The sequence below is a fragment of the Ruditapes philippinarum genome, unplaced genomic scaffold (genome assembly GCF_026571515.1).
Source record: "Ruditapes philippinarum isolate M1 unplaced genomic scaffold, ASM2657151v2 ctg1475_1_1_1_1, whole genome shotgun sequence".
Taxonomy (NCBI): domain Eukaryota; kingdom Metazoa; phylum Mollusca; class Bivalvia; order Venerida; family Veneridae; genus Ruditapes; species Ruditapes philippinarum.
The window spans coordinates 33,975-106,063 of record NW_026853495.1 but is presented as its reverse complement, the minus strand read 5'-3'; the positions used below and the strand labels follow the sequence as shown (position 1 = coordinate 106,063).

General features: G+C 32.2%; 2 protein-coding genes and 1 long non-coding RNA gene across 3 annotated transcripts; all 3 read left to right on the top strand.

Annotated features, from left to right (window-relative positions):
- The first annotated feature begins 6,942 nt into the window (after nt 1–6,942).
- Nucleotides 6,943–16,883, top strand: LOC132737054 (hemicentin-1-like). The gene is made up of 14 exons (XM_060724286.1): nt 6,943–7,236; nt 7,931–8,173; nt 8,713–8,982; nt 10,229–10,366; nt 11,220–11,387; nt 11,652–11,921; nt 12,296–12,433; nt 12,855–13,019; nt 13,445–13,714; nt 14,128–14,265; nt 14,754–14,918; nt 15,666–15,935; nt 16,167–16,307; nt 16,699–16,883. The coding sequence occupies exons 1-14, from the start codon at nt 7,152–7,154 to the stop codon at nt 16,881–16,883; spliced, it is 2,646 nt and encodes an 881-aa protein (XP_060580269.1). The 5' UTR covers nt 6,943–7,151.
- Nucleotides 16,884–17,890: 1,007 nt separating this feature from the next.
- Nucleotides 17,891–19,196, top strand: LOC132737048 (uncharacterized). The gene is made up of 2 exons (XR_009626673.1): nt 17,891–17,964; nt 18,547–19,196. It is a non-coding gene; the product is annotated as an uncharacterized LOC132737048 (long non-coding RNA).
- Nucleotides 19,197–26,058: 6,862 nt separating this feature from the next.
- Nucleotides 26,059–63,292, top strand: LOC132737053 (uncharacterized). Its single transcript, XM_060724285.1, has 22 exons — nt 26,059–26,274; nt 26,462–26,556; nt 27,167–27,316; nt 27,674–27,850; nt 28,380–28,460; nt 28,867–29,037; nt 30,395–30,664; nt 32,809–32,928; nt 33,746–33,841; nt 41,483–41,603; nt 54,347–54,655; nt 54,938–55,032; nt 56,079–56,228; nt 56,575–56,751; nt 57,303–57,383; nt 57,760–57,930; nt 59,004–59,273; nt 59,633–59,824; nt 60,367–60,426; nt 61,149–61,268; nt 62,095–62,202; nt 63,054–63,292. Exons 1-22 carry the CDS (start codon nt 26,088–26,090, stop codon nt 63,129–63,131), a joined length of 3,279 nt encoding a protein of 1,092 aa, XP_060580268.1. The 5' UTR covers nt 26,059–26,087; the 3' UTR covers nt 63,132–63,292.
- The last annotated feature ends 8,797 nt before the right edge of the window (nt 63,293–72,089 follow it).

The window sequence follows — 72,089 nt, the reverse complement described above, 5'->3', positions numbered from 1 at the left end:
CAATGGAATACGAAAATATCTTGAATTCATAGGCAAACTTTAACATATGGGTGCATGATCGGGGAAAAGTGTACAAAGTTCCAATACCATATGTCAAAGGACTTTGAATATATTTGAGGTGGTGCACGCCGACGCTCAGGTGACTAGGATAATTCTTCTTATTCTTATCGAATAGTCGAGTAAAATTGTGACTTCTAAAATCAAGAACTGTATGATACATTATGCGCCACCAGCAGTGCTTTCAGCGCTTTGATTCTTATCTGGAACGGAAAGAAAATGCATGTTACAGACATTTACATCAACTTATATCAACTTATATCATTTACATCAACTTATATCAACTTGTGTTATGGACATTTAAAGGCTGGCGGCACGAATTGGCAATTCTATATGAGAATGGGTCAGATACCGGATAGAGTGCTACCACAATGTTATCAGATGACTAAACTCATTATGACATGACTCGCTTTTTATTCCCTTTAAAGGTATCATTATCGGATAATGATCTGTGATGTTGGCGGTATGCTTTACTATTCTATTTTATCTTGATTGTAAAGCAATAATTGTACCAAAACACAATTTAATTTATATTAAATATATATCTTTGAATTTAAAGACAGCAGTAAAAAAACCCAGAAAATGTATGCAAAATACATTTTTATTCAATGATGTAATTTAACATCCAAGAATTAAGTAATTAAAACAATCATTTAAAATCGTTTTCTGTCATATCTTTGAATTGCAACTTAAGATAGCCAAACTAGCAACACTAACAAATAATAGCGAACTCTTACACAAAATGCATAGGTCATTGCACAAACCAAGATGTGCATTACGTATGTTTAATTACCGGTGTCATTTAAACACGCATGATTCATATATGATCGTAAGCATATAATGAATATATCAACAAACACAAAAAATAGGTAATTGTACAAATGTGCCATAAGGCATTTTCAATCAATGTTATAATTTAAACACGCATCCAGGAGAGCATCGGTGGACATTTGTGAACATTGGATACCGGGCCTATCGATACCGGGATTTCTGAAAAGAGTAAATCCCGGTATCGTCATAATCCGGTACCATAAACAGTGATAGTGGATCTTCCCAATGTCGATACCGGGTAACATAAAGAATCTATTTTGGCATACATTTTCTATGATAAAAGTGATCGAGCAAAGTATGGATATCATCCTGATCTATGCCCCTGCTCCATGAAGATGATGATTTAATTTGTTTTGATTTGTCATTTCTCAATGTGTGTAATAAAGTTTGACGTTTGTGCAGTAAACTCGACTGCAATATCAGAAATACCTAAATTAAAGGTGTTATGAAGCCCCTTTATGACACGTTTCGCATGTGTTGCCAATTCATGGATGTACAAGTGTCAGTAAGAATGTTCTATGTAAAAAAGTATTATGCTTCACCGAGATGTGTTTAGCAATATAGCAGTTACCTAATATTACGAAGAATTTTAAGTGATTAAAGTGTCTTTTTTATCATTGACAAAATTATATGTTGTGTTTTTCTTAGTTCTATGTTTTTGGACATACTATAAGAGAAAGATATTCTGTTACAAACAAATATAACATTGCATGATTTACACCATTATTCATTTCTTAATGTATTTGTATATCTTCCTGTTAAGGTAATGATTTGTGTATCGATAAGGACATGGAATGTTGTAAAGTAAATTTCAAAACTTTCCATATCTTAATGGATAGGTGCCAAAGGGTTGGTGTTTGTAATAAGATACATCAATAAACCTTTGATTAGTTTATATTTTATAACATGCTTTTTCATGGGTCAGTACAATTGATGACTTTAAGGCCCGATTACGTTTCATTTAGGTATGTACGTATATTGTTTATATAAGAATTGGATATGTATTAGTCAGACAATGAAATTGTCACAACTGAAAGTCTTAACTTTCAAAGGCACTGGACAAATAAACAGATACACAGGAAATTAACACGATGCTGTGAGACAAGTGCAATAAACAAGGGAATATCTTGCCGCTCATGCCTGAAGTTAGCATATAAGAAATATATAATAGAAAACATGTTTTAAAGACTTGACAGACAACAAAATTGGATTTTTCCTTTCCTTTTTTACAAACATATAAGATCTATATAATACTTTAACTTACCGAGAAAAAACGAATAAGCACGTCGGCGTTTTGAAGATCAACACGGGTGTTAATTCAAATAAATTATTTCTATTCAAATATCACATTAAAAACCAAAAGTCAGTTATTATCAAATAATAATGTACTGTTTTCAAGATTTTCAATTTGTTAAAATTGTGAATATTAAGGGGACTGTCAACATATTAATTCATGTTAAACATACTATTCTTCGTTCAATCAAACTGTTGTATTTGTGTAACATAGTCAAAGATTCAAGATTCAAACATATTTATGAAGAAACGTAAACATAACGTTTCTTTTTACATGATAAGTTTAATTTAGCTTATATATCATGTGACATAGTAATAATTATTTCTAAGCATGATTAATTGCATATAAAGCATATAAGTGAAAGAGAAAATTACCTTATTTTAGCCAAAACACTACCTCAAAACTCATATTTTCAGATTTGTATCAAAATTTTATTTTCATCATAAATAACCTGGCTTTCCGTATTTAGTCAAAATGGTATTTTCGCGAACATAACCCTATTTTCGTATTTTAATCATACCCCGCGCATATGCGGAAGAAGGATTATGGTACAGTACGGGTATTCCAAATATTATGCAATATCTATTTATAGATAATTGATAACGGGTTAACTAGTTACGTAACTAGTTAACCTCTTAATTAACTAGTTAGTTAAGAGGTTAACTAGTTACGTAAATACGTTAACTAGTTTAACTAGTTAAGTAAATACCTAACTAGTAAACCTCTTAACTAACTAGATAATTAAGAGGTTAACTAGTTAGGTATTTACGTAACTAGTTAACCTATTAATTAACTAGTTAATTAAGAGGATAACTGGTTAAGTTAGTTAACCTCTTAATTTTAAGCTGATAATATAATAAAAGGATGGCAGTTGCGGGCACTAACAGGCATTTATTTCCCGTTATGATCTTTTATTTATTGAAAAAATTAACTAGTTACGTAACTAGTTAACCTGATAACTAACTAGTTAATTAAGAGGTTAACTAGTTACGTAACTAGTTAACCTCTTAATTAACTAGTTAGTTATCAGGTTATCTGGTGGCAGAAATATGCCACCATAGTATTTAGATAAATCCAAAGGATGTTACTTCATCATAATTTAGGTCAGCTGATACAAAAGTACAATTTTACATTTAAAACTGTGCACAGGGCCAAATTTCATGGCGGTTCATCAAATCACAAGACAATCAGTCTTTTTTTTCAAAATCAAGGTCATGTGATATCAAAGTTCAGTTTACATATAAATCTGTGCACATTGTCCAAATGTCAAAGCTGTACATCAAAGGACACGAAAGTAGGTCATATCATCAAAATCTAGGCCAGCTGACATAAAAGTCAATTTTACATCTCAAACTGTGCACATGGTCCAAACTTCATAGTTGTATATCAAAGGACAAGAAAGAAGGTGATTTGTCAAAATCTAGGTCACCTGATATCAAAATTAAATTTTACATCTCAAACTGTGCACATGGTCTCAATTTCATGGCTGTACATCAGAGGCAAGAATATAGGTCACTGTCTCCTTTGGCAAAGTTTTGACCCAAGGGTTAAATTCAAACAATCTTGACATGTCAAATATCTAAGCTCTACTTTCTCCTATTCAGGAAAAAGTTATATAGTTTTTGTCTACTATGTGTACATAATAAAAATCAATGACCCCCAGTGCGGGGCCAATTTTGTCCAAAGGGCTAATTTGAGCAATCTTGGTAGGGGTCCACTACGCAATGAGATATATATCATATACCTATATATCAGAGGTCTTAGCTTTGTTCCTTCAGACAATAAGTGTTTACTATATTTACATAGTGAAAATCAATGACCCCTTAGGTGAGGCTTATTTTGATCCCAGGACTACAATTTGACCAATCTTGGTAGAGGTCTACTAGACATTACCTTATACAAAATATCTATGCTCTAGGACTAGGACTAGTGGGTCTTTACAAGAAGATATTTTTAATTTATTCTTATAATTTAGTTTAAACAATATTTTATTTATAATTCACACATTTACATAATAAAGTACATAAAATAAAATTTACGGATTGAGTAGGAAGCTTGTAGAGCTTTTTTGAAAACTCTCTCCGTGAATAATATATAATATATTTAATTCATTTTGGTTGCCATGGTAACCAGATTTCTGCATATATTCAAATTCTTTGAACAACTTTGGAAGCCCTATACCCACGGAACAATCATGCCAAGTTTGGTTGAAATTGGACCAGTTGATGGTTCACAGGTCACTATATAATCTATATAACAGGCACACGCGCGCGCACACCCGCACACAAATGCTGCATTGGCATTAAAAACTGAAATAGGCTCTGGACTTAGTTGCTCTCTATTCAGGCACATATCTTGAGTATTAGTGATTTGTGTTATTATAGTACGGTATGGAGTTCAGATGCACATTTATTAATTTAATATAAATTAGAAACATCCAAACGGCAAACCGTGCTATATGTATAACACTGAGCAGTCAAAAGCAAGATCTATTTCCATTCTAACACGTCAAGAAAAATATCATTGGACTATATTTTTGGTGGTTTAATTTGCTTTCGCCTCAGAGTTTCTACAAGCAACGTTCCTATAAGAATTTACCAGTCGGTTTAAAAATAAACTGCCCTTAAATATATCGTTTGCACAAACTTTGTCATAACACATTTGAAAACGTTGATAAAGTATTCTGTGCTTTTTTTTTATTGAATGATAAAATACTGTTGGGAAAAGGCGTAAAATGAAACAAACAAACAAACAAACGAATGTTAAAACCAGTTGTTTAATTTTCTGACTTACGAAGTCCTCGGTTAAGGTCTTTTACATCTAAAATATGGAAGTAAATTCGCAGGTACAAAATATTGTTCAGTCACTTGTATATCTTTGTTATCTTATTGTTAAAATTGCCATTCTTTTAAACTCATTCATACAAAAAACTTAGTATCAAGATGGATCGCATTGAGTAGAAGTTCAGTGCACAAGGACAGTAACGCTGCCTTGTTTAATTGTGGAGAAATTGCTTTTTTATATTTGTATTTTAAACTTTGTCCGGGAAATAACGCTGACAACACACAACAGGTAGCAACAGGAAACTTGGATAGATAGATCTCATTTAGTAGAAAGATATGCAGTGTTACAGAAACGTAACTTTGCCTTGCCCAATTTTGGAGTTTATGCCCTGTGACCCTTTTCAGGGACATAAACACTTTATGGACAAACTACTTCTCTCTTTCCAAAACCTATTCGGGGAGCATCACCGGTTCGACCGGTGTTTGTTTACTTATGCTATATTTTCTGATATGTCAACTTCACATCAACTTTCAACTTTTAAAAGTATAATTTATTGCAAGTGACCTGTACTTTGAAAGAATGCAGCTGGACACAGAAATAATCTATTAGAAAGGCGAATGCAAAACTTGTGAAATAATGGAAATAAACCGATCTATGAAAATGCCTTGCATTCAGGGCACATTTGCAAAAAGGGTTTATTGTATATTTTTTCGTAAGTTAACTTTAAAAGTTAAAACCTTCGAAAAAATATTCGTTACTTTGAACAAACAGTTGCACTCTGTATAATGAATTAGACGATAAAAGACATAACATGTTTTAAAAAATTCAAACATTCCTTATTGGCCTTTGTAAAAGAGGCATCAAATTCAAACTTTATGTAATAGCTCGATTGCATTAAAAAAGAATAAATACTAATTAAAAATTAAAACTGTTAAGTTTGGATTCAGATAATTATTTCAGCAAAATGTCTCCATTATAGTTAAGATCACATGTATACAATTTATTTGCAAAACGAATCTAACAAGGTGTTTCCTAACATTATTGTTCAAAATTCATAATAATTCCAGTTTGTAAAGAAATCTGGATATTTCATTTTATACAAAAAGCGGCCAGTTTCGTTGCGATCACAGACAATTATTTGACACAATTACAGCCCAACTATTCAACACATACAAGTTTAACTTGCTTTTTCATAGCAAGATTGTCCTACAATAAATGTCAATCATTCTTATGTCAATCCTACGACAGTCAATTGGGGATATTTAAACTTAATCCAATTTAAGAACTCGCGATAACGACTTAATTAGTTAAGGATCTTAATATCACACTCACACTTTCCCAATTTCAATTTCATATATCCACGAATTCCGAATTTTCACAATTCGTTCGTGCCTGAAATAGATGATGAAGGGGCACTTGAGGTCTTCCAACACCAGTAAAGCTGGTTGCAACCCCATATGAAGATCAACAAAAAAACAATACAAACAACAAATCACAACAAAATCAACTGTTACTTTGCAAAATTAAGAAATTGTAAATTGAAATCGACAATCAATTAATAAAAAATGTGGAGCCATGAATTGCTGGAGTTGAAATCGTGGATGAAATCATAAGTGAATGACCCTACCAATCTAAAGTACACTCCCATCTTCCTATTTGATAATAGTTTACTAACTTTTGATTTGGTGAATCATATTATAAGTAAGTTTTCCTATATATATATATATATATGGTAAACACGAGCAATGCTCTCAAAAGTGACTCGTAAGACATCCTAATTTTGAAAGTCTACAAATATTTTTATCCATGATTTATAATGTTACATCAGATATGATTTGCTGAACTGAGCTTCAGATGTAATTTTTGTGTTTGTTTCATTTTAATGTTATATCACTCTATTTGTAATTATCGCAAATTTATCACAAGGCAGGTTTACTCGAGGTGGTCTGGCTGTTATAAACTCGTTATCGGCTATCGGTAGATAGTTGCTGTTATCACCTTATGATAATGAACTTTGTTTTATTCGCATGTACTGAAATTTCAGTGTTGAACTTCCGTTTCAGTATCATAATAAATAAATGTGAACCGGAATAAAAAGAAATCAGCGAGATCCCCCTGTTAAAAATTGTTTTAAGTGTTTGTAAGGGGATTTAAAGACGCAACCTAGTTTTCTTGTCGCCAAATTATGGGGCGTTTATTTTCGTTTTTGTCATTTGTGATTGCAGCTTCATGTTTATCATCAATTATTTACGGATTACAAGAATCTTCAGGTAATACTACGTGTTAAGCAAAATTGTCATGTCTCCTGTTTCAGACTCGAATCCCATTGAAGATTTTTAAATACATTTACGCTCATTTGTAATGAAACGCTACCCTATTATTCATTTTAAATGATTTATTTAGTTCATTAAGCAATTTGTTGAAAGCTAAAACTGTGTTGAAAAAGTGGTTATACATCTATTTTCACATTTTGAATTTTTTTTGCTTTTTTATCTATAATTATGGGTGCACTTTATACAGTAAAAAAGCCTAAAATTGCACGTTCTTATGTCTTGAAACAATTATGTTATATCTAGTTGTGAAACACTCCTTTATTTGAGATTTTATCTATATACACAAGTAGTTTTTGTGTGTTCATATCTAAATATTACATGTTTCTAGCATAAGTATCTTATTAAATGAGATGTTAATCTCAAAATTTGTAAAAGTAAACAGTGAAACTCGCATTGAGACTAGATTATATGATTAAATTTTGAATAATTCTTCTACACCATAATACACAATTTTATATGATTATTATTTTAATCTTAAAAATAATATTTTAATCTTAGAAATCACTTGAATGAAGAATAACAAAAAAGATAAAAGAATAACGAATTAGAACAAATCACTATTTTCACTGATCAGCTACTTTCACGAACGTAACGGTTTACCATTTACTTTTAAATTTCAATTCTCATGAAGAAACCATCACTGTCAATGAAGGTGATAACCTGTATGTGGCATGTAATTTAACTGGTCCACAGATAACATGGACGACACCAAACGGTGAATTATTGGGTAGACAGTTAAATTTAACAAACGTCACAAGGGAGTTCCTAGGGTTATACTTTTGCTTTAATTTGAACACTAACAAAACTGAACCTGAAGAAGACAATGACGAACTAAGCTCTGTGATAACAAACTTTTTTTACCTTGATGTTTTATGTAAGTACATTGTGTTTGCTGTTTTGAAACATTTACTTTTAATTCTAGACACTTTCATATATATATTTTTTAAAAGAACTTTTTTTTTATTTTTAAAATATACTTAAGAGCAAGCTTAACATAAATTGCTTGGTTCAGCCTTCGGTTGGTTAACCGCTAAAATCAAAACGAAAACTAAAAATTCGAGTGGCGGCATGGCAGAGTGGTTCACGCCTCGGACTGGTAATTTAATGATCGTTAGCCTTATGGGTTCAAACCCCGTCAGGGGCAAGTCGTTGTTCCCTTGAGCAAGAAACTTAACACTCATTGCTCAGTACTGGTTGGTTCCAGGAACGGATTCGAAACTATGCTCCTTCAGCTTATAGTTTCCTACACAACCGAACTAAAATAGATTTTGTATAAACCAAAACTAAGAATTACAAATAAAAATGTAAATAAAAGGGAACAAAGTGTTGCCATGCAGTTATGCTTTTATTGTGTTTCTAACTATAATGAAAAAAATAAATACACAGGGGTATAAATGTTTATTTCTCCTTTAGATCCAGCAAAGATAACATTTGTAGACGTCGTTCAAACAACAGTTCAGCCAAACGGTACTTACAAGATGCATGTTGGAATTGAGGGCAATCCTGCTCCTCTTACTACATTTACGTCGTTATCTGATAGTAAAGTATGGTTCAATCAAACGGAGGAGGGAAACTTCACAATCAATATTGCAAAAATGAACTGCACTAACGCTGGACGCTATATTCTTACATGTGAAAATAGTATTGGGGAGGATTCCAGAACGGAGGACATTTATGTAGCATGTGAGAAACAATTTTATTTCACAATAAGATATATTCATTGTACCACGGATTAATTAATAATCAAGCACCTTCATACCGATCGGAATAATCGGCTTTTATTATGACGGACTAAAAGGCTCGAGAAGTTGCTGTCGCCCTTTCACAAAATCTGATTTCATTCCATAAAGGGGCGCCGCGCTTCGGCGCGGACGCCAAAAAGACGAAATTGTTTGACGTTAGCACAATATGAAATAATGTAAAATGTAACTGATTAGCACAATGGTACGTGCATGAGAGTCTAAAACCCATATGCATCTTATCAAACCACCTGTGAAAAATAAGTTGGTCTTATTTTTATATTACATTTGCAAGGTTATGGGATTTAGGATAGAAAAAGTTTGATTAATTGTTTTTCTTAGTGTCTTATTTTCTAGGCTACTTAATATGGATTGATACTTTTATCCAATTGTACATTATTTAAATTAATGTTATACTTTTGGGCCAATGATCAGTTACATATTTGATTAATCGTCCGTCTGTTTTACCAGATATTCATTTTTAAATGTTGTAAAAAATATGATCTCTCCGATTTTGAAAGGGTTCCAATCAACATGTATGAGATACTCCTGTTCCATAATAAGGTATAACAAAAATTCTGGCAAACTCGGATTTCACGATGCAAATGTTCTTTACGATTTATTTATTTATTGAAGGTTTGCACATATATCTTTTGGCTCTATATATTATCCTTGTCCAAGACCGAGGGATATAGATTTGACATTGTTCGTCTGAATGTACATCCGTTCATTATTGCATTTACAGATACTTAAATAGCTTTGCGAAGTTTCAGTCAAATGACTTATGTCATTCGACAGGGGATATGAATTCAACGTGGCTGCTTGTTTAATGCAATTTAAAACTTTATTTGTCAGCATAATGCATTATGTCATTTGTAAAAAGCTGATGGGAAATCAATCTCAATGTCGCAGTACGACATACATGTTATTTTTTACGGGCGACCGAATATTTTGATAACCCAAAACAAATTGTAATAATTTGATAAATAAATAAACAAATACATAAATAAACAAATAAATAAATAAATAAATAAATCGTTGCTTTAATAGTCAGGTATTATGCTATCTATTGTTTTCCAAATAAGAAACGGATATGGATTTCACTCTCAGACCGCATTCCTTTCTGCATTCACATTTGAATATTCCTGATGTCTTTTCAGTGTCTATGAACATTTCGTTTATATTTTCAGGTGTACCAGATCCTGTGACTAAAATACAAGCAAATGGTATCACTACTAGCGAGGCAAGAATAGATTTTACCACTGGCAATGCTTTCAATACTGAGCAATTCTTCTACATTATGAGAATAATGGACGGTCAGTTACAAGGTATTGTAAAAACATAACGCTAATGTTAAATAAAAATAACACAATTGAATATACAGTTCTGTCATGATATTTTTATACATGTACCGATATAACAACGTGAACATTTCAAATATTTCTTATCATAAAATAATTATGGTCCAAGCGGGATCCTGGGAGAGGAATAGAAAAAACTCAGGGAAATATAAATATGTCCACGCCACTTTAACAACACTAAATTAAAGCATGGGTTCCACACAGCATCTATAGCTTAATAGTTTTCGAAACAGCTATTACTTAAATGTATGATAGTTTTGGGACCTTTCTGTTGAAAATGTGTCGAGTTAAATCGTTTACATATACACGCACAGTACATTAACATGATTGCAGGTATTAGTTACCCGCACTCCAGAGCATGTCCATTAATTGGCTTATTTTGTCTGGGTTTTCTTATTGTGACGACAGAGAAAGGGAAAGCAAAAGAAATATCATATTCAGATGCTCGTTCATTGGTTACTTTTTTCTTGGGTTTCATATTGTGACAACAGGGAACGTGTTTTTATGTTTGGCTATGATACAAAAGAGAAAGAACATCAATCACTCGCAATCTGATTAATACTCGGGGGCTATGCCCCCTCGTACAAGTCAGATAGCCTCGTGTTTCGATGCTTTTTCTATAACTTAACCTTATTCATAAGGTTTTACAATATTGTTTCTTTTTCATCCTAACAGCAAATTCATTCTTCCCCTCATAAGCAGTGAGATTTTTTTTTTCACAATATATCACTTTGGCAACACATACAAGCCAATCATGATCGATTTTTAGTAATTCAACTTGTTGAAGAATACCATCACAGAATGTGCCTTTGCACTTTAGATTTGCACGTGAATGTAACGGACATACGAGATGACAGTGGTGGGAAGCCATTCTTTGTGACGATTAAGAATCTCAATCAGTCAACATTGTACAATATAACTATTATATCGGGAAATAGATGGGGAAATTCAACAGCGCCATCAAGCTTTGTCAATTTCGAAACATATGGTACGAAAATGTCATTAAAACTACTAATGAAATAGAAATACTTAAAGCACGTCAACATAAGGTAGAAATTTATATATATCTATATTTGGTTTGTTAAAACATGCGTTAAGCGGTTAAAGGTTGGAGTTTCGTTAAACACTTAAAACATTTTGCATGCAATAGCATTAAATATTTTACTAATTATGACTTATACTTAAGTAGTTTCAATGTTTCTTTAACATTTGAAGAATCATCGGATGAAGGGGAGTTATCATTGTCTTACAGGAAAACCAGAACCGGACCCAAACTTTGTTGTAAACAAAACCTTTAAACCACGACTCGGCGAGTCTGTGTCCCTAATTATTCATTCTCGGGGCAAACCACCACCTTCTTACACGTGGTTACATAACGGAAAATTGATAAACAGCACTGATGACAACGATACCAGCATAGTTGACCTTGAGGCAATCGTTGTTGACAACTTTGGGATATACAATCTCACTATGAACAATATCTATGGAACGTACACTGTAGATTATGAAGTACTGGCAGACGGTAATTGTTTGATTACAATGTTTGCTATAAAATCTATAGTTTAAAAATGTTTACATGATTGCAATGTACACTTATAAAATGATGGAGATATACGCGTTTGAATGTTCAATACACAATAAAATAAAGATGAGTAGATATTTGCAATAATTGTCGATACTTAAATTTACAAAATAATATTTCATTTGTTTTACATTCATTTTCGTTGGGGATAGTGAAAATTTATCTGTTCTAGTCAGTGTATTAAGGTTTTTAAGCATTTGAGTCTACCTAGCTATAAGTATCACTTTTTCCAATTCTCAATGACAATTCTTTATTATATATATGGTTAACTTTATGCTTTTATTGTCCTTATTTATCTTAATTTCCATTTCCAGGACCCCCAGAACCGGTTTCTGATGTATTTGTTTCAGATATAAACTTAACCTGTGCTCATGTTCATTTTACAACTGGATATAATTACAACAGTACTCAAACTTTTATTATAAATGAGTATATTGATGGACATTTCAAACGTAAGAAATCATTTATAATTATCTAAATCTCGTTTTATTTCATTTATAGAATTGTTGTTATATTCTTTTGTAAAATTCTAATTTAACAACAAATATTAAATACATGTAAAATGTATAGGCCCCATGTTATATTTATAGTAAAATATTAAAGTATTAAAAGTGTGACAAAGATAAACATTAGCTCTGACAGCAGGGATCCTTTTTTTACCACGGAATTATTTTTGAAAAAATACTTTGCTTACAAATGATTCTATATATTCTTTTGTGAAGGTCTTGACGGTCCTCTGATTATCGAAATTTCATACAAAAGTGCTCAAAGAATAATTAATGATATTTCCTGAATTGAATTCGTGACATTAATATTCAATGTATAATAAAATGTCCCTATAATTTTATATAAATTGTATCATGCTATTTTTAGAACTGAAGATGTGCAAGGACATGACAGCAGGAAATGGAGGCGATCCTTTTACATGCGAGCTGTGTGATCTGTTTGAAGATACACTGTATAACATAACTGTTGTAGCAAACAACAGTCGTGGTGAATCTGAACACAATCCGAAATCTGTCAAATTTTCAACATACGGTAAACATGAATTACATCATCATTTTAACATTGGTTCATAGACATATCTAAAAGGAAAATAAAAATAAAATGAACATTCAGTTAAATCTAAACAGGTATGTTGTATGAAACATATATACGTGTACCCCGGCCATGTTGTTTAGAATTTAGTGTGCGACTTTTGTTTTGACTGTTGACTATATTGACTTTACGTTTATCCACAAACACTATATAACTCAAATATATCAATGTGGAGAGTTTGACGCCTGATTTTTGAACATATGCTACATTTACTGCAATGCAAGAAATGTTACGATTACTGAACGCAATTCCGTTACTGAAGTGTCATAATTAAGCTGCACATGGATCGACTTATTGCTACATAACTAAAGGAAGTCTAACACAAATGTTTAAAATACTATATTAAGATTTTTATTTTCATTTAGGAAAACCTAAACCAGACCCGGACCATCCAAGTAATACAACGTTTAAACCACGCTTAGGAAACACTGTAACATTAAGCATTCATGTCATTAGTTATCCTCCTCCAAGCTTTGCCTGGGTTCATAACAACAAACATATCAACAGTATTGACACAAACCGAAGTAGTGCCGTAGAGTTGAAGAATTTTGAAGTAAAAGATTTTGGAGAATATTTACTTAATGTTTCAAACGAAGTAGGATCATTTCTCAGAATGTTCGAGATATTGGCGGATGGTAAGAAATACTTCTGACATTACAAGATTTCATTATTTTCAAAGTCTTAGTAATAAATGTGTAAGGTATTAAATGTTTTAAACTGACGATATTACGAAGGTTTTCAAAACGTCGGAGAAGTATTAAGACCTTTTCAAAGAATGGTTTAAGGTCGTTTTAAAATAACACGAGCGTATGTTATTAAAATATTCAAATGAATATTTTGTTGTCATATATTTCAATAAATGTAATTAAAAATAGTAGCTGAAGAAATCACATATGAAACACAAAACAATAATATATTGTACTATGAAAAGTAAGTATCTCTTTATATAGGAAATGTATCAAAGTTCTTAAATTATTTGGCACTTTTTAAGATCCAATTGTGTTTTTAAATAGGCGTGTATTTGTATATGTTTCTTTATTTGTATAAGGTCCACCTGATCCTGTTGCCAATCTCAGCATATCAACGGTGACCGTTTCATCTGCCATCTTAAGTTTCGTTACTGGATATGATTACAATAAGACGCAAACCTTTGTTGTGATGCGATATCTTAAAGGAAAAACTACAGGTAAAAATAAATACATTGTCATTAATATGAAAATGGTTTGAATAAGCTTAGACAGCCGCTACTTTTACCGTCATATTAAGTTTTTAATACACAACTGATATTGAGACAAAGGGTTTGTTTATGAAATTTTTGAATTCTAAGTGCACAAAAAAATAATAGCAAACGTAGAAATTACATATTGATAAAATAAGTTACTCAAATTAGAAAGGTTTCACAATATCAGAAAAGCTTTATTTTTCAAAAGACCTTTTATAATAAAATGTTTACTAATTGCTTATAATCTCTGTTTACTACAAGTCATTATTTGTTAGAAAATAGAAAACTTTATGTCTGTTTTGACAATGCCAATATACCTGAATCGTTGAAAATGGTTTGTTCTGTTGAAACTTCAACAATTTAAAGGTTGAAATTAATATAAACTTAATATAGGAATCACCTTTGAATGCTGGTCAATATATCGGAATTATAACTTTAACATATTTTTATAGAACTTGTCAGTGTAAACGACACTCAAGGCGATCCTGGACAAAAGAAATTCAGTATTGCTCTGCACAATTTGACAATGAACACAGAATACAATTTAACAATTGTAGCAAAGAACCGTAATGGCAGCTCTCGACCGTCTGAAAATTGTGCATCATTTATGACAGAAGGTAACTGTTATTGTAAAACTTTTAAGTGTATTACTGATTTATCCGTGAAAATTATATTTGATAATTTCACAGTGAAAATTATCAAAATATAATTTCATACTTTTCAATAAAGAGACTACTTTTCAAAGATTTATCCCTGGTGGTTACATGTTGTTTTTTTTTGCTTAGAAAATCAAGGCAGTTTAGAGATAAGCAAACTAAACCTGAACTTGATAAATAACTTTTCAAATAAATTTCAAAAGTAATAAAGAAGATAAAACTTACCTCAATTCATTAAAATTACCAGTCACCAAATATCGTCTCTATTTTTTTTCATTTTAACAGTCTAGAAAATACACATCCTTCCACATGCACATGCTACGCCACTTTTGTGAATACTGCTTTTAAAGCTTACTCGATGAAATAAAATTTCATCTTACACCAAAAAATTCTTTCATATGATATGGTTCTTTTTAAGTTTTAAATCAATCGTCAAAAACAGGAGATCAGAGTAAACGATAATTTGAAATTATTTATAACTAATGAATTGCAATCTCGAAACTTCAAACATAGTTATTGTATTAATTTTTTTCTTTGCACATGCATAAGAACAGTAATTTATCTTAATGATGTAAAAGTGTATATTGTCTAGTCCTACACATCATGAAGCTCTTCCATGTATCCCTCAAGTGTCTTCATTGAATAGGCATTTCTCTCCAGATGCTTCTCATAGATTAACGTTCATATATCTCAAAAATTTATTTTAAGGTGTCCCTGAGCCTGACCCAAATGTTCCAGTTAATAACACGAACGCTCCACGTCTTGGCCAGAACACATTATTTAAAGTATATGCTATTGGAAACCCTCTACCGAAGTTTGCATGGTGGCACAACAATTCACCTGTCAAACATACAGATCACGATAATTTTACAGAATTAGAAATAAAAAATGTCACTGAAGACGACTATGGAAACTACATTTTAAATATGCAGAACACGATTGGGAGTAAAAATTATACATTCACGATCAAAGCAGACGGTAAGTACTGTAACTATTGTTGAAATATAAAAACAAAAGATTGTAACGTTACTTTAAAAAATGATGAATGTCCATAACGATTTCGTAAATTGTCATCAGTCTTGAGTTAAAGATTTTACACAAATTATTTGTTTTAACCTAGTTTTTATTTTTCATTGTTAGTATCGACAGAAATTTTGTAAATGTTGAATGGATTGCATGTCTTAGAATTTTGTTTGGATAATTACAAAGGTCCTCCAGACAGCGTTACTCAACTGTCGTGTACAGATGTTGTTGCTGACTCTGTGGAACTACACTGGGAAGCTGGTTTTGACTATGGAAGTTCGCAAACCTTTCAAGTACAGGGGTCTGTTAATAATAAAGCTTTACAGAGTAAGTGATGATATTTGATTATAAGATTTATTTGCAATAATCATATGCTTATATCATGTGTAGTTTTTTGAAAAAAAAAATATTTGACTAACGTTAGGTGTTGCCGTAGCTTTTCATAAGATTGTGAAGTCTTAAGTAAAATATTTGTAATTTCTTTATGACTACTAGTACTATTTTTATTTTAAATGTAAAGGACCTAGCTAGAACTATTTGATTCTATCTGATAGTATAGATGATGCATGCATCTATGTTGAAAAGAAATATTTATTACGCTCGTTTTAAATCAAGATAAAGATATATTTTGTTATTATTTTGCATGTTGACTTTACTTTGAATCAAAGATAACTTTAAGAATATCATTTAATGAAACTTCATTGAATTCCTCATTCAGATGTAAAGGAAATAAAAGACTCTACAGATGGTAAAGGGGGTAGTTCTCATTTTAAGTTAGAAAATTTAGAGAGTTCATCTCAGTACGTAATCACTTTAACTGCAAAAAATGCAAGAGGTGAAGCGAAAAAATCTAATGAGGTATCATTCACTACACAAGGTGAGTTTTATCTAATTTATTTGTAATATCAGAATAAACGATTCATGTATTTTTATGTGTATCATGTAATTCATGCATGTGTGTTTTCAATAATCTAAGTGTAATTAAACTTTCATAACCTTGTTTTTGATATGGAATCATTATTTTCTAAAAAAAGCATTATATTTTTCCTATTGTTGGAGTACAATACATTATATAAAATAAAGTTATAACAAAAATTTAGGCCATTTTTCAACACTTTCATATAATGTAATCTTCATTATTGTTTCTTGTGCTTGAAACATGTAATATATCTGAGCGTCAATATTTCGTGTCAACATGTTTATTCTTACATAAAAATTGCATTGGTGGAGGAGAAAAGGCATAAACGTATACGTATACTTAAACGCGAACACGCGCCGAATTGTTTTTATATAACTGTAAAATTGCATCGTGCAAGCAAGTTAAATACTTGATGGAACCGGTCTCATAATCAGAAAAAAAGATACCTATTAAATCAATAATAAATCCCTCGCTCTGCGTTTTTGTTTATAAACATCTGCAAAAGCCTTCGGACAAATAAAAGCTCTCGCCCTGTGCTTTTTCGGTTTAAAAAAAAGCCTCCATTCGCATATTATGTAAATGGGAACAAAATGTATTTAAACATCATTTTTAAATGTAGTATTTTTATTTGTACAAAAATAACTACATTTTAATATTGCTATTTTGAAATTCATCAAAAAAGGTTAAATTAAAAGTCTTTTGAGGAGTTTGCCTTTTGCGTGACTTTCCTAAATTTGTATTTTTCAATGATTCAAAAAAGGGGATTTGTTTCCTCATGAATTTCCCCTGTTTTTAGATTTCAAAAATGGAAAGTAATTTTACAACAATAGTTTGAAAATAAATCATTCTTTCCGATGAAATAGATTTAAGGAATTGTAAATACATAGTATGTCCAAAATCGTGTTAAAAAAATTTGGCTTTTGAATTGTTTAAATTTTTTGGGTTTTGCTGCAAAAAAGGGGTTTTACAAAACAGGTATTTTTTAGCCCGGGGGGGGGGTTGTGTTTATTATTGCCCTCATCTTTGTGGTCAGGCGATTTTGCAAGCAGAACCCTGAAGCTCCGTGTAAGTTTAAACAGTACATACTCGATGTTCAATATATTCCTTGGTTATCCGTAAAAGACAATAAACTATAATGAATTAAGGCATCGATATGTTGCCAGATAAATCAGGCTATAACCAATACATACCAGTAGCGGCAAATGGTGTGCTTGTCTACTAATGCTCATCTGTTAATTTGTTGAAGGGGTTGAATCATTATTTGAAATTTGCTTTTACTGTCTATACAATAGAAAAAGCAACCACACGTTGATGATACCGTGTTTATGTCTTTAAAGCACTATTTGTTTATGATTTAAAATTGTTTTACTTTTGTCATTTTAATTGTGAATGTATGTATAGAAGATAAAGAAATTCCAAATATATGATTAAAAAGTTTAAAAAGAATGATTTTTAAATATGTATGAATAGGTATAACTTGTTGACAAAGGAAAATACAGGGAAAACACTAAATTCGTTTAATAGTTATATGGTTTAAGTTTAAACTTTTGTTAAAAGCAGACACATGTGAAAGATGTTACCTAGCAATGCGTTGTAAATGTGTATTTGATTAAGAATGTGTTCTTAATGTAGCCCTTACGTTTGCAGACAGGGCGCTGAATGATGAAGAAGAAATTACACCACAGCCACATTCATACAGATATGATGATGCTGCAAATCCAAATAACTAATAGAATATTTCTTCTGCTATTTTAATAACATTCACAATAGATATATATTATGCTGCAATATGAAAATAATCAAAAAGATATGTTCCTTATGCGAAGTTTGTGAGAGACTTTGGTTTAGCCTTCTGTTTTAATTAGCATGTATGAACGAGTTATATAATGTGATATAATATGCAACAGCACATACATGTATCAGAGCTTTTGTTGTATAAAGATAGGATGATGAACACTTAAATGTTTCTACTATTTTTATGAATTATATATTTGTCTGAATTTTTTTCTATTTTTTACATTGACAATGTGTGATTCTGAAAAAAGCTTATAAACATATTATATTACGTAAAAATTAATGCGGTGGTTTAGTGATTAATTTATCACCGTGTAATTCTTTATTATATTAATGTTGCATTCTTTGTACATTGTATTTGTACTCTTTAAACGCATTCCAACAAATTGTAAATACTCAAACTTTTAGCTTGTTATTTTTACATATTTGCTAATGAAAATTATAACTCTCCCTTCCCATTATTTCTATACAAAATGATAAGTAATTAAAAGCTACTTATACGACTTCATTTGTGCATTATATTTTTCGTATAATTTATTTATTCTAATGATGCATTCTTCCACAAAAATCCCCCCCAATAAAACATATATTCTTTTTTTTTGCATAGAAGACAGGATTATCTACTGTTTACACCGGTGCTAGAAAACCCTTTCTTACACTCCCATGTAAGACAAGTCATGTGTTTTATATTACGTCATTTCCACGCGCCTTTTATGAATTAATTGCGTTCTAAGGATGACGTCATTGTGTCGGTATGAATGAAGTTGTAAATTTATACGCTACTAAAAGAAAAAAATGCTAACTGAAAATATTAGTTTCGTAATTTCTTATCGTAAATATCATTAATTTGTAATATGCAAGAAAAAGAATCAAACACCGGCTGTCGTCACAGACAGTAATATCTAGCTCTCGGCGCAGAGCCTCGTTACCGCCGTAAACAGTTACATTCGAGCTAGATATTCCGGTCTATACCGGTGTAAGATATCCCGAAAATACAACACCATTAATAACCAGCAGTACAATTTTATGCCAAATTTCTTTTTGCTTTATTTATTATTCATTTTATGTTAGTATGTTTGATAAACTGACAGTATCATATTGTTCATTTGTGATTATATCCGCATAATAAGATTTTATCCTGTTTTGTTAACAAATTGCATTGTAGTCATTTCATGTTAGTAATTGTAATAATTGATTCAAAAGTATGTTGATAAATGACCGGTACATCAAATGCAGTTTGTGTTTGTATCGGTTTTGTATAAATTGATACTATGAAAATAATAATACATTAAACTGATAACCTAATAATCGTTGGATAATTCATTTTAGTTGTATTTATTCAATAGAATTTATCTTTTACATGTATCTTTAGCTTTTATTTGTTTTACATGATAAAGATATCACAGAAACTGTTAACTTTTAACAAATATTTGACAAATAATTATAAAGGGCGGTAACTCCGATCGGTAGCCTTAAACTAAGAAAACGCATTATTCTCCGTTGAATTAAAAAAGTCGAATTTCAAAATGTTTTTTCACAGGCTTTCTTATTATGAAATAAAATCCTGGTCGATTCGTTGGTCAAAAGGATGCAATTTATTCGTGAGAACTTCAATACATGCGTATTGTATTTTTTATTCATTTAATAATATTAATATGAAACACACAAATACCCGGACAAAGTACTGGTAACTTGTATATTCGTTTGAAAAATAAATGACAACAATGATATTGATACTAGGGCATAAAAGCATAAATCTAGTATTTATTATTTAAACATAATAAAGGAAGAATATTTAAACTTTAATAAGGAATAACTACACTTTCAAACGTACGGTAACGGATCCATTTTAACAGCTTAAATACCCGTCTTATTGCTAGTCCTTAATTGTGTAACCGTCAACAACAAATTGTTATTGTTGCGCCAATTCTGAAATATTAAAAGTGAATCAAAAACTGAATATATTATAAAGTTTGTTTTAATCAGAACCATTAGGCTTAAAAGCCCACGAGGCATACATATACAAAACTTTATGACGAACAGTTCATACATTTAACAATAATTTCATTATAATAATATATCATGCAAACATAATTTACTTTGGAGAAGGTTTTTTTCAACCTTATTCACCCTTACCAATTGTGACATATTTCGAACTAAATTTCAGGTTAACTCTTTCCAGTGTTAAAGTCAACCTTTTAACGAAACGAAACATAAATGTGACTGGGAGTAAACATAGTATTAAGATAAACTACATGACCAATGTACTTTTTCTGTGTGATAAGACTATTGTGCTACATATGAAAGACATATTTGCAGAAGCTCGCGGCCGAACTTTAAAAGCCCGATGGGTGAGGAACTGAATGAGCCCGATGTCTTCTACAGATTTTATTGCACAAAAAAGAGCAATGCATGTTTTTTTATCCGTTAATTTCATATTTATGCAAGTATATTAAAATGGTGCATGTGGATGATTTTGTCTCTGATCACATAAGTATAACAATTGGGTGTCATTGTCGGAAAACAACTCTTTTTGTGCATTCAGTATTAGGATGATATTCGGGCCAATAAAAAATCTGTGGACTACTTAAATGCGTCATCAATTTGCGATACCAATCACTAAAATGCACTTTAAAATGTGGGATACACGTGCAAACATTACACCACGAAATTACAAATAAATCAAAACAAACAGGCACGAGTTGATACACACGTTATTTCCCCCATTTAACACTTTGTTACCGTTTATCAGTATTGACCTTTGCCATAAAGATAAACTGAATTTAAATTATGAATCGTTACATTAATACGTGAATAACACACATGAACAAAGTATAAAATCGTGTGATGGTGGTGGATTAAATTAATAACACATTAATTTCATAACTTTATTTTAACTTTTAAATATCTTATTTAATTATATTGTCATGGTATTGAATAATGATTACAAAGATATAATATATTTATTTTATCTCATAGCTAGATTTGAAATAAGGGCGTTAACTGTAATAGATAACTTCACCGATTGCATACACATTTACTTCCCTTATATCTATATATCTAAAGACGCTTGTTGTGTGGATTTTTACTCCAACCGAGAACTCGCACAAAAAATACTATGGTACATTTTTCTCTCTCAAATTTTAGGTAGTAGAGCGGCTAATTGACACGATTATTTCTTATCCGTGTATTTAAACGCTTATATAAACTGTATAAATCAATCCTATTATTCGAATATGATTTTTTTTATTTAGCTCATGAGTACAAATTAAATACACGTTAATTTATAAATTAAATATTTTACCTTTGATCGACAAAAATTCTGATGTAAAAAATCCATTTTACTGGCTTAAATAAGTTTTAAAATGGTGTCACCCAATATTTGCAATAGTATTTTTAAAGGCAAAGATGAATTAATATGTTCAGAACAATCTTTATTTCTACGTAGGTATTGAACACGTTATGTCAAGTACCAGTTATTAGTGCGGCGTTGTATCGGTATATACCGACTCTGAACAAGATATGGTGCCAGCGGTAATTCTATTAGTTACGGAATGTAAAGTTTGTGGAAGAATCCCCCACCCTTTAAATCAGTTGCTCATTTGAATGGGAAATGAAATTGATTTAGTGGTAGAACACATTTCCTGTACATGTTCTCGATGTAATTATCATATTATGTGTTATGTAATCATGAAACAACGTACTAAATGTCGAACGAATTTAAAACTAATAAAAATAAAGATTTTCCAATTCGCAACTAACACAATAAAAATGCTAGGTAGCTCATTATTCCAAACGTTTTACAGTTACTCTTCTCCGTAATATATATACATCAAATAGATCTCATAAGCTGTAAAGTAGTGATGTAATGCCTAATCAAAAGCTCAAAGTATTTGTCTTACATTCGTCTAAATGCCATGTCACGTTTGCTTTCTAAAAGCCGATTACCATTATATAAGCTCGTTTATATTCTACTTTATACATTATAATTGCTGTCTCTAAAAAACTTCCTTGAAAAATATCAAGGTCGAAAAATATGTCAACTTCTGATATCAAAATTATCGTGGATTTATTTTTGTCTCAAAATCAGTTCTCAAACAAAACATGTACATCGATTAAGAAAAAAAGAGTGTAGTTTCACTAATACAAATAATTATATGTTTCAATTCATTTACAAAGAATTTCTATTTTATAACCTCTAGCTTTAATTTTTTAAGGATTGATTACTGTTCAACGCTTTATCAAAGATATAGGTAGATGTTTGTTTTTTTTAAAGAAAATGTACTCTCTGACATACGAAAAAGAAGCAAAATATACTAAAAAGGCATGTACAGTGGCTTTAGACACACATTTAATCATAATCATGGAAAAGGGTAACACAAAAAGTTGGCCTCCTGATCTGAGTGGTGATTTAACATTCTCTGCAAGATCTTCCAATACCGTTAAGATGTCTCCTCAAGAAACTTTATCGGATAGAAAATACAGCTAACTGATTTCTTTTTTAAGGGATAAACATTTTATTCTTTATAACAAAAAGAAAAAAAGAAAAAAAAAAACAACAAAGAAACCAAATAAGCAAGATGTTATTTCACGGAAGATAATGTGGTGAACGTGTATCAAAATGTTAAGTTCTGATTTGTATAGAATGATATCTGAAGTCGAAAACTACTGTCCTTACCCTTCAAGTTTTTTTTATAAAGATATTAATTAAAGAAGTGTATCGCCTGATATTGAGTTATTATGAAACAGTGCTTGTGTGTCTTTTTATTTTAAATTTGTAGAGATTGTAGCAGTTTAAAAGAGAAATCTTCATGTAGCCCATAAGCATATACAACCCGACACAACCAAGTTAAACCTCGCCGACGCTAAAGTTTTTAGTGACACTCATCAACATATATTAAATGTTCTTCTTTTATCCTCTTTCAAACAACTATTTTAAATTTTCTTCCGATTTTGACACGCAGACAAATCTACGACCTCGCAAGTGGTTTGATATTAATGGAAGATAAATATATCAAAGTTTTCCTTTACAACAATTAAAAAAAAATCAATGCCTATAACATGTACTTAGGCTGACAGAAAATATTAACTTAGTTCAATTGATTCTGGAGTAAGAGATATGTGAGATTTTTGATAAGGTAGTCTAAGTCACACAATAATATCATACTTGAAGGAAGGCCAAAACGTATCAATCACAAGTGCGGAAGCCGGGTCACACGAGACACACAATGGTTATTATATAAGCTTCCTCATATGATGGCGTAAAATAACTGAAGCACAACATCATAGCTTTTTATTTTCAAAATTCGAAATCAATGTCCTTGAAAAAGAGACATGACTTAATAACGTAAAGCCCAATCCGTAGCTCAAAGTATTTGTCTTACATTTGTCTAAATGTCATGTCACGCTTTGAATTCTAAAAGCCGATTAGCATTAAATAAGCTCGTTTATATTTTATATTATACATAGATGTTATAATTGCTTTAACTTCTTAGAAAAAGTTCAAGGTCGATAGATAGACACATCAACGTTTTACTTAAAAGCAGAATAAAAAAGCAACAACTCAATTATAAAATCAACTTACACTGAAAGTGTATTTCTACTTCGTTCAATTGAGTCCGGAGTAAGCGGTGTGTGACATGTAGGGTAAGGGAGTATGTCACACAATAATAGCATACGGCTGCATGCGGGTTTGTTCTTGAAGGAAGACCCAAACGTATCAACCACATGTGCGGGAAGGGGATAGTGGGGAGTGCTTGACTCGCGAACCTTATACGATCTGCACAACTGTAATAATAATAGCTTCCTCATACGATGTTATAAAATGAATATTGCACAACATTTACCTGCTTTATTTTTAAAGTTCGAAATCAATGTCATTGAAAATGGGACATGCAAGATAACAAGGACAACGTCTTGCTGAGGGTTATAACATTGACAAAAAATCAAGTACATTACAAAGTATGAACTAAAGATAACGCTTAAGAGAAAGATTTTAGAATGCAAATAATATGTATCGGGATAAGATACATTTATACCATAAAATTTTCTATAATAATGATCAATTACATTGTCGTTCCTTTGCAAATAATCATTCTTCTAATGGTCTTCAATGTGTTAATATCCTTTACTCTGTTCTATGACAAAACTTTTAATGAAAATTATTATTGACCCAATCAATATGACAAAAAAAGAACAAAAAAAACTACTTTTTAATTTACAAACTTTTTGTTATAAGACGGAAGTTTATATGTAAAATATTTGAATCGCAATTCGATAGTCACTATCCATTCTCAGACAATCTTAAATTCCAACTTATGCAATGTTATTGGGACATTAATTCAGTTATAACGTTTACCATACGGATTTCAACGGGAGCCATCTCTCAACGGGAACCAAAATTATGTCATTTTGAAATATTCACGGTGAAAATGTATGACATATTCAATGCTATCAGACGCTAATTTTAGCTATAAGTCAACATGACAAGGTGTTGAAGTGTATTTTGAAATGTTAAGTACTACGTTTAGCGCATGCTGTTAAGCATTCATTGAGGCCCTATCAGCATTTCTGTAAACATATTCTAATGATTATTTGATATTTCTCCATGAAGTATTTGAACCATTCCCACCCTTATAAATTAAATGGACTTATGCATCATCCATTTATAATTTTAGGGAACATTTTAAAATATCTTCTGACTGAACAGGGAACCGTGCAGACCATTTTCATACGACATAAAGGTGCTGTTTGAGATCTTGGTCTGCTCTGGTCGTATAGGTATACTTACTTGCTTTCAGCAGTCTAAAGATTTAATAAAAAAGGAAAAAGTCTGAGCTTTAAATTCCTTTTAGCGTAAAATGATGAGTTTTTGTAATGGTTTAATTCTTTAAACTGATCTTATGATCGATAACTACAATATAACGAGCACCAAACATTTTGCCTAGACAACATTCGGTACACTTTTCAAACGGCAATATTAAATTTGTACATGTTGTTTGTTGTATTAAGATTTATCACAATACTTATTTTCACAGTTACTAATTTTCGTCATAATTTAACATGGTATGTTCGTGGTATTTCATATTTTGACAAGAATTGAACTCTTAAGCACACTTAATGTCTGCCCTTTTTCTTATCAGAAAAAGGGAACAAGTTTCAAAGGAATAAAGTAAAAATCTGCAAATATATTTTTATAGTATCAGAAAAATCCTTACTTTTCATAAGGTGAAAAGTGTTTGTAGTTATGCAAATTTGCATCTTAGCATGGCTTGTAAACACGTATATTATAGCATTGTGAAAATGTGTGCCTTACTGGGCCTCAGTTACAAACTTCTTATGGTAACATATAAAAGAGGCCAATCGAAAAAGATAAATGATGATTTGTTTCGAACATGCAAATGAAAACAATAATATTTGTTTCGGCTATTGTGAGTCTCGCGTGGTGTTCGAAATTTCCTGGAATTAGAACTACGGAACATTTCGACAATGCTTTGGAGCTGGACGCACATGGGAACTATCTACTCTTCTGGAACTTTAATGACTCTCACGTGACGTTTGAACTGCATGTAAAAACAAAAGGTAGACTTTGTTCTTTTCCGATTTTTGTTTGTTTAAAAATACACCAAGGAATGAAAAATACCGAATGTTTAGCGCGAGCTTTAATGAATATGTGACAAAAGATCAAATGAATTTTGTTTTGTACCGAAGTAAATATTATTAGTTTTTATCGTTATGAATGTTAATGTTTAAACTATGTTATTTTTAGGATGGGTTGGATTTGGCCTTTCAAGCAATGGCAAGATGTTTCCAGCGGATGTTGTCGTAGGCTGGGTCCGGAATAATGGATCGGTGTATTTTTCTGTAAGAAGCAATAGTTAATGGTAACATTTAATCAAACTAAGTATAAAAAGGCAAAAGTAATATATCACATTTAAGTGAATCATGCCCGACAATAAGGTAACCAGTTCATGCTTACAGAACTATGACCAAGAATGACATCTAAATAAAAAAATTCAAACTTCCATGTAACAAAATGTATCTTTTTCCACAGCAAATATGTTACAGTGTAAAAAAAGGTACAAATAGATAAGAAAGGATTCACAGTACATTGATCACAAATACAAATTCAATTTCAAGTCTTCGTGTTTTATTTTTGTATTTTCGGAAAGAGTAATCATTGGCAATATGGCTCAACCAGTTTTTTTTGGTTCCTTTTGTTGGTGTATACTTCAGTTATAGAGAATGTATACTCTTTTTTGGCTAATGGAATTTAAAATACCACTTCGTTAACATTTAACTACTCCTTATAAACAATATAACATTCAGCGCTACTTACTTCCACTGATAAGCATCCAATATGTTTTAAAGTTATTATCAAAAAATAACTTAACACATGATTGTCACTTCTAAAGAAGAAAAAGAAAACATTTCTGAAGCAAAACTTACTTATTTTCGTTATAATGTATCCCAGGATCGCCATACAACAGCACATAGTATGCCAGTGATAGACAAATCACAAGACTGGGAGTTACTCCATGGCGAAGAGAATGAATTTGGCACAGTACTGAAATTTGTTAGAAAAATAAACACGTGCGACAAAGACGAGGACAAAGTGATTCCAGTAAGTGTCAAGTTTTGCTATACAAGTTACGACTGTTAGCATATAATGTTATTTTAGCCGTTCTGACCAAGTCTGGGTCTTGTATTCTTGTCCGATAATAAAACGTGAATTGCTAGTACAGAGGCTTTCATCATATTGCTTTATTCAAATCGTTTAAAACAATGAAGACTGACTCATTCATGCCATACGCTATCAACAGTTAGGCAGGTTTATTGAATTAAATATTATTCTAACGAAATAAGTTTTTTTTATAGATATTGGCATCGTTACTTACGACATTAAACATGTAGAAAACAGTATGAAAATACAAATCAAATCTTATTTGTGTCAATAAACCTTTGTGTTCTTTTTAAATAGCTAGACACAGTACGCCTCATCTATGCATACGGTCAAAATGATCCAAGTGACGATAACTCAATTACATATCACGGCACAACACGTGGGACCAAGAGTGCATCCATTCTTAGTCCAGAAACTGCTGACAAAACCAAATTACCTGACAATGTTAAATATTTTGACTTTCGGAACGGCAATGTAAGTAGAACAAGAACAATGAAGTGTGCTCACAGGCTACTTTGGTGAAAATATGTCCAAATAAAGCAGTTTGTTTCTTGGCGGTTTATGTTGAATATCACTTAAAATAGGCACAGTTTGCACCTTGTATGATTGGAAATAGGCGGAGTTTGAACCTTATACGATTGCAAATAGGCGGAGCTTGATCCTAATATGGTGTCAAATAAGTGGAGATTGGTCCCATTATAGTTTCAATAGACCTAGAGTGTTCTACATGTATTTGAAATTAGAAATATGTTTAATTAGGTGCTAATATGGCTCAAAATTAGTAAGCAAGTATTTGATATAACTGATTAAAGCAAATGATATTAGGAAATTTCTCTGTAAATTAAGATGGGATCAATCCGTTTAACGGTCATACATTTAAACTACTCGTATAACCAAACAGCCTTCACTTAAACACTTTGTTAATTAAAAATGATACACAAAACTATGCAGAACAATAATTCTAGACTGAATCAAATGTTGATAATCATGTTATGTCATTTAGTTTCTAGTACCAAGTGACAAGACAACCTACAACTGTAAAGGATTTAAAATACCAACGATAGGGAAACACCACATTATCAAGGTAAAACGACAACTTTCAAATTATAATGCAACATTTTAATTAATTAAATTCAACCATAAATCAACATTGAAATAAACTTTGTCTCATAATCACAAAATATTGATAAATGGAATATTTTTGTATAAAAAATTCTGTTTGCTTGAAATAGATTTTAAGAATACAGAAAAGATAAGAGATGTAGGTTATGCTAGTAAGAAGTGAGTTGGGACAGTGCATGTCTTATCTGGTCCAAGTATGCGAATATGGCAGACCTATTTCGTATATATATAACACATCCTGAAAAGCTGAAATAAAAACAACCATTTTTGTTTCTTTCCCAGTCGAAGCACAAAAATATTTTTCTACAAAAACGCCTTTAATTGGTAACACACTACTATATGTTTAATGCAGTAATAATTTATTTCAGTTCGAGGCAGTCATAACACCAGGCAATGAACAACATGTTCACCATATTGCTCTGTACCGGTGTAAAGTAGCAGATCCGGACCGCTGGGACGGGGTTTCAGGAATGTGTTACAAGAACAGAATCCTTCCACAATGTTACGAACAGACCATCGTCTGGGCAATTGGGGGAGAGGTTCATTTATATTTAGATGACCTTGACTCGTTTGATTTTACATCAAAATTTATGGCAAAATGATGTACAATATGTTTACAATACGTACTAAAGGAACTTTGCATTCTTCTCTAAAAAAGTTATCCAAACGTTGCTTTATCAATAGTTATTGTAACAAAATATCATTCAGATCGTCATTTTGAAACCTGAAAGATCCTGTAACACATTTTTTATGGTTAATATCATAAATATAATGCTCAATTGGAGATTTATCAATATTGTAAGTTCCAAAAAGCATTTTTTGTAAAGATATTACCGAATTTACATTTCATGTTAATAAAGGGAGTTTGTTAGAAATTTATTTTTTATAAAGTCTAAGTCAAATTTTTCAATAAGAAATGAGTGCATATATTTTAATGATAACATATAATGTGGAACATATTTTACATATTCTTCGATATTTGAAGATTGTTTTAGAAGTATAATTATATACATATACAATTTCACTTACTTGTGGTAACAACCTTAAATACAACATACAGGGTCTTTAATGACAGTAGTGTGACACGTAGAAACATGGAAGGGACTAGAAAAACCACGCCTACTAATTATGGCACATTTAGTTATTATACAAACATATTGTTTTGTTACTTATAAAAATAACACTTCGATATATATACATGTATGTATAACTTTAACTTGAAAAGCAATGGCCAATGACCTTGATGAATTTATGATACAATCAAAGAATTAATAATTTAAGATAAACTGATTGAATTGAATTCATACTTTTTGAATTAAGTACGAATTTTAGATTGAGCAAAGGTTGAGGTAATTTACAACTTTCTACAATATGTTTATCTTATTGGACCATATTAATTCTTTTCATTACGCATGCAAATGTCAATGACCCAAATTCAGTTTCTCATGTTTCTTTAACAAGTTTATTTCGTGCGTTTAGGCCTGGCTATTTTTTTATCTTGTTCCATATTTGTATAAAGGCTGCTTTATACATTTAATTATATTTATATATATCATTATTATACATGTATATATAAATATAATATTATATAGTATGATAACGTTGTAAAGGTTGAAAAATTGGGTTTTAAGTCTAAAACGAAGTTAAAATGAGAACTTTTAATGTGGAAACATGTGCATTCAACATAAGTTTGAATGGCGGATCCCACATATCTATTGAGGTTTAAACATAAAATAAACCGAAAGAAGTTTCTACATATCGCATTTACCTAGAAAAGAATAAACATGCAAACTGTAAATAATCGTTTTAGATATGTTTCTACTGTTATTCTTTGATTATGATAAACATTGATACTATAATTATGATATATATAATTCAATGTCATTTTAATTGCAGCCATATTATTTTCCTGATCACGTGGGATTTCCGTTTGGAGGCCCGGATGAAGATTCTTTCTTTGTCATGGAGACGCATTACGATAATCCGACTCAAAAAGCGCACTTGATCGACAACTCTGGTTTCCGGTTGACTATAACATCTAATCTACGACGGTATGATGCTGGTTTGTTAACGCTTGGCACAGTATCAGACGACACTCAGGTTGTGCCACCAGGCGTGACAGATTACGTGTTCAAGACATTTTGTACTGAAGACTGCTTAAATCTGGTATTGAAATTCTTTTGATCGTAAAAGTGTATTCCCTTTTTAGGTCAAAAAAGTAAAATAGAATAATTGTATTAAAATGCAAGATAATATACATGTAGTATATGTTTTATGAAAAATACAGCAGAGAGGTTTAACTAATATAGAAACTAACTAATAAAGGACCATATCAAGCTTTTTTTTCTCAAATATTCCGAACAGTGTAAAATGCAGAAGCAAGAGACTGTGTATTAATAAACACCTTTAGGTTTACATATTGGATACCGCTTATGCCGGTGCTACAGGGCGTGAGTGATGTTGAAATTTTATAATATCTCTCATGAACAGTTTATATCAAACTGAGTTTGCAATGTTCACATTATTTTGATGTATCCGTTGATTAAGACGTTGTTCCCGAGGGATCTCCAGATTTCCATATCTTATATCATTTATGGTGGTATATTTTCAGCTTAACATAATATTTTTTCATCATTAGGTTTGTCTATGATTACTGACATAATAATATAAAGAGCTTTGATATTTTACATATAGCTTCACCTTTTAGTCCTCTGCAAAAGTTCTATAACTCATGCGCCTTGCTTCAATCGGTTCTTGTCTCGAAATGTCACTCCTTTTATCATGTAGGAATACTGTCAATTATTGATACAAAACTAAATATTTTCGTTACTCGTAATTTTTTCCCCAAAGGGGGTTTTGCCAAAAGCAAAATGGGGAAATTAAAAGGGATTTGCCACACTCCAGCACGGGGACATCCCGATTTTCCCACCCGGATAAAACAACTAGACTTAAAAGAAATGGTACTGAAATGGGCCGGGCCTTTTTAATTTTCAGATGAAAAATTAAAGACTTTTAATTTTCCAAAAAAACACGTTCGTTTCCCCCAAAAGGGGGTGCCTATATTACCTATGAAATTCCCCACTATAATCTTATGTACAAGAAATAGGACGGATTTTAAATATTTGAGTATTTAAATTGTAACAGTATGTTATGTAATACGCAGATGTTTTTTAGTAGTAATATTCATTGCATCACATTCAAAACAAAACAGGTCCCCTTAATTTTGGATACATATTTAAAGAACATACATTTTGTTATAGCATGTGAACAATTAAACAATTTATTTGCAATAAAATAACATTCTTATTCTGTAAAGAGAGAAGCTTATTTATTCAGTTTATTTTCAATCTCATTCACTTGATGATGAGGAAAAAAAACGAACTGTTTGTTAATATATTTATAACGTTGGGTTAAGTTATAATTCGGGTCCGAACCGGATATCGGTTGTTTCAGGTAACCAAATAATATCATAATTTTTGAGGTGGAGAAATTAAGTTTTGTCAGCTTAGAGTTTTTAACTGACCTAAAATATCCTTTTGCAGGGTGACAGTTTACAAGTGGATTGTATATATGATACAAAAAACAGAAATAAAACGACATTTGTAAGTTGAGATCATTTTTTAAATTTTTTGTTTAAGGTAGACACTATATAAAAGGGGCTAGTGGCATATATAAAACGAGCCACTAGGCGTAATGTTTATTAAAGACAGCGGTTAAACTGTCATTTATCATGTCAATAATCATAACACAGAAAACTTCATTTACTATAAAAAAGAAATTGAAAATGTTTCATAAATTGAAAGTGGCCGTATATATTATTAGTTATAAGTTGCATGACCCTGTATAAACGGTTGTTTAGGAATATGATCCTAGCCGCAAGACGATAAATTTATTGCAAACAACCGTTTATAAACGGTCATACAACCTGTCAGGCATATTTATAATGAATTTATAATACAGCAAGTCAGAAAAGAAAGTGAGATTTCTTCATAAATTGACAGAAGCCGTGTATATAAAACTTTATTAACATCACGATTATCCAATGAAAAGCGACGTTATATAAAAAAAATTATAAAATTATAAAACATCATAATTATCCCTAGAAAAGCGACGTTACAAAGCGCAGTGTCATTAATGTCTTATCAAATATAAGTAGTAAAATGCCTCTGCATGGCACGAATTTGTGTAGATTTTTAATAAATATATGTAGGTTTGAAATAAATAAATGTAAGATTTAAATAAATATATGGAGATTTGAAATGAATATTTGTTGACTTGAAAAGGTAATTTTATGTTTCTGTATGGTTTAGGGCGGATTTTCAACTGAGGAAGAGATGTGTAACTCGTTCCTGTTTTACTACCCCAGGATAAAACTATCGGGCTGCTTTTCACGTCCTATGTTGGACAATTTCCCATTTGATACGACAAACGTAAGCATACTAGTTCCTAATTATACGATCGACTTATAACCGTGTAGAAACGGAAACACTGTATCATGTATTGCAAGTTTATACGATTCAACTTGTAAATTTGTTTTCTATAAAAGGAAGAAGATGCGATTACACATTGTGTAAGTACTGCTCAAAGGGTCTGCCTTTCAATCCAGGGACAATAGGTGTGTGTGCCCGAATCGGTTAATGCATATATTGTTTTGCGTATGAAATCATTACTGGACAATTCTTGGCGGACAAGATTGTAGTCAAAATATGTTGTCGGAATTTTTATACAATCGAGCACAAAGATATGTTTCAAGTCAACATCAATGCATTTATTCTTTTCATTTCTATAACTTTAGTTACATTTGACTTTTGACAATTGATATAAGCCTTTTCAAACCTTTCTCAGACTTTTTCCGAGCAACATTATCAAATGGAGTTACAGTAAATCGCACAGTTTCTGTTAACCTTTTTACAGTTGATAAATTGTTAGTCATTTAATGATAGTCAACTTAGAGTCAAGCGTCTAAAGTTTTGTGGTTAACAATAGATGCCCGCTTGATATGTTTTCTTGCAATAACGATCTGATTAATTTCCTTTGATAGTGTGATTCCCTGCCTACTATATTCCAGTAAGTAGAAACTAGGGGCAGGTAATAAGACTATATTTAGGTTATTTATTTTGAAAGTCGCCATATGACAATAACAATGTCTTTTTTCTTTAAACCCAGACAATTTTTTTTAAAGAATATGGCACCAAATAAAACGGCTCTACTATTTACCTGACATTGTAAAACCTTGTCTTTTTTCAGAAACACCAAGCGTTTGAGAACATTGACTGGAGTAGTAATTTGGACTACTTTCTGTCGCATGCCAACAATTGTACAAATGAGCAGTACTGCATCCCGGTAACTTAATCTTGTTTTATACACGATTTTCGATTTGTTTAAATAAATTTGATGATTGACGTCACAATGGTCAAAAATATCTCCAAGACTATTTATCATGGTACTTAATGAAAATGATTTAACTCATGTTATCATTTAGAAATATATCAAATTCTTGCTAGAATTCAAAAGCCATTTTTAAGATCTTTTTTTTTGTATTATGGCAGTATTAAAATATATATCTAAATATAATGTGTAACGTTACTTTTAGTTTTTGTTTTACAAAAAAATCAGAATGTATCTTACATGAAGGTAGCAAGCAAATTCACGCTTTAAATCACACATCTATTACAATTATTTCATATAAAGTACATACAAATCTTAGAAGACAGAAATTGTATCTTTTCTCTCTCTTCTCAGATACAAATATTTATTCATTTTTTAGCAGTACAATCTATTTTTTGTCATTCAAAAATGTTTTTTTTACAGCTACAGTGGCCGTTCCCGAAGTTTCAGCCGCCAGAAAACGAGAAGGAATACGTTCCACCGACAGATTGCAGTTCCTAATAATTTAAATGTTTGATCCTTTCCTAGAAGAGGAATTAAATATTTGGCAATGTTAGTGTTTTCAAAACTACATAACTATTAAAAAAGAAAAAAAACTGCCATTCAAATGGATTTAAATTTATGAAATAAAATTAATAAGCATCACGTTTTGCTTATTGTTTTATAACTTTCAATAATATAACGTTTGTAACAATATTATCAACAATATAAAGCTTTGCTGGTTGTTTTATAAATTTTAATAGCATCACGCTCTGCCAATTGTTTTATTGCTTTTACTGCAATTTGCCACATAATGTAAATCTATTTATTCAAGTTGATGTTTTGTTGCGTTTTGTCATGGGATTGAATGAAACAAAGCAAACAATCAAATTCTCGGCTTTAATGTTGGTATTTCTTACGTGGCTTGTTATAAAACGAGCATCTATAATACCTTATAAAGTATAGCATCAAATACGGAGAACAAAATGATATGCCGTCATTTATGATATAGCAATAATATGACAAAGGGAATATTCTGCTTTATCACTGTTTCATTTAGCCTTAAAATCATCTTTGATTTTGCTATTACTTATTTATTTAGACAGAATATTTTCTAATAGGCATACGTTTTTTGTATTGCAATAAATCAATAATAACATTGATATAATTATTTGCTCGATGTGAATATTTCATAATAGTTACATGTTTGGCAGTCGGAATAGTTACGATTAAATGTTGTTTGTCTGTATGATTTTACGTCGTTTTTATTTTCACAAATTTTTGGTTATATCTTGACTGTTAACCCACCTTACCTTTTCTTGATAATTAACCAGTTATTACCAAATTATATCCCCCAAGTGACCGACTACTAATCACATCTGTGAGAGGCAAACGTATATTATACTCAATATCAGAGATCACATGTCATGTGGAAATTTCTGCTCGCCCAAAGATTGGAAAACCAATTACAAAAAAGTCGAAAATGTAGTTTTTTGCGATCATTGAATTTTTTTATTCCGATGCTATCTCTTTTTAGCTGAGATTGGTCCAGCTTTCATAGAAATAAAGATATAATATTTGTAATGTCGAACATAATATGAATTTGATAAAAGAAGCCACCCCCTGTAAAATAAATAAATAAATAAAATAAGATATAAAATAAGCTCACACATTTCGTCTTAATCAAACGTCAGAAATATAGGCACGTTTTTTTTTTCCATATTATGCACAGACTGTATGTTTTTTAAAAGCAAGGAACAAATCACGTTTATCAACTCTAATTGATTGAAAAATCCCCCCCAAAAAATGTGTGGCAAATCAGATCATCTCGTTAACAAGTCTGCGTAACTGGAATAATTAGCAACGAAAAACTGAAACGAAGATAGAATATTTTTGTTAAACATTCAACAAAATTCAAATATTTATTATATTTTTGCGACACGATCATTATCAAAAAAAACTTTGAAAAAAAAACAAAAACATTTAGACTTTTCTGTAATTGGATTTCCAAATATTTGTTTTGTGACAATGTCCGTAAATACTTATTTAGTATTAACATACAATGAAAATTTGAAATAGAATTCCAAAGACCTCGTTAGTTCTGTTTCAAAAGTATGTAAATCGCACAATTTATCTTTATTTACTGACGGCAGCCTCTATTGAAATTTACCATCAGTTTTGTTATATAAAATTAACGTCTACGGTAACTTTGAAAAAAAGATATTTTTTTTTCTTTTGATACCATCTAGTGAACTTCAAAAACTGTATTCTAATAAATCTTAGTCTAGAGTCCTAGTGTTCAGTGTCCATGCGGTTAAACAAAATTGCAACACCCCTATATCAAAAGCAACAGTAGTATAGGGGTCTCTTTGGCGCCACGAGTGCGCATGCGCGGCGGCCATGTTGTTTTCCTATTAATAGTAACTCATTTGCATAGAAGAAATGACCTCACTACACAGGCGCGGCGGGCCATGTTGAATAACAGAGGCGCGGCGGCCCATTTTGGAATTCTATTTTTAAGAACTGACATCAATCACGTTATAAATAGAAACGCGAATAAAAAAATATCTCCCCGGAAGTATACGGAGCTGACTCGTATACACGATTTAGGGCTTGAATCGCGCACATTTGAGGGTCAGGTGCTCGGCCCTAAACGGAGAGATGACAAGATAAAACAAAGAAATAAAAATTTATTTCTTATTATCAAAACGTAATCAAGTAGTAATAAAGTAAATGAAAATTGTTTATAATAAAAAAGTTAATTTATAACAATATTTAAATATCATATAGATTTATCCATACACGAATTGAAAACCTATTTTAAAAAAAAACTATATTGATGCAAAAATAAAATATATAAAACGAAACCGATCTTAGGGCTTGAATCGTGGAATTGAGGGTCAGGTCCTCGGCCCTAAGACGGAGAGATAATTACCATTATGACAGATAAAAGAAAATGTTTGTAAATAGATACGTACTTAACATTTTAATTTTATAAAAAAATAGTTTTTTTAATAGGTTTCAAATAATATTGATACAAAATATAACTCGTTTAGCTTACCTACATTTAGTAAGGAAATGACTGTCATAGCGTAACGTTCTTGTGAGACTGCGGCATGAATGTCTATTTTTAGTAGGCGGTATTTCACAACCAAACCAGGAGCTATTTCATCAGCCCCCTACGCGGGTGGTCAATGAAAGAAAAAGGCATTAAGTACAGTCGCCGGGCTCAGTCCTTAGATTCCCACAATACCTTAGCGGCACTATGTTGAACAAAAAAGAACCCCTTTATCCTTTTCGTTACTAAATAATACACTTTTCAATTTAATCACAAAAAGAATCTATTATCCCTTTTCAAACGCAGCGGACCCGTTCAAGTACAGTCGCCAAACTTAGCCCCTAAGATTTACAATACCTAGCGGAAAACTATGTTGAACAAAAACCCTTTATCCTTCCCGTTAGCTTAAATATAGCTTTTATTAATCACAAAAGATAAATAATAATTGACGGAAACCTTTTCTGTTTACGGTTGATAAACCGGAGGGGATGAATTAATTGAAATATGGACCAATGAAGATGGTTTATTTTTACAAACGCATCAATTATACAGATTCTGCCGAAACTAAGGCTTGTTTTTGGTATCAAATGAAACGTCTTAAGCCGCTCTTTAAAATGAATACGGACTTAAAATCGAAATTAAAATCACGTCATGCGTAAAAATCATTAAAAAATAACTAAAATAAGCTTACCCCCAGTCTTTACTCTTGCCTATCAAACTAATTTATGACAGTTACTATAGCCTATCGTTAAAACGGTCCAGTTACGACAGGTTTAAAACCGGTATTGCTATTTTTGATTAGCCAATGAAATTGAAAAGAACGAGGTTTTTAAACCATTTTTTTTAAAGTTCAATAAAACCCTTAGATTTATAATGGCCGTTTGAAAGAATCTCTGCCAGTAGAATAACAGAAAATTTGTAATTATTTATATAGATCTAATGCTTTTAACTGTTTCTTCCTGAGATAAGGAGAAGTTTCAATATGGGCAAGACAAAATTTCACTCCATGCGGAAAAACGCGCATTAACTTTTTTCGTTTATGGAACGAAACATAGTCATTGGTTTGTTATCAAATTGAAGGGTCTTTGACGAGAAAATACATTCTGACGCTGGCGATAGTAAAGTTCATACTGGAAGTCAAAATCACTCATGGGCGTAAAAAATATATATTTTGCGTTTAAATCTAGAGCAACCCCGAATCCGATTATGAATTTTTAATTGTTATGACTACCAATTGAAAAGAACAGTTCATTACCTTTAATGTACACCCCCATTGTCGATTCGATTTTGCAGCCGTTTTTTGAGTTATGGACGCAAGAGCGATTTTAGACCCTAAATTGCGAAAGTCAATAAAAACGTTACAACTGTTTTTCCAATCGATTCGTCTCGTCGCGCTGATAAAGAAAATATATAGTTTTATTGGTTTATCTTTTACCGTTTTTGTGTAATTCGAGTTTAAAGTCACCGGAAGTGACGTCACAGAAATTTCAAAAATCGATTTCTTCGTTTTTACTTGACCGAATATATACGTGTTTGGTATCGTTGGAAAAGCATTTTACCACACCTGTTACCTGACGCTATTTAAAAGGCCATTGGAGCGGAACTGAAATCACTGAAGCGTAAAAACGTGTTTTCTGTACCACGCCTGGACCGATCTTAGGCGTGTTGGTATCAAATATGAAATGTCTCAAGCCGCTCTTTATGAATACGGACTAAAATCGAAATTAAAATCACTCATGCGTAAAAATCATTAAAAATAACTAAAATAAGCTTACCCCAGTCTTTACTCCTCGCAATCTAAAAATCGGAAATGAATGAAATCGCTACGGTTAATCGTAATAAATGGAGTAAAAAGAAGCGTTCTGATTAGTCACTGATAAGACAGTACTTGCCACATTTTCATTAGTCTAAAAACTGCAACATGATTGGACTAAACAGAGAGAGGCGGGGACTAGTTGTCTTGTATTACGGGGCAAATAGCAGTAGCATAAGGCTATTCTTATGGGAATAAATAAAAACAAAACACATGGTAATTTATATTTTTATTTTTCATACAGAACATTGTTTTTAAAAACTAGTGATATACTTGTTTTTGTCACTTCTTTTTTCTAATTAGTTTCTTCATTTTAGACACTACTGAACGATCATTTGTGCTTCTTTCTGATACGGAAATCAAATTCTTTGACGATGTTTTTCAAAGTCTTTCCCTGGATATCGTTTTATGACATAGTATGCGCAGTAGAGGCCAGCACACATTAGACGAAAGTTGTTGTAGGGTTGGCCGGAAGTTTCTGAGATTTTTTCTTGTTAAGTATCTTATCAAATCCCCAACGCCATAGCTTTTTCTGGACTTTTCCAACCGAGTCGAAATATTCGTAAGGTCCGTGTCCTAGGAAAATAGAAAACTACCCAATGTTTTTTCCCGGTCCGTTACTCGTAATACTGTGTTTGAAATCAACAAATCTTCCGTTTTGTTTACGAATTTCATCAGCCGCACACACTGTCACTGGGTATCTTTTCAATATATTTTCTAGCTGGTAATTATCCATTTTAGAAAGTGAACCGAGTCCAGTCAATATCCGTTTTAACGCTTCTTAGGTCCGACGTTTCTATAATTGGAATCCCAAAGTAATCGTTTTACTTCCGACTTTGCCATTTCAACCGCTTGAGCCACGGGGCTAACCATAAATTAACCACAGGGCGTTGGTGCCATTTTGAAGCTTCTCTTCCGTTTCTTTAAAGCTTTTTCTTCCGTTTCTTTGAAGCTTCGTTTCTAGTGTCACGAGGCCTTCTACGCGAATTACCGCTACCTATAATGTACGCGGCCTCTATGATCGGGTGTCACGTAACCGTCTCTCAAATCTTTAAAAATGCTGATACCATTTATTCTGGGTCATTTATATACGGCACCCATTTTTGTTGTTTATGATCGTACACCTCTATGGAACCCATTGTTGTGTTTTGAAAGTAAAGGGAGCAAAATCATCTTTTTACGAATATTTTTATTTTCCATCTTGATTGTGTGATCTTCATTGTCATCATCTTTATTATTCTCACCATTAAAATCCTTGATGTCGTGATTAGGCCATAACGCCTCAAACCGGTCTTTTCTAAGTTTAACGCTTTTGTCGGATTGAATTCTTCAATGGTCATGTTCGTGCTGATGTCTAAGTTTCTTCGCTGACTGGAAAATTTGTTGCTGAGTGGGGTCCGTCTTGTAATGCGTAAAAGTCAATCAGAAACTGGGCATAATTTTGTCTCATCTTCTTTCTCAAATGTGGCAACGCATCATTAGGCAGTGCGCGAGCATAAGCCTCATCAAAAGAGTACTCTTGATCTATGTAACTGTTTAGCCCGTCTTTAAATTGTTCTTTACAAGATGTTCGTAAAGGCTTTTGAAAATCTTCTATCCCATATGTCATGAACGTTTGCGTTCTTCTTTTGAGCTAATTCTTTTATTTACGCTTAAACCAGGAGGTCCGCATAAAAAAAGCTTGTCTTTTACACCTCCTATCACCACCCTCTAATGCTCTTTATCAAAGTATCATCAAATCTGCATGCTTCAATCATCAAATTTGCATCTTCATCATCAATCATCATCATCCATTTTATCGTGTCCGTGGGTCAAACGAATTACCTTCCACCGGTGTAACTGGTTTCTCCGGAGGTTTATCCATCCGTTTTCTAAGTTCAGGGGATTGTTGGCCTCGCAAAAATGTCATTACGTAAACGATTATGTTCAGGTTGTACTGGAAAATTTAAAAGATCTATTAGCCCAAATAAACCGTTTAACGTTTTCGACGTAGCTTGGGTTCGAACCCGTTTCATAAAAATGGCAACTTGATGTGGGATATAAATTCTTTTGGCCAATGTTCGCCACTTGCTGTCTGTCGGTAGGATTATTGAACAATATCAGGTACTGGGTTATTTAAAAGATATGTCCCTGCAAGCTTTTCCTTGAGGAAATAAATTCTGGGTGAGATATAAAAAGATATGTTTCTGTGGTGACTGGCCCTTGGTAAAAAGATCAGCAATTCTTTGGATCGCATTTGGCTTCTGTCATTAAATCGTCAAAAAACAATCAAGTTCCTTTTACGGGTATTAATATACTCTTGACTATTCAAGTAGTCGGGGATACCTGCGTACAAATTCTATCCAGGTATTCTACGTTGAAGTTCATCGTACAGAGGCTGCCATTGCCCGTAACACGCATATTGATGCGCTCTGGTGGCGGATTTACTAGATCGGATAAAAGCAGTGTTTTAGTCCATTCAGTTTTTTCCACTACCACTAGGCCCGGAGACGACCATGGAAAAATGGGTGTTGAAAATTCATCTTTTCTGAAGTGTCCCTATGAGGGTGATTTTGTTGGCGGATAAAGAATCACTTTTAACAGTGTCATCACTCCCAGTACATAACGTTGATGTTCTCAGCATGACGTCACGTCTTGAGAAAGATTGCTGGCAAACAGAACACTGATTCATTATTAAAGTGGTCACAGAAGTAACACTGCGGTATTCTTCCCATCTATTGATATGATCATCCTTCTTACGCTGTAGACAGTTTTCTTTGTGATGGCGGCGGTGGAGGTGGGCGGCGGCGGCGGTGGAGGTGGCGGTTGCGGCGGCGGTGGCGGCGGTGGCGGCGGCGGCGGTGGCGGCGGCAGCGGCGGCGGTGGCGGTGACTAAAAGAATTACACTCTTAATTCATGTAATCTCTCCGCTACAATATAAACGGAAATATGTATTTACTTATTATACTTTACTCTTTCCGTAGTGTCATGACCTTGTTTATACTTGAAGTAAACCTCTTTAGGCTTATCCACTGAAGTAGGTTCAAGTCTATGCCGCGAATTGTAGCCGTTCCATTAATGAACTCTCTAATATCTAGGAATACATAATTAGCCTGACTGCACACTGTAGCATATAAATTGTCTTGAAGATGAAACTGCTCAACAAAAGTACATACAGTTTGGTTCAAGTTTGGTCGTATGTTTCCATCGTTGGCTGGTACACCACAATCCGAGTACACGTAAATCAAGAAAACAGGTATAGTACATATCAAGGCAATCACAATAATCCCTATCCATTTGATAAAGTTTAAATGATAATGCAGGGATGTGTTTCGAAATGAAACACTTTCCTCAACGTCAACATTTTTCCAAGATTTGACGCATTTCATAGCCAATCATTAAGTGTTTCTGGTTGCCAATGCACCCGCCGCTAGAGTTCTGAAGTCAGAATGACGAAAGGGGCTAAAGTGCTCTCTTATATACTCTCCCACTGGGCAAGTCATATCTATTTTTTGGTAAGAACGTCATCGTTCTCCATTTTAATTGGTTGATAAAAAAAATAGCAATACCGGTTTAAACCTGTCGTAACTGGACCAAAAACGATAGGCTATAGTAACTTGTCATAAATAGTTTGATAGGCGAGGAGTAAAGACTGGGGGTAAGCTTATTTTAGTTATTTTAATGATTTTTTACGCATGAGTGATTTTAATTTCGATTTTAGTCCGTATTCATAAAGAGCGGCTTGAGACATTTCATTTGATACCAAACACGCCTAAGATCGGTCCAGGCGTGGTACAGAAAACACGTTTTTACGCTTCAGTGATTTCAGTTCCGGTCCAATGGCTTTTTAAAATAGCGTCAGGTAACAGGTGTGGTAAAATGCTTTCCAACGATACCAAACACGTATATATTCGGTCAAAGTAATAACGAAGAAATCGATTTTGAAATTTCTGTGACGTCACTTCCGGTGACTTTAAACTCGAATTACACAAAAACGGTAAAAGATAAACCCATAAAACTATATATTTTCTTTATCAGCGCGACGAGACGAATCGATTGGAAAACAGTTGTAACGTTTTTATTGACTTTCGCAATTTAGAGTCTAAAATCGCTCTTGCGTCATAACTCAAAAACGGCTGAAAATCGAATCGACAATGGGGTGTACATTAAAGGTAATGAACTGTTCTTTTCAATTGGTAGTCAACAATTAAAAATCATATCGGATTCGGTTGCTCTAGTAACCAAAATATATATTTTTTACGCATGAGTGATTTTGACTTCCAGTATGAACTTTACTATCGCCAGCGTCAGAATGTACTCGTCAAGACCTTCAATTTGATAACAAACATGACTATGTTTCGTTCATAAACGAAAAAAGTTATGCGCGTTTTTCCGCATGAGTGATTTTGTCTGCCATATTGAAACTCTCCTATCTCAGAAACAGTAAAAGATAGATCTATATAATAATACATTTTCTGTATCTACTGGCAGAGAGATCTTTCAAACGGCATATAAATCTAAGGGTTTTATGAACTTTAAAAAAAAAATGGTTTAAAAAACCTCGTTCTTCAATTTCATTGGCTAATCAAAAATAGCAATACCGGTTTAAACCTGTCGTAACTGGACCGTTTAAACGATAGGCTATAGTAACTTGTCATAAATAGTTTGATAGGCAAGGAGTAAAGACTGGGGTAAGCTTATTTTAGTTATTTTAATGATTTTTACGCATGAGTGATTTTAATTTCGATTTTAGTCCGTATTCATAAAGAGCGGCTTAAGACGTTTCATTTGATACCAAACACGCCTTAGTTCGGCAGAATCTGTATAATTGATGCGTTGTAAAAATAAACCATCTTCATTGGTCCATATTTCAATTAATTCATCCCCTCCGGTTTATCAACCGTAACAGAAAAGGTCCGTCAATTCTATTAATCTTTTGTGATTAATGAAAAGCTATATTTAGTAACGAAGGATAAAGGGGTTTTTGTTCAACATAGTTCCGCTAGGTATTGTAAATCTAGACTAAGTGGCGACTGTACTTGACGGTCGCTGCGTTTGAAAGGATAATAGATTCTTTTGTGATTAATAAAAAGTTATATTTAGTAACGAAGGATAAAGGGTTTTTGTTCAACATAGTGCCGCTAGAAATTGTGAATCTAGACTGAGCGGCGACTGTACTTAATGCCTTTTTCTTTCATTGACACCCGCGTGGGGCTGATGAAATAGCTCCTGGTGGTTGTGAAATACCGCGACTAAAAATAGATCATGCGCAGTCTACAAGAACGTTACGCTATGACAGTCATTTCCTTACTAAATGTAGGTAAGTAAACGAGTTATATTTGTATCAATATTATTTTGAACCTATTAAAAAACTATTTTTTATAAATTAAAATGTTAAGTACGTATCTATTTACAAACATTTCTTTTATCTGTCATAATGGTAATTATCTCTCCGTCTAGGGCCGAGGACCTGACCCTCAATGTCCGCGATTCAAGCCCTAAATCGTGTATACGAGTCAGCTCCGTATACTTCCGGGAGATATTTTTTTATTTGCGTTTCTATTTATAACGTGATGATGTCAGTCTTAAAATAGAATTCAAAATGGCCGCCGCGCGTCTGTTATTCAACATGGCCGCCGCGCCTGTGTAGTGAGGTCATTTCTTCTATGCAAATGAGTTACTATTAATAGAAAACAACATGGCCGCCGCGCATGCGCACTCGTGGCGCCAAAGAGACCCCTATACTACTAGCAACAAAGACAACAACAAAAACATATTTATTTTTTGTTGCATCATGATTTAAAAACACCATTGTGATACTTTTACAAAAATCCTTTAGGCCACCTACAAACTTTAATATAAATCAAATTTAAGATAGACCTAATATCTTTGTTATAATTTGATTTTTATACGTTGAAATAAATTAATAAAATTAGATCTACAAAATAAAAATAAAAAGATAAATAATAAAAAAATAGCAATAATTAGAATTACTGTATTGGTGTAGAAAGTATAGAGCACCTATTTTGGGACTGCCAAACGGTACAAATATTCTGGAATAATTTATTCAAATGGCTTAATGAAATAGCAATAAATGTTACGTATGACAATTTTACATCTTTCTTTCTTGCTAAAGATAAGAAAACATCGTATATTTTGCTCTTTTTAAAAATATTACATTTATACCAATAAATTAAAATAACAAACTCCAGATATAAGTAAACAGATAAAAAAATTGAAAGATTTGTTGCGTTACAAAATGATACATTAGAAGAATTTGAAAATTGCTGGATAAAACTTATTGAATTGTTTGATATCTAAATAGTACATGCAGAGAAAAATGCTACCAAAGCAGTTTATTTACTATTTTCTTTTTCACCCTTTTGCCCCTTTTCTTGTGTAATTGTGTAAATGAATGAACCTCTTAACTTTTAAAGATGTCTTATATATTCTGATATAATACCTAACTAAAAGCATATCAAAATTAGTTTAATTTTAATTATCTACATATCAATGTAAATGCTAAAGTTATCACTGTTTGTATTCTTAAAAAATAGACGGCTAAAGTATGTTTACCAGTAATAAGTAAAATAATAATTAAAAGTACAATTTCGGAGTTTTTAAAAATATTTACATTTTATCGTATTCTGCGGAGAGATTCAGGCTTTAAAACATGATCTTGCTGTGGTATCATATCGTCCGCCATTTTGTAAGTACAACAGTGTTAGTTTTAACAGATATATACCGGATTTAATAAGTTTAGAATTATCTGAAGCTCCTGTAACACAATTTATTTATGATTTTTATATCATAAATATGATGCCCAAATTACGATTTATCAATTTTGTAAGTTCCAAAAAAACAACAATATTTATAAAGATATTACCGAATTTAACATTTCATGTAAATAAAGGGAGGTAATAAAAATATTTTCTATAAAGTCTAAGTCAAATTTTTCAATAAGAAATGAATGCATACAATATGTACAAATAATTGTAGTACATATATTACATATTCTTCGATGCTTAAAAATCGTTTTATAAGCATAATTATATACATTTATATTATAAATTATTATAATTTAAAGTGTGGTATACAGCCTTAATTACAGCATACATGATCTTTAAGAAAATCAGAATTGATAGGATAGATATCAATAATGAAGAACGCTTAACATAAAATCATAGAAATGTTATTTCTTATAAAGCCAACCTAGATTTATTGCAATTACTAGACTATTTGCATATTGCGTATCGTCCTAGCATCGAACTATTAAGTTTAGTTTGGTTTATTTATTTGTTTGGAAAAAACATAACTTGTCCTCCAGGAAAAAGTAGGAATTATGAAATATTTAATGATAAGTAGTCCAAAAGGCATGATGGGATAAGATCATATCATGAAACGATTAGTGTGTAATACAATCCTTTCTAACACTTGAATGAATAAGCACCAATCATTCTCTTAAACTAATGAATTATTTAAACCTTACAAAACTATTGTTTGCACTTCATAAGAAAAAAAAAGATTGATGTGCCTTTAAAAAGCGATAAGCTCGTATTTCAAGTACATGTAATGTGGTTTTGTTTGTTTCACAAATTCAAAATTTCAGGATTCCAAATGAAGCATATGAATTTGAGAACAAAAGAAATTGAGAATTTCAAATATTAATTTGTACAAACTGTGAAGTTATACAGTGAAAGTTGAGAAAACCGTACGGCTTCCGGACCGAGGGTTATGTCCGGTTTTCTCAGTGGTCCGGTATTCTCAATGTCCCCTTAAGCTGTTCAGGATCCTGTTTTAATTGTTTTTGTCCTATTGTTGCATATAAATATAATAAAATTTTTGATTTAAACGAACAGCAATAACCTCATAATAATAAAGTCCGATTTCATTTGCATATGTTTAATACATTTGGGTAATGAATAATGATTTAACAAACATAGTTTACTTGTTTGTTTGTTTGTTTGTTTGTTTATAATAATTCCCCCATTGTAAATATTGCCGATACCATATTTGTCTGATAAAGATTTTTAAAGTACATATAGGTCTCGGCAAAGTTTCACTGTTTTTTTATTAATTTAACTTTTTCACTTATAGACAACTCTCGTTGAATTATTTTCGGCCATGGAATAGAACTTAGCGCCAATAAATGTCGTTTCCGTTGCCTTCTTATTTTGGGAAATGAATATACAAAAAGCAACGCAATATGAAATTTAATACTCTATTTGTTATTCATACTGGTTTTAACTTATCAATTCCTCGTGCATTTTGGCATTTATATAAAACGGTATACCTTACAATAAATCAAACTGAAAAGAGACATAATAAACAAATCAGACAATCATTGTTCCGTTACCGCTCACTTAGCGTATTAGACACAACCCAATTGATAAGTACACAAGGTTATTCACACCTTTGTCGTCCGGTATTGTCAGGGTAATTGTCTATATAATTGACTTTGCAGGCCCCTATCAACTATCCGATATTCGGTTTTTACAGATTCCGGTATTGTCAATGTTTAATACAATAGTTTGAAGAAGGGAAAACTTGGAACTGAATTATTCGTCCAGTATTTAGAAAGTTCAGATTTTCTCAGCGTCCGGTTTTCTCAATTTTCACTGTATCTTCTTTTTATTTTATCCCGCTAAACTTGAATTAAGGGCGTTAACTTTAAATGATAGCTTCAACGAAATCATACATATTTAACTCCCTTTTATCTTATATACCTTAAAAGGATTGCTGTTTGCGTTACCGTTTATTGCTAAGTTACTAATGCGACAAAAAATGCACACAATATGCTTCCAATTGTCTTTTGAAGAGCGGCTAGCGAAACAATTATTTGTTGATCCGTATATTTGTGAAGGTAAATTAAACTGTATATATCATGCAAAGGGAGTCGACACCTAACTGTAATGATTGTTTGGAGAAGATATTTATTTAATATATAATCAATCCCGTTTATTTGAATATAAAGATTAAAATTATGAAGTTCATGAGATCAAGTTTAATGTAGATCACGACGTAACAAACAACACACACGTTAATTTATACATTAAATATTTCACTTTTGATTGACAAATACTGATGCGAAAATCCGTTTTACTTACTTAAATAAGTTTTAAAATGGTGTCACTCAATGCTGTTTAATAGTATCATTAAATGTAAGACTGCATTAATACGTTTAGAACAATCTTTATTTCTATTTAGGCATTGAACTATGTGGTATTGTATACGCTATGTCAAGTACTAGTTAATAGTGCAACGTTGTCCTTGGAATTTAACTACTTTGAACAAAATTTGGCGCCAGCGGTAATTCTATTAGTAACGGAATGTAAAGTTTGTTGGAGAATCCCCCACCTTTTAAATCAGTTGCTCATTTGAATAGGAAATTAAACTTATTTAGTGGTACATGTAGAACATTATTATTAACAGTACCTGTTGTCGATGTAATCATCACATCTTTGGTGTAATTGAATCAGGTAACAACGTACTAAATGTCGAACGATATTTGAAACCAATAACAATAAATTTTCCAGTTTTACAGTTACTCTGCTCCGTAATAAATATACATCAGATAGATATCATAAGCCGTAAAGTGGTCATGTAATGCGCAATCCAAAGCTCAAAGTATTTGTCTTACATTCGTCTAAATGCAATGTCACGTTTGCTTTCTAAAAGCCGATTACCGTTAAATAAGCTCGTTTATATTCTACTTTATTGCTGTCTCTAAAAACCTTACTTGAAAAAGTTCAAGGTCGAATAATATGTCAACTTATGATAACAAATTTAACGTGGATTTATTTTTGTCTCAAAATCAGAAATAATAGAGTGTATTTTCACTAATACAAATGATTATATGTTTCAAATCATTTATAAAAAAACGGATTTCTTTTTTATAACCTCTAGCTAGTAAGGATTGATTACTGTTCAACGATTTGTCAAGATTTCGGTAGATGTTTTTCCAGAAAATGTACTCTCTGACATATGAAAAAGTAGTAAAATATACTGAAAAGTCATGTACAGTGGTTTAAGACTCACTTTTAGTCATAATTATGGAAAAAGGTAACACAAAAAGTTGGCCTCCTGGTCTGAGTGGTGATCTTCATGTAGCCCATTAGCATATGCAACCTGACCCTCGCCGACGCTTAGGTTTTTAGTGACAATAATCCGCATACATTAAATGTTCTTCTTTTATCCTCTTTTAAACAACTCTTTTAAATTTTCTTGCGATTTTGACGCGCAGACAAATCTACGACCTCGAAATTGGTTTGATATTAATGAAAGATAGATAAATATATCAACGTTTTCCTTTACCACAATTAAAAAAAAATCAATACCTATAACATGTACTTAGGCTAAAAGAAAATATTTACTTAGTTCAATTGAATCTGGAGTAAGCGATATGTGACATTTTGGATAAGGAAATTTAAGTCACACAATAATATCATACTTAAAGGAAGGCCGAAACGTATCAATCACACGTGCGGGAGGCGGGACACACGAAGCCTACACGAGATACACAATGGTAATTATAATAGGTTGTGAAATAACTATAGCAAAACGTAATAGTACTTTATGTTTTAAATTCGAAATCAATGTCTTTGAAATAGAGACGTGAAAGTTAATTGGACACGTAAACGGATATATTTTTTATGACGTTTGGCCCTCCTATTAAAATGATCTTGTTTCTATTATGATCGATTACTGTCAAAGATATCAGTAAAGAAAAAGAAAAAAAAAACAAGAAAAAAAAACCCGAATAAAACAAAATTGCATTTGAGAAAAATGCTATGCCACCGCATGGTTCAAATTTCATAGCTGTACATCAGAGGACAAGAAAGTAGGTCACATCATCAAAATCTAGGTCAACGTTCAATTTTACAACTAAAACTGTGCACACGGTCAAAATGTCATTGCTGTACATCAAAGGACAAGAAAGTAGGTCACTGTCCCCTTGGGCAAGGCATAATTTTGACTTAAGGGTTTAATAACAATCTTGATACAGGTCCACCAAACAACATTTCAAGTCAAATATCTAAGCTATAGCTTTCTCCCATTCAGAAAACATTTGTTTTATTTTCTGTTTTTACTACGTGTACATAATGAGAATCACTGCCCCGGGCAGGGCCAATTTTTGACATTTGAACAACTTTGGTAGAGGACCTATAGATGATATTATATATCAAACATCGAAGCTCTATGCCTTGAACCTTCAGACAAATTTTTTTTCCCACTATATGTACATAATGAAAATCAATGACCCCCGGGGCGGAACTAATTTTGACCCCAGGGCTATAATTTGAACAAGCTTTCTAGAGGTTCACTACACAATGTTTCATGCAAAATATCTTAACTTTATTCTTTGTAAATTTAGAGAAGATGATTTTTTAAGTTTTAACTATATACATATAGGATAAACCTATGGCTCCCAGGGGCGGGGCTAATTTTGACACAAGAGGCAAAATTTGAACAACTTTAGATGATACTATTTAACAAATATTAAAGCTCTAAGCCTTGTACCTTCAGACAATAAGATTTTTTTATTTTTTACTATATGTATATATTGAAATCAATGACCCCCAGGGCGGGGGCAATTTTGACCCCAGGGCTATAATTTGAACAATCTTGCTAGAGTTTTACAACACAATGTTTCATGCAAAATATCTAACCTTTAGCATTTGTCAATTGCTAGAAGAGTTTTTTTTAAAGTTTTAACTATATACATATAAGGAAAACCAATGACCCCTGGGGCGAGCCGATTTTGACCCCAGGGCTATAATTTGAACAATCTGGGTAGAGGTCTACCAGACAATGCCTTATGCAAAAAATCTAAGCTCTAAGCCTTTTGGGTCTTTACAAGAAGGTGTTTTAAGTTTTTACTATAAGTACATATAGCGAAAATCAATGACCCCGGGGCGGGGCCTAATTTTGACCCAAGGGCTATAATTTGAACAGTCTTGGTAAGGGTCTACCAGATGATGCCATATGCAAAATATCTAAGCTCTTGGCCTTTTGGGTTTTTACAAGAAGGTATTTTAAATTTTTACTATATGTACATAGTGAAAATCAATGACCCCCGGGGCGGGGCCAATTTTGACCCCAGGGCTATAATTTGAACAATCTTGTTAGAGGTCTACCAGACAATGCCTTATGCAAAATATCTAAGCTCTAGGCCTTTTTAAATTTATTCTTATAATTCCTTTTGGTTGCCATGGCAACCAGATTTCTGCATGGAATGAAATTCTTTGAACAACTTTGGAAGCCCTTCACCCAAGGAACAATCCTGCCAAGTTTGGTTGAAATTGGACTAGTGGTTTTTCACAAGAAGATTTTTTCAAGTTCACTATATAATCTTTATAACACACACACAAACACACACACATACACACAGGTGAATCGCTATTAGTCATAATTCTGGAAAAAGGTAACACAAAAAGTGGCCTCCTGGTCTGACAGGTGATTTGAAAATATCTGCAAGAACCCCAATACCGTTACGAGATCTCCTCAACAAACGTTTTCGAATAAACAATACAGCCTACTGATTTCCTTAAGATAAGATAAATATTTAAATGGGAATTTTAACAGCAAGATAGCTAGAGTTGAATACTATTGACCTAAATGTTGCTCAATCATCGACATATATATTAAATATTCTTTTTTTATCCTATTTTTAACATCTCGTATATTTCTTGCGATTTTAACACGGAACTCGCGACGAAATATAGATAGACACATCGACGTTTTATTTTAAAGCAGATTTAAAAAAACCAGCAACTCAATTAAAACATGTATTTAGGCTGAGAGAGTAATATTTCTACATAGTTGAAATGATTCCGGAGTAAGCGGTGTGTGACATGTAGGGTAAAGGAGTCTGTCACGGTGTGTGACATGAAGGGTTAGGGTGTCTGTCACGGTGTGAGACATGTAGGATTAGAGAGTCTGTCACTGTGTGTGGCATGAAGGGTTAGTGAGTCTGTCACGGTGTGTGACCTGTAGGATAAGGGACTGTCACGGTGTGACATGAAGGGTAAGTGAGTCTGTCACGGTGTGTGACATGTAGGGTAAGGGAGTCTGCCACGCTGTGTGACATGAAGGGTAAGGGAGTCTGTCACGGTGTGTGACATGTATGGTAAGGGAGTCTGTCGCGGTATGTGACATGTAGGGTAAGGGAGTCTGTCACGGTGGTGTGTGACATGTAGGGTTATGGTTACAGTGTGTGACATGAGGGTAAGTGAGTCTGTCACGGTGTGTGACATGTAGGTTAAGGGAGTCTGTCGCGGTGTGTGACATGAAGGGTAAGGGAGTCTGTCGTGGTGTGTGTGACATGCAGAGTAAGGGAGTCTGTTACGGTGTGTGACATGTAGGGTAACGGTGTCTGTCACGGTGTGAGACATGTAGGGTTACGGTGTCTGTCACGGTGTGTGTCATGCAGGGTAAGGGAGTTTGTCACGGTGTGTGACATGCAGGGGTAATGGAGTCTGTCTCGGTGTGTGACATGCAGGATTTTGGAGTCTCTCACGGTGTGTGACATGCAGGGTAAGGGAGTCTGTCACGGTGTGTGACATGCAGGGTAAGTGAGTATGTCTCGGTGTGTGACATGTAGGGTAAGGGAGTCTGTCACGTTGTGTGATATGTAGGGTAAGGGCGTGTGTCACGTGTGTGACATGTAGGGTTAGGGAGTTTGTCACGGTGTGTGACATGTAGGGTAAGGGAGTCTGTCACGGTGTGTGACATGTAGGGTAAGGGAGTCTGTCACGTTGTGTGATATGTAGGGTAGGGGCGTGTGTCACGTGTGTGACATGTAGGGTTAGGGAGTTTGTCACGGTGACACGGTGTGTAGGGTAAGGGAGTCTGTCATACAATAATATCATACGGCTGCATGCGGGTTTTTTCTTGAAGGGAGACCCATACATATCAACCACACGTGCGGGGAAGGGAGTTAGTGGGGGAGGGCTTGACTCGCGAAGTCTGTACGATCTGTGCAATAGTAATAATAATAGCTTCCACATATGAAGTTATAAAATGAATACTTCACAACATTTATCTGCTTTATTTTTAAAGTTCGTAATCAATGACTTTGAAAATAGGACATGAAAGGTATAACAAATTTTATAAAACATCAAGTGCACTTACTTCAAAGTATGAACTAAAGATAACGGTCTAGAGGAAGAATTTGAGATCCTTAATTATTCAAATATCGAGATAAGATACATTTATACCATAATGTTTTATATAACAAGGATCATTTACATTGTCGTCCCTTAGTTAATTATCATTCTTCAAATGGTCCTAAATGTGTTTATATCTATAACATTGTACTATGACAAAACTTAAATGAAATTTATTATTAACCCCATCTATATGACCAAAAAAGTTACTTTATTTTTAGAAACGTTTTGTTAAATTAATATGTAAAATATTTGAATCGCACGGCTAATTTCACAGCATATTTTACTTTGTGTTTACATTATGCTATGTAAAATTATATTAAGCACTGGTTAAATATATGTCATGCTATAATGTATTTAAAATGATATAAAAATACGTTTTTCCGGTATGATTGCAATATTTTGAGCTAAGATTATGTACAATCCTACATGTAAATAACTGTACAAATAAAGATGCCAGACACATAATAATAGCATTTGTTTTCTCATTTCCACAAACTATATTTCTTCAAAGAGAGGAAATTAAATCATTTACTGTATACTTTTTTATGCGTACTTATTTATTATCAGTTCGTACTTCAGACACTGATAGTCACTACCCATTCTCAGACAATCTTAAATTCCAACTTATGTGATGTTATTGGGACCTTGTTCAGTTATAAAATTTTACATACAGATTTCAACGGGAACCATCTGTCAATAGAAACCAAGTTATGTCATTTTGAAATAGTCAAGGTGATAATGTATGACAAAGTCAATGTTATCAGACGCATAAGTTAGTAATAAGTCGACATGACAAGGTGTTGATGTGTATTTTGAAATGTTAAATACTAGTTAAGCGCATGTATTAATTGAGGCCCTATCAGTATTCCTGTAAAATATTCTAAAGATTATTTGATATTTCTCCATGATATATTGGAACCATTAACACCTTAATATCTTAAATGGACTTTTCTATCATTTAACCTGGACAAAACCATTCATCATATATAGGGAATTTTTAAAATATCTTCTCAAAGAATAGCAAACAATGCAGAGCATGTTCATACGCCACAAACATACATGGTTTGATCTTGGTCTGCATTGGTCGGATAGGTATACTTACTTGCTTTCAGCAGGCTGGGCTTTAAATTCCCATTTAGCGTAAAAAGATTGTGCGATCGATAACTGCAATAAAATTGCACAAAGCATTTTGAGTTCAAAGTTCAAACGGAAATGTTGAATATGTACAAGTTGATTACTGTACAAAGATATATCACAATAAGCATTTACACAGATACTTTTTTAATTTAATTTTACTGTTATATGATTTTTTATATTGCAAACTTGAACCCTAAGTTCACTTAATGTCTGCCCTTTTTCTAAGGGAACAAGTTTCAAAGGAATTAAGTGCAAATCTGCAAATATATTTTTCAAAGTATCAGAAAATCTTTATTTATCAGAAGATGAAAAGTGTTTGTAGTAAAGCAAATGTTCATATTATAGCAATGTGAAAATGTGTCCCTTACTGCGCCTCAGTTACAAACCTCTTATGGTAACATATAAAAAAAAGCCAGTCGAAAGGGAGAACGATAATTCGTTTAGACTGAGCATGAAAACAATAATATTTGTTTCGGCTATTGTGAGTATCGCGTGGTGTTCGAAATTTCCTGGAATTAAAACCACGGAACATTTCGACAATGCTTTGGAGCTGGACGCACATGGGAACTACCTACTCTTCTGGAACTTTAATGACTCTCACGTGACGTTCGAAGTGCATGTAAAAACAAAAGGTAGATTTTTTCCCAATTTATTTTGATTAGAAATGCACCAAGGAACGTATCTTAACAAGATTAATGTTGCAGTTGGTCATTGAAATGTTCATTGCAGGATGCAGGAAAAGACCGAATTTTTAGAGCCAACTTTAATGAATATGTGACACAAGATCAATTCGAGCCTGCAGCATTTTACAATTTTGCCGTATTGGGCTTTCTTTGAGATTCTTTTTTCTCTATTGTTTTGTTTCGCAGTAAATATTGATAGTTTCAATCATTTTTAAGCAATGTTATTTTTAGGATGGGTTGGCTTTGGCATTTCAAGCAATGGCAAGATGTTTCCAGCGGATGTTGTCGTAGGCTGGGTCCGAAATAATGGATCGGTGTATTTCTCTGTATGTAGTCTAAGTTTATAGCGACATTTTATCAAATTACGTATAAATAGTCTATGGTAATATATAATGTTTTACGATAACATGACCCAAGCACATTTTCAAGAATAACAAATAAACATAAAAAAACATATCTACTCCCTTCACAGTACATCTAGTTTAAATAATATTATTGATCTTTACTGAGTGTAAATATAAAGTTATAAAAATAAATGATTGAGTAAAACAAAATCACAGAACATTTATCTCAAATATTCCTTCGAGTTGATTATAACATTTTCCAATACAAATGTAGAAATTTATCATCGGTATAAAAAATTATATTTTACGTACTTTTGTAAGTGTTCATTAAAGGTAAATTAAACCCCATGCTTTTAGTTTAAATTTAAAATTACTTTTTATGTTTCCTTGCCCTGTAAGTACTCATTTTTCAACCATCTTCTGGTTCCTTCGTTTGTTTTTGTATAGTGCAGTTAGAGAGAATTTAAAACCCTTTTTGGTTAATACCACTTCGTTTACATTTTGCTGCTCCTTTAAAATAGTTACATGGTGGCACGATAGCTCAGTTTGTTAGACCACTGACTGACACTCCTGAGGTTACGGATTCGATCCAGGGTAACACCATATGGATTTTTCAGAAACACTTTCAGTGTTTCCCACCTACCTAGAGACTTACTAGTACGAAACCCAGGTAATCCTCGCATGTATCAGTGCTATACACTGGGCATGTACAAGAACCAAGGGATCTATTAAATAAGAGCTAAGGACTGGTTCCCGGACTCCCTTGTATCTCATAGCTGTCTCTAGAGTCTGCTGAGGTAAGGACCCTACTGGAAATAAGTGCTTGCACTGTCGTAGGTTATCATTGACCGCCCGGTCTAAAGAAAGTCAATCAGTCAATCACACATTCAGCGCTACTTACTTCCAGTGATAAGCATCAAATATGTTCAAAATATTATTTAATGCATGATTGTCACTTCTAAAAATTAAAAGAAAACATTGCTGAAGCAAAATGTGCATTTTAGCTTCTTCTTTTTAATGTATCCCAGGATCGCCATACAACCGCACACAGTATGCCAGTTATAGACAAATCACAAGACTGGGAGTTACTCCATGGCGAAGAGAATGAATTTGGCACAGTACTGAAATTTGTAAGAAAGATAAACACGTGCGACAAAGACGAGGACAAAGTGATTCCAGTAAGTGTCAAGTTTTGCTATACAAGTTACGACTGCTAGCATAATTATAATGTTAGCCGTTCTGACTTGTATTCTTGTCCGATAATAGAACGTGAATTGCAAGTACAGAGGCTTTCATCATACTGCTTTATTCAAATCGTTTAAAACAAAAAAACTGAATCGTCATTCATGTCATACGCTATCAACAGTTAGGCAGGTTAATTGAATTAAATACTATAATATTAAAATAAGTTTCTTTTATAGATATTGGCATCGTTACTTGCGGCATTAAACTTGTAGAAAACGGTATGAAAATACATAACAAATCTCATTTGTGTCAATAAACGTTTGTGTTCTTTTTAAATAGCTAGACACAGTACGTCTTATCTATGCATACGGTCAAAATGATCCAAGTGACGATAACTCAATTACATATCACGGCACAACACGTGGGACCAAGAGTGCATCGATTCTTAGTCCAGAAACCGCTGACAATACCAAATTACCTGACAATGTCACATATTTTGACTTTCGGAACGGCAATGTAAGTAGAACAAGTAGGGAAAACAAAGAAAAATTGAAATGTGAAGTGTGCTGACAGGCTACTTTGGTGAAGATATGTCTAAATTAAGCACATTTTGTTTCTTACATGGCGGAATCTGGTCTATGTCACTTATAATAGGCATAGTTTGACATATGATTGCAAATAGGCGGAGCTTGATCCTTGTATTGTTGAAATTAGGTGGAAATTGTTCCAATTCCAATTATAGCTGAAATAGACCGATATTGTTCTACATGTATTTTACCTATTTATTTTGTTAATATTTTGTAAATTAAAAATAGGTGGTTAAATTACCTGCTTATATGGATTAGAATTAGAACGAAAGTATTTGATATAACTGATTCAAGCAAATTAAGAAATTTGTCTGTAAATAGAAGACTGGAACCATCCGTTATGATAACTTGGGTTAACGTTCATACATTTAAACTATAACCGAACAGCGTACAATTAAACACTTTTTCAATTAAACGATACACTATCCAAAACATCCAGTCTAGACTGATTAAATGTTGATATTATGTTATTTTATTTAGTTTCTGGTACCATCTGACAAGACAACATACAATTGTAGAGGATTTAAGATACCAACGATAGAAAAACACCACATTATTAAGGTAATACTGTTTCTTTCAAATGACAATGCAACAATTCTAATTAACGAAATTCAACCATAAATCAACACTGAAATAAGCTTGCCTGATAACCAACAGTATCGTTTGGTCTCAGAAAATATGAATAAAAAGAATACATGTATTTTTGTATAACAAAAGTATGTTTACTTGAAATAAATTTTAAGAATACAGAAAGAAACAGAGTTGTAGGTTATGCTAGTAAGATGTGAGTTGGCGTAGTGCATGTCTTATCCGGTCCAAGTATGCGAATATGGCAGACCTATTTCGTCAATATGACACATACTGCAAAGCTGAAATCAAAATAACCAATCCCTTTAGTGGTAACACAATATTTAATGATTAATGTAATTTATTTCAGTTCGAGGCAGTCATAACACCAGGCAATGAACAACATGTTCATCATATTGTTCTATACCGGTGTAAACTAGCAGATCCGGACCGCTGGGACGGGGTTTCAGGGACGTGTTACAAGAACAGAATCCTTCCACAATGTTACAAACAGACCATCGTCTGGGCAATTGGGGGACAGGTTTTTTTATTTTTAGATTACCTTGATTCGTTTGATTTTACATCAGAGAATATTTTTTGGCAAAATGATATACAACATGTATACAATAAGTACTAAGGGAACTTTGCATTCGTCTCTAAAAGAGTTACCCAAACGTTGCTTTGTCAATAGTTAAGAGTAGTTATTGTAACAAAACACCATTCAGACGGTCATTTTGAAACCTTAAAGATCTTGTAACACAATTTGTATGGTTTTATATCATAAATATTATGCTCAATTGGAGATTAATCAATATTGTAAGTTCCAAAAAGCATTATTTGTAAAGATATTACCGAATTTACATTTCATACTAATAAAGGGAGGTTATTAGAAATTTATTTTTGATAAAGTCTTAGTCAAATTTTTCAATAAGAAATGAGTGCATATATTTTAATGATTGCATATAATGAGGAACATATTTTACATATTCTTCGATGTTTAAAAATTGTTTTAGAAGTATAATTATATACATATATAAAATTTCAAGTAATTAATAGTTTAAGATAAACTGGTTGAATTGAATTCGTACTATTTGAATTTGAATTTTAGTACACATTTCAGATTGAGCAGTGGTTGAGAAAGTTTCCAACTTTCAAAACTATGTTTATCTTATTGGATCTTATTGATTCTTTTCATTTAGCAATGACCCAAATTTAGTTTCTATTGTTTCTTCGTGGTTGTTGAAACGGTATCTTGTTTCATATTTTTATAAACTGATAAAGGCTGTTTTATAATTATAAAAGACAAATGTTATAATAATGTTTTAAAGGTTAAAACATAAGGTTTTAAGTTTTAAACGAGGTATAAATGTTAACTTTTAAAGACGAAACATGCGCATTTATGGCGGATTCGACATATTTATTAACGTTTAAACATGAAATCAACTGAAAGAAGTTTCTACAGATCGCATGTAGCTATAAAATGAATAAACATGCAATTGAAAATGAACGTTTTAGATATGTTGGTACTGAATGAAGTTATTCTCTGATCATAATAAACATTGATACCATAATGATAAATATAATATATATAATTCAATGTCATTTTAATTGCAGCCATATTATTTTCCTGATCACGTGGGATTTCCGTTTGGAGGCCCGGATGAAGACTCTTTCTATGTCATGGAGACGCATTACGATAATCCGACTCAAAAAGCGCACATGATCGACAATTCTGGTTTCCGGATGACTATAACATCTAATGTACGACAATATGATGCTGGTTTGTTAACGCTTGGCACAGTATCAGACGACACTCAGGTTGTGCCTCCAGGCGTGACAGATTACGTGTTCAAGACATTTTGTACTGAAGACTGCTTAAATCTGGTATTGAAATTCTTTTGATCATAAAAGTGTATTCCCTTTTAAGGTCAAAAAAGTAAAATAGAATAATTGTATTAAAATGCAAGAGAATATAGTATATGTTTTATGAGAATTACAACAGAGGGGTGAATTTTTTAACTAATATAGAGCCTAACTTATATATGACAATATCAAGCTTTTTTCTAAAAAGTTCCGAACTGTGTTAAATGCACAAACAGGAAACGGTGTATTTATAAAAACATTTAGTCAGTGCTACAGGGCGTGAGAGATGTAAAACTTTTATAGTATTTCTCATCACAGGTTATATCAATCAATTTTTGATACAAAACTAAATCTTTATATAATTGTATTTATTCTCAAAGGGTTTCGCCAAAAGCAACATGACCGAAATTAAGGCATTTGCCACACTCCAGCACGCACATCTGATTGCGACAGGAATAACAACTAGACATTACAGAAATGGTACTGAACTGCCTCCTTTAATTACAGATGAAAATTATGACTTTAATTTCCAACAAACACGCTCGTTCCCGAAGGAGGTGCCTATATTACCGGTATGACCTTGTTATGTTTCATTAATTGCTTTAATTAACCACGATTGTCATGTTATATTTAACGTACAAGAAACAGGAAGGCTGTAGGACGGATTTAAGATATTTGTGTATTTTAAATTGTAACTGTATGTTATATAATATACAGGTATTTTTTGTTTATGAGTCGTAATATTTATTTAATCACGAACAAAACAGAACAGGTTCCCTCCATCTTGGACACATATTTAAAGAACATACATTTTGTAATAACATATGAACCATTAAACAATTTATTTGCAATGTATTTATATATCAAAACAATATTCTTATTCTGCGTAAAAGGGAAGCTTATTTATTCAGTTTATACTCCAATCTCATGACAAAAAAAATAACTGTTTGTTAATTATTTAAACGTTGGGTTCAAATGATGAATTAAGTTATATTCGGGTCCGAACCGGTTATCCGTTGTTTCAGGTAACCAAATAATATCACAATTTTTGACGTGGGGAAATTTCGCTTTTTTCCCTCAGAATTTTTTACTGACATAACATATCCTGTTGCAGGGTGACAGTTTACAAGTGGATTGTATATATGATACCAAAAACAGGAATACAACAACATTTGTAAGTTGTGATCATACGTTTCTGTTGTTTAAAGTAGACACTATATAAAGGGGCAAGTTGCATATACAACCCGAGCAACTGGATGCAAGCAACGGTTAAACTGCCATATCATGTCAATAATTATAATATAGAAAACATTCTTTACTACAAAAAGAAATTGAAAATACTTCATAAATTGATACGTGTAGCAGCCGTATATATTTTTACTTATAAAGATATTTGACAGGTTGCATTGCATGGCCCTATATAAACGGTTGTTTAGAAATAACGCTAGGCCATCGATTTATTACAAACAACCGTTTATAAACGGTCATACAATCTGTCAGGCATAATTATAATGAATTTATATAATACAGCAAGTCAGAAAAGAAAGTTAGATTTCTTTATATATTGACAGAAACCGTATATATAAAACTATATTAATGTCACGATTATCCAAATTGAATGAAAAGCGACGTCACAAGCATGCATTATGATAAACGAGATACGAGAAACGTCATAATTATCCAATGAAAAGCGACGTAACAAATGGCAGTGTCATTAATGTCTGAACAAATATCAGTAGTAAAATGCGTCTGCGTGGCATGGATTTGTCTAGATTTTAAATGAATATATGTAGGTTTGAACTAAATAAATGTAAGGTTTAAATAAATATAATTATGTAGGTTGGAAATGAATCTATGTTGATTTTAAACGTTAATTTATGGTTTTGTATTGTTTAGGGCGGATTTTCAACAGAGGAAGAGATGTGTAACTCTTTCGTGTTTTACTACCCCAGGATGAAACTATCGGGCTGCTTTTCACGTCCTATGTTGGACAACTTCCCATTTGATACAACAAACGTAAGCGTGCTAGTTCCTAATAATACGATCGACTTATTACCGTGTAGAAACGGAATCACTGTATTATGAATTGCAAGCTTATACGATTCAACTTGTAAATTTATTTTCTAGTAAAGGAAGAAGATGCGTTTACCCATTGTGTAAGTACTGCTCAAGCTGTCTGCCTTTCAATCCAGATATTATAGGTGTGTGCCCGAATCGGTTATTGAATATATTGTTTTGCATATGACATCATTACTGGACAATTATTGGCGGGCAAGATTGTGGTCAAAATATGTTGTCGGAATTTTTATACAATCGAGCACAAAGATATGTTTCAAGTCAACCTCAATGCATTTATTCTTTTCATTTCTATAACTTTAGTAACATTTGACTTTTGACAATTAATATAAGCCTTTTCAAACCTTTCTCAGACTTTTTCCGAGTAACATTATTTAATGGAGTTTCAGTAAATCGCAGAGTTTCAGTCAACCTTTAACAGTTGTTAAGTTATGAGTCATTAAATGATAGTCAACTTAGAGTCAAGCGTCTAAAGTTTTATGGTTAACGATAGATGCCCGCTTATTATGTTTTCTAGCAATAACGATCTGAGTAAATTCCTTTGGTAGTTTGATTCCTTGCCTACTCTGTCCAAATAAGTAGTAACTAGGGGCAGGTAATAAGACTATATTTAGATTACTGTCCCTAGAAGAGTTTTGAAAGTCGTCATATGACAATTACAAGGTCTGTTTTCCTTTGAGCCAAGACAAAACATTTAAAAGAATAGGGCACCAAATATGATAGCTTTACTGTTTACTACAAAGTGTTAAACCTTGTCTTTTTCCAGAAACACCAAGCGTTTGAAAACATTGACTGGAGTAGTAATTTGGACTACTTTCTGTCGCATGCCAACAATTGTACAAATGAGCAGTACTGCCTCGGACATGAAGTACCGGTAACTAAATCTTGTATTTATACATGAATTTTGATTTTTTAAAAAATGAAATGGATGGTTGACGTCATAATATTTAATAATATCTCCATGACTATTTATCATCGTACTTAAAGGGGCTCCACTGAAGGCATTTGACATGACGGAACTTGAAATAGATTTTCGAGATTAATGTCCCATTTGATGAAGGCCTAGACAGATAACTTGTGTGCAAAATTTTAGATAATTCACTCATTCCGTTTATCAGAATCAGTATTCTTATTATATAAAATATCGAAAATTGAAAAGCATTGCAACGTTTTTCTGCCAAAATTGGGCTAAGTATATTACAAAAATACGATTTGAAATTATTTTTCAGTTTATTTCGTAATTATCTTTTGTACATCGTTATATTTAAGTGCGCTAGCAGATTTATGTCAGAAATTAAAATTTTATGTTTTAAGACTTCTGGACCTCAGTGGAGCTCCCTTTATGAAAATAATTCAATTCAACATTTAACTCGTGTTATCATTTAGATATATTACAAATTAATGCTAGAGTTCAACATGCATTATTAAGATCCTTTTTTGTATTATTGCAGTAATAAAATTATATAACAATATAATATATAAAGTTGTTTTTAGTTTTTTTCAAAAAATGCAAATAATCAGAATATTTCTTACATGAAGATAGCTAGCAACTTCATGCTTCAAACCTCATATCTATCTCTATTATTTCATATAAAGTACATACACATCTTAGAGAAGACTAAAATTGTATCCTCTCTCTCTCTCTCTTCTCAGATACAAATATTTATCAAATGTTTAAGAAGTAAATTCTATTTTTGTCATTGAAAAATTACATTTTTTTTACAGCTACAGTGGCCGTTCCCGAAGTTTCAGCCACCAGAAAACGAGAAGGAATACGTTCCACCGACAAGTGGCTGTTCCTAATGATTTAAATGTTTTATGCTATCCCTAAAGAGGAGTTTTATTATTTGGTAGTGTTCGTGTTTTAAAACTGATAATTATTCAAAGAGATCTCCCCCACCAACCCCCTAAACAATCCTATTCAAATGTTTTTAAATTTATAAAATAAACTTTAATTAACATTACGCTTTGCTGATTGTTTTATATTTTTCAATACCATCACGTTTGTAACATTCAACAATATATAGCTTTGCTGATTGTTTCTTTGGCATCACTCTCTGCTTATTTTATTTTATAACTTTTAATAGCATCACTCTGTGCTGCTTGTTTTAAAACTTTCAACAGCATCACGCTCTGCTGATTGTTTTATTGCTGTTACTGCAATTTGCCACATAATGTGAATCTATTTATCCAAGTTGATGTTTTGTTGTATTTTGTCATGGGATTGAATGGAACAAAGCAAACAATTACCGGTGACTATTTTTTTTGATAATTTACGAGTTAATACCAATTCATCCCCCAAGTTACCGGCTACTCATCACATCTGTGAGTGGCAAACGTATATTATACTCAACATCAGAGATCACATGTCATGTGGAAATTTCGCCTCGCCCAAAGATTGGAAAACGAATTGCAAAAAAAGTCGAAAATGTTGTTTTTGTTAGCGATCCTTGAATTTTTATTCCATTGCTTTCTCTTTTGAGCTCAGGCTGAACAAGTTATCAAAGACATACAGATGTAATATTTGTAATGTCAAACATAATATGAATTTGAAAGAAGATATAAACACCCGTAAAAATCTAACAGCTTTCGTTTTAATTGATAGCTAGAAATATAAGCACACATAAACTGATAAGTAAAGCTCTTGTTTTTGCTGTAATTCATAGATTGAATTTAATTTAAAAGCAAGGAACAAATCACTGTTATCATAGAACTCAAATCGATTAAAAAATCGGCAAAGAATATGTATAGTAATTCAAATCATCTTTAAATATTACACACAAAAATTCTAACGTTTATTATGCTTTTCTGTGACACGATCATTATCAGAAAACCCTGGGGGTGGGGAAACTACAATTAAACTTTTCCATAATTAGATTTCCAAATATCATTTTTGTCATAATGTCGAAGATACTTGGTATTTACATACGATGGAAATTTGAAATAAAATTCTATAAACCTCGTTAGTCTTGCTTGAAAAATATGTAAATCGTGAAATTTATCTTCATTAGATGACGACAGCCTCTATTGAAAACTATTTACCAAAAAACTCGTTATATGACATAAGCGCCTACAGTTACTTTGGAAAAAAGACACTATTTTTCTTTTTGACTGGTTTTTTTTATACCATCGAGTGAACTTCAAAACTGTATTCTAACTCAGTCTAGTGTCCTAGTGTTTTCATTGTTCATGCGATTAAACAAAATTACATCACAACAACAATAACAAAAACATATTTATTTTATGAACACATTTGTCATACTTTACAAAAATCGTTTTGACCACCTACAAACATTAATATAAATTAAATTTAATAAAAACCTAATATCTTAACTATAATTGGATTTTATTACGTTGAAACAAAATAGCAAAAAAAATGAATAAATAAAAAGTAATAATAAGAAAAATATAATTTAAAAAAAATAAGTAAATAAAAATGATTAAAAGAAAAAAATAGACGGCAAATGAATGTTTACCAGTTATGAATAAAATAATGATTAAAAAGTAAAAATACAGAGTTTTTAAGAATATTTACATTTTACCGTATCCTGCGGAGAGATTCAAAACATAAAATTCCTATGAGATCATATCGTCCTCCATTTTGGGAGTACGACAGTGTTAGTTTAACGGATATGTACCGGACTTAATTAGTTTAGATTTATTTAAGACAATAAGAATTGATAGTATAGATACGAACAATAAATAATTGTTGATAGAGTTGCTTTAACATAAGAAGATCATAAATATGCTATTTCTCATAAAGCCAACCTAGATTTCCTGCGATTACTAGACTAACTGCGTATTGGTTATCGTCATAGCATCGAATTATTAGTTTAGTTTGGTTTATTTAGTTGCTTAAAAACATAAATATGCCAAGTTTTCTTAAAATGCTGCCTCCAGGAAAGAGTAGAAATTATAAAATATTTAATGATAAGAAGACCTATAGGCATGATGGGATAAGATCATATTATGAAACGATTTGTGTGTAATACAGTCCATTCTAGCACTTGAATGAATATAAGCATCAAGTATTCTTTTAAACTAATGTATTATTTAAGCCTTACAAAACTATTGTTTATACGTATAAGTATACGTATTGTGGTTTTGTTTGTTTCACAAATTCCAAATTTCAGAATTCTAAATGAATCATACATACGAATTGAGAAAAAAATACTTAGAATTTCAATTATTATTTGTACAAACTGTACCCTGTGAAGTTATATATCAGAAAAAGGGCCTATAATTGTTTGTGGCGTCCTCGAAATACTTTTTAGGAGAATCTTGGATGGCATATGCAGTCATTTATGTTTATAATGGTTTACTTATATCAAAAATTATTAATTTTTGATGTTATTTTCTTGTTCTTCTACTAAAAGAACAGATGCTTAAGCAAATGACATCATATTCCAATAATACCCTAATGCAAATAATTTTGTAGTTTTCACCATTAAAATGTCTTGAGGTACGCCGACAATGGCTGTCATCGTTTCTTAGGAAACACACATCTATATATTATGCTTTCCTTTAATTATAACTGACCAGTCATATATGTTTACTTGTAGTTTATAGGTTGCTTGAACCTTATATGACCCCCTTTCTGTATTTATGTTCATTCAAAATTAACTTTTAGCATAAAAATATAAAAAATACGTGATAACAGAGTGACAGAACTCCTAGCAATTATACAAGACATGACTGTAAATATTTGTGTACTATTTGATGTTGGTCTGAACCAATAACTTGTATGCTAATTTTTAATTTACAGATTATTACCTCACTCCGTGTTTCCCGAGTATTTATTTTTGTTGTGCAAAATAACCCAAAATGATAAGCGTTGGAACGTCATCTATTCAAATCAGACTAGGAATTCCACAAAATATCGGCACTCAGTTTAATTAAGAGCAATTGTCTTTATTAGCGTTTGCAGAATTTTCCATTTGGTAAGTGCTTTACTTGATTTATGAAACAATTTCAGATTTAATGTTTAAGTCTTTCGATTTCAGTGCGTCTCCTTTAATGTTTTAAGTTTTTTTCATCAGTGAAGCTCCTTTAAGACATGTACTTTCGTTTAAAACATCAGCAGTGGTATTCATGTGATGATTATCGTCAGTATACAATATTGTTTAAGTTTTCATAAAATAATTTGTATACATTGCATTTGCATTGAATATATTGTGTAAAGTGTTAATTTTTAGTACAAAAGGTCGCAAAGATACATTTTAAAACTAATATGTTCTATTTGCTGACAGTGCAATCAAAAGTTCTTTTCGTCCGCAAGTTTCAGGTATTGTTCTTTCCATTTATCAAAATCCATTATTAATTATTTCTTTTCAATATTAGGCACGTTTTCATATCAAATGTAAGGCTACTATTAAATCACCACAACATTATGAACATAAAACAAGGTCATTATGCAAAAAGTACGGCCTTTATGGGAAACTCGGCTATTATGAGATCGGAGAATTTTCATTGGCTCTCCATCTCGGCCATTATGAATCTGCTTTTTTCCATTGAAAAAAAAAACCCGCCATTTTGAATTAATGCAAGGTAGGTTTCCGAGACATTTTTAAAACAAGAATCACATTTGCGTTACCCAACAACAAGGGAATTTCACATTAGTTATTTTTTGTTCACTAAGTACTTTACTGTTTTAGATTATGTGTAGTTAATTAATAAAATTGTCAATCATTAAGTGTTTTTTTTATCTATATCGTCATATATACCTAAAAAACCTGAATAATCCCAAACATGTGTTCAAAGTGTGAAACTGTCGACATATTGCGTCAGAATTCATGAAGTCATCATCATGCCCCACTTCTTTTCAATTTCATAAAATAAAGATCTCAAAACTCGGGTCCGATAAGTTCTCGGCTTTTATGTATGAATTACTTACGTGCCCGATGTTATAAACGAGCTTCTATTATACCTTATAAAGATAACACGGAGAACAAAATGATCTACCCTTAATTATGTGTATTGCAATAATAAGACAAAGGGAGTAACTGTTATTGTGCATTTTAACTGAAAATCATCATTGATTTTCTATTTATTATTCATTTAGACAGAATATGTGCTAATAGGCATACGAAAGTCTGTTTTGTTTTGTATTGTTATAAATCAATAATTGCATTGATATGATTATTTGCAAGACATGAATATTTCATATTTATAAGTTACATGTTTAAAATTGGCACATCGAAGTATTTACTTTAGTTTGGTTTATTTAGTTGCTTGGATAAAACGTAAATATGCCAACTTGTCTTAAAATGCAGCCTCCGGGTGAGAGTAGGAATTATAAAATATTTAATGATAAGACCTAAATGCATGATGGGATATGATCAAATCATATCATGAAACGATTTATGTGTTATACAATCCATTATAACACTTGAATGAATAAGCACCAATCATTCTCTTAAACTAATGTATTATTTAAACCTTACAAAGCTATTGTTTGAACTTCATAAGAAAAAAAAAGATTGACGTGCCTTTAAAAAGCGATCAGTTCTTATTTCAAGTAAACGGTTTGTGGACTTGTTTGTTTCACAAATTCAAAATTTCAGAATTCCTAATGAAGCATATGAATTTGAGAAAAAAAGTACTTAGAATTTCAATTATTAATTTGTACACACTGTACCCCGTAAAGTTATATATCAGAAAAATGGGGCTTATAAATGTTTTAAGCGTCATCTAAACACTTTTTTTAGGAGAATCTTGGATGACATATGTTGTCATTTGTGTTTAAAATGGTTTGCTTATATTAAAAATTATTAACATTTGATGTTATTTTCTTGTTCTTATACTACAAGAACAGATGATTAAGCAAATGACATTATATTTCAACAGTACTCTAATGCCAATTATTTTGCAGTTTTCACTACTAAATTGTCTTGATGTACGCTGACAATGGCTGTCGTGGTTTCTTAGGAAACACATATCTATATCTTAAGCTTTCTTTTAATTAAAACTGACCAGTCTTATATGATTACTTGTAGTTATTAGGTTGCTTGAACCATATATGACTCCCTTTCTGTATGTATATCTATTCAAATGAAATTTTTACAGATAATATTAAGACACATGATGACAGACTAAATAAACTCCTAGCATTTATAAGCCAAATTAACATCTTAAGAAAAGAGCAACATGTGTTCATTGTGTACATTAAAGGGACTCCACTTACGTTTTTCGACAAAAGACATGACTGTTAATATTCCGAGATTTATGTACCTTTTGATGTTGGTCTCAACCAATAACTTGTATGCTAATTTTCAGATTATTCCCTCACTCCGTGTTTCCCGAGTACTCATTTTTATTGTGAAAAATAACCAAAAGATGATAAGCGTTGCAACGTTATCTATTCAAATCATACTAGGAATCGCACAAATATCAGTTTTCAGTTTAATTAAGAGCACTTTTCTTATTGGCTTTTGAATTTTCCATTTTGTATGTGCTTCACTTGCTTTATGTAAGAATTTTAGATCTAATGTTTAAGTCTTTCGATTTCAGTGCAGCTCTTTTCATGTTTTAAGTATTTTTTCACCAGTGAAGCTCCTTTAAGACATGTACTTTCGTTTAAAACATCATCAGTTGTATTCATGTGATGATTATCGTCAGTATACAATATTGTTTAAGTTTTCATAAAATCATATGTATACATTGCATTTGCATTGAATATATTGTGTAAAGTGTTAATGTTTAGTACAAAATGTCGCCAAGATAAAAACTAACACGTTCCATTTGCTGACAGTGAAATAAAACGTTCTAGAGGCTGTTAATCTCGACTTGAATAAGACCCTTGAACAAACGACATCGACTAAACTTGGTATTTATTTTAACCGTTCTATTCAGTGAATAAGAGCAGTTAACAGATAAACTCGAGTACATCAGTTGTCGCTGTATTCATTGAATATAAGAGCAGTTAACAGATAAACTCGAGTACATCAGTTGTCGCTGTATTCATTGAATATAAGAGCAGTTACCAGACAAACTCGAGTACATCAGTTGTCGCTGTATTCATTGAATATAAGAGCAGTTACCAGACAAACTCGAGTACATCAGTTGTCGCTGTATTCATTGAATATAAGAGCAGTTACCAGACAAACTCGAGTACATCAGTTGTCGCTGTATTCATTGAATATAAGAGCAGTTACCAGACAAACTCGAGTACATCAGTTGTCGCTGTATTCATTGAATATAAGAGCAGTTACCAGACAAACTCGAGTACATCAGTTGTCGCTGTATTCATTGAATATAAGAGCAGTTACCAGACAAACTCGAGTACATCAGTTGTCGCTGTATTCATTGAATATAAGAGCAGTTACCAGACAAACTCGAGTACATAGTTGTCGCTGTATTCATTGAATATAAGAGCAGTTACGACAAACTCGAGTACATCAGTTGTCGCTGTATTCATTGAATATAAGAGCAGTTACCAGACAAACTCGAGTACTCAGTTGTCGCTGTATTCATTGAATATAAGAGCAGTTACCAGACAAACTCGAGTACATCAGTTGTCGCTGTATTCATTGAATATAAGAGCAGTTACCAGACAAACTCGAGTACATCAGTTGTCGCTGTATTCATTGAATATAAGAGCAGTTACCAGACAAACTCGAGTACATCAGTTGTCGCTGTATCATTGAATATAAGAGCAGTTACCAGACAAACTCGAGTACATCAGTTGTCGCTGTATTCATTGAATATAAGAGCAGTTACCAGACAAACTCGAGTACATCAGTTGTCGCTGTATTCATTGAATATAAGAGCAGTTACCAGACAAACTCGAGTACATCAGTTGTCGCTGTATTCATTGAATATAAGAGCAGTTACAAGACAAACTCGAGTACATTAGCTGTCGCTGTATTCATTGAATAAGAACTGTAAACAGGCGACCTCGACTTCACCAGCCATTGTGAAAAAATGATTGACAAAGAGCTGTTAAGAGAGGTCCTTCTGATTATTTAGCTGGTCGATATGTTGGCTAATCTTCCTTTTTATATATACATGAATGAATGTATAAATCCATGTATATTGTCATATATGCCTGTATAAAAACCCTGGAATAATCTCTAAAATGTGTTTATAATATCAGACTGTAGACATAATACTCCATGTATCGGAAACCTATCTTGCAGCAATTCAAGATGGCGACTTCCTTCAATGAAAAAGGCAGATTCATAATGGCCGAGCTGGAGAGCCAGTAGAAATTCTCAAATCTCATAAAAGCCGAGTTTTCTCATAAAGGTCGTACATTTTGCATTATGTGTTTTATGTTCATAATGCCATGCAAAACTTCATATTAGCTTTACATTTGAAGTGAAAACTTGCCTTATATTGAAAAGATTATTAATAATGTACGATAATCATATACTTCAATGCTTGCCATTTGTCAATATCGATAATGGATCTAGCGTATCTAACAAAATAAACATGGAAATACTCCAGGCGATAGTAAATATTTAAAACTGAACTATAGTGATTGTCAGTGTTTTATCTAGAAAAAAGTGAAATGAGCAAAACCTAGGCTAATAAATAATGTCTTGCAAATATTCGCTTTGATCGGAGCAAAGGTACATGTATGTATAAGCGCAATGGTTACGTGGCTATAAGCATTTATACAGTATCTTAATGACAGTGCGGTAGATATTAAAAGCCTTTAAGTCATAATGGCTGTTAAAAGAAACACGAATATACTCTTATTACTTTTCAGATATTTGTTTTGTGTAATAATGATGGCGACAATATCGACGGAACAATTTTCGTATAACTACGCCATCAGCTCGGGCAACCGCTGTCGAAATGATGGTGGTCGATTTGGCTTTTACCAAGGGTATTCTATCACTGATTGTGTTGAAGAATGCGCCCGAAGAACACATTGTCAGGCATTGACATATGCTGGGAACATAAATGTGTGTGAACTGTACTCGTCACATGGAAGTGAAGAGTCTTACAGGGATGGACATTGTCTGTATGTGCAACGATTGGATATCAGAAATATAACGGTACATTTATGTTGTTTATCTAAAGCTTTACAGTATTTTTAATGTAAGTCCTGTATGTTGAAGATAAAAAAGTACATTAAAGACACAAAGAATTATATTAAAAGTTAGGTTTGTATCCCCCGACAAAATATGAGTGCCATTTTTATTTATATAATTAAAGATATTTTCGCTTATTTTAACAGTAGCATAAGAACAAAATCCAAAATACCCGGCATAAAACAAAAGTCTATGAAATGTTCTCGAACATGCAAGTGTATTCGGATATGACAACAACAACAACAACAACAATTTTGGAAATAAGAACAGCCACAACTACTATAACATTCTTCGTAATCGAGTACTAAGACATACGAGTAAATGTTGATATATGATCATAATAACTAAGTTACATTGTAAAGTATTTTTGAATATATATTTTTCATATTCATAACATGATTTGTTTGTCGTTTTGTCAGTATATCATACGTTTCTAGATAAATGATAGAGACAGATCGTATTTCAAATCTATTGACAAGTAAATTAATGAATAAAAGTATGTGCGTCTGCGTCGCGTTTATACATGTACTCGCGCATGCGCATGTTTGTGCTTTTCAAAATACTCACCATAGGTTAATTCATTACTTACAGATACCGTGTGGAGAATGCTACTACGGTCAAGTTTGTGACACAATCACAAAAACATGCCGCTACAAAGGTGAAGTTAAATGCAATAATTATTGTTTATTGTCGACAGATTATGTATCATATTTATTTTTGT

Bases quoted from the DNA above. Each gene is read 5' to 3' on its own strand.
- LOC132737054 (XM_060724286.1), top strand. From the start codon at position 7,152: ATGGGGCGTTTATTTTCGTTTTTGTCATTTGTGATTGCAGCTTCATGT. The intron at 11,388-11,651 runs GTACGAAAATGT...ATTGTCTTACAG, and splicing joins TGTCAATTTCGAAACATATG to GAAAACCAGAACCGGACCCA. The intron at 14,266-14,753 runs GTAAAAATAAAT...ATATTTTTATAG, and splicing joins TCTTAAAGGAAAAACTACAG to AACTTGTCAGTGTAAACGAC.
- LOC132737053 (XM_060724285.1), top strand. From the start codon at position 26,088: ATGCAAATGAAAACAATAATATTTGTTTCGGCTATTGTGAGTCTCGCG. The intron at 32,929-33,745 runs GTAAGCATACTA...GTCTTTTTTCAG, and splicing joins TCCCATTTGATACGACAAAC to AAACACCAAGCGTTTGAGAA. The intron at 59,274-59,632 runs GTATTGAAATTC...TTATTCTCAAAG, and splicing joins CTGAAGACTGCTTAAATCTG to GGTTTCGCCAAAAGCAACAT.